The following is a 72089-nucleotide window of genomic DNA, read 5'->3' as shown; positions in this document are numbered from 1 at the left end:
CCCACTTATTCTTTTATAGGCAGTGTGTTTGTTATCCTTTTACTAATCCAAACACTTTACTTCACAGATGAGGAAGCCAACACTTTTTTGCAGATTTTGAAGGAGGAGAAGAGAGAGATGAGATGAATTGGCCAGAGTAACAGAGCAAATTAGTGGCAGATGGTGAACTATAATCTCAATCTATTTTTTTTCCTACCATGTGAGATTGTGGGCATCACTACTACAAAACTACTGCATGAGAGGGTCCAATTAGAGGCATTGATCCTCTCAGTTATCTTACTGCAGAGGTCAAGTAGTTTCCCCAAGGTTTACTACTTATAGATAATAGCCACTGATCTTTTAATTGCTTTGGTATCACACATAGTGCCTAAAATTGCCAAGAATAGAAACTGAATGGAGAGGTGTTGAGTATCTCGGTGGCAGAGTGCTTGCCTAGCATGCACAAGACTCTTAGATCTCTAGCACCACAAAATTTGAATGAAAGTAGATTGAATACCCTGTATAAAGTTGTCTGTCTTACAACAAAATTTTCTTCCTACTTCTTTCTATTTCATTACATCGAATTGAGCTAAACACATTAGACAGATGAACAAGGTTACACGTTGTTTTCAAAGGAAATCTTCCTTTCCTTCTTCAGTTTGCCTAAAAGAAGGGAATGAGAGGGAATATTTGCCAGTGGATATATTTGTACACCACCATAACCATGCTCTTTAGTTGGTTCCCTGGGGGTCCGTTCCCTGTTCCTTTGCCTTTGGTCTCATGAAGATCAGTCTGTGGGCATCTTGCAAGGTCATCTTGGTGCCATTATTGTCTTGTGCTCTGTGTTATCCTTATGTGTTGTTTTGTAGAAAGATTGGCAATTACACCTTTCACAGTTGATGGCTTGAATAAACAGTAAATCTCTTAGCTTTCTTTTGGAGAGAGAGGGAAAGGACCTTTTTTCTGGAGCAACTGCCCTAACATTCTGTACTTCCATTTATTTTAAGTTGGACACCCACTTTAAGAAGAGGGTTATTTGCTAAAATAAATATTTTCTAACTTTGCAAATTCAGGATTCATTTCATTAACAACTTTTTCACCAAGTAGAGTAAATGATCCTTCAGCCACATTTATATAACTATCCATTCACTCTAGAATAAAATATGAAGAAAATAAAAAAAAAAGAAGGACCTTTTGACTGTATAAATGCATGCAGTGAGATCATGAATACACTTTTGTCCACACACTGAGAGCTGGGTAGACTAAGACAATAAGACAAGAGACTAGGGCCGGGGATTTAGCTCAGCGGTTCAGTGACCTGCCTTGCAAGCACAAGGACACGAGTTCAACCCCTGGTACCAAAAAAAAAAAAATAAAAAAAAAAGACAAGAGACTATTTCCCAATCTTTGGTGAAGGAAATATCCAAATAGAATTTTACAGATTTTACAGTCCTCTGAACTTCTCCGTGAAGAGTTAGTACTGAAAAGACAAGTGATCAAAACGCTGTTCTAACTCTAAAAGAAGGGTATTAGAATACTACAAAATTCATGCAAATTCCATTCTAAAAGAGTTAGAGTAATAATTGTGCTTATTTTGTAAAGAAGCCAGTCAGTGAACACTTAAACTTCATAGCTCATGTATTTCAGCTTCAAATACTCAACTCTATTCTTGCAGCCAGGACAATTCCATAGATAATATGTAAATATGAGAGGTGGTAATTTCAATAACAATTTATTTATAAAAGAAAAGTATGGGTTCTGTTTATTCTATTCCATCAGATAATCTGAGAAAATGTAGTTTTTAACATGTCACTGCTTCTTTTAGCTAAGTCCAAGCAAAATTTTGACATAACCAATCAATTAATTTGACCTAATTGACATAATTATTTACTCAAACATATCATGTTGCTATCATAATCCTCTTAAACAAGGATGAATCTGACTTATAAAGGTGAATCATCTAGGCTGACTGGGGTTGGCCTTTTTGATCTTTACTTTTCTAGGATGATTATTTGTTAGATCATATTTCTGAGAAAGAGGAAAATAATGCTTACAGGTATGTTTGTTGATTGTATTTAGAGAGTTTCTCTTTTGCTTTAGTAAAATTGCCTAATAACCCAATTATTTTGAGTATAATTTTAAAAGAAAAGATTAAAAAGAAACAGTTTTCATAAATTAATTTTTCTGCAAGTTCTTCCAACAAACGCACTGCAACTCCACCCCCTAAATAAATTCCCCTATCTTCCTTTTAAATTGCCATAATACATTACAGAGTTTAAGGCATATATAAGGAAGGCATGTTATAGTTTTCCAGAACATTACATTATATGGAATCTAACACAATATATTTTCTGAACCAAATATTACATACTGAGTTTACTTAATAATAACAAAAGCAGATTGTCGCCACTGTCAACCTTCTGTCTCTCACATCACATTTTCTTTCTCTAACCAAAACTGTCCCTTGTAGAAGCCTTTTCTACATTGCATATGGCCATAGAGAGGTGATCAATGAGCTCTTTTAGGCCTTAGGAAAATGGTATCATATTCTTCAGGCTAAATCAGTCATTGTACAGAGTAACCCAAGCACACATATAACCCAAGAAACTCAACTCACGAGTCTCTGGAAAAGAAGTTTTCTTCCTGCTGATAGCACTGCACTGCCAGTTATAAGATCAGGAGCTGGTTACCATTTCCAACAATGTCTGCAAAAAGCCAAGTAGACATAATCAGATCAAATATGATGGATGAGAGTAAGACAGTTCTGATCAACTGAGTATCTGGAAATCATGCCTGATTCTCAGAAGTTCATTGATTCTCTGTTCTTCCCAGCCATATGAGTTGTATCAGTCATCCCTACAGTGGCTGTGACCAATTTTTTGACCCATACAATTTAAAGGAGCATAGGTGTATTTGGCTCACATTTTTAGAGGATTTGGCCTATAGTTAGTTGGCTCCAAGTCAGGAACACATGATGGAGGGGCCTGGCAGAAGAAAGTTGCTCAACCTATGGCAGCCAAGAAGCAGAGACTATAAACATGTTTGAAAAAATTTTTTAAAACTCCCCACACTAAGTACCATAAAACAGGAAACATTTTATTAGGCAATCAGGAAGTCATATAGCCATCTCTGGGCCCTCAGCTAAAATGACTCAGATGTCTCAGTGACTTTCATGGATAAAACCTGGAACCACTTGGCAGCATCTGCACCCATGTCTCTGCAGATATGGCAGAGGGACAAGGTGCCCCTGAAAGTGTAGACTGGACTATGCTACTTAGATTCTCCATCATGTCTGCTTACATAGAAATCCAGGGTTCCCAGGGAAGTGTTACAGAGAGAAGAGAAGAAGACACATGTCCTTCTCTGCCTTCACCTGGGACTCCGTCATATTACTTCATTTGGTTCAATCCCAAGCCCACGCAGAATACAGAAAGAAATCAGGAACTGTGCTTCTCAATGGAAAGAGGCAGAAGTTGTGTAGATGTGCTTTAAAACTTCTACAGCCATTGAAATGGAGAAGTCACTCTTATGAGGATGATTCTGAAGTAATTTATGATATATACATAAAATATATCTAAACATTTATGTATAGATATGCATAAATCATGAGACAGTATTACTAGCAAGAAAAACACCCACTTTGTAACATGCTGCAAACTTGAATTGCAGAACTCCTGAACCTATGGTTGGAATTTAGAATACTGTCTTTATACCTAGGACAAAAATGGTGGGAAAAGCTTAAGTAAGAATTGAAAAAAAAAGTTAGTTGAATGAGATATTGACAAAAGATAAAGCAAAAGCTAACAGTTTGCAGAAATTTTTCTAGTATGATTTTGTTTCCCACATGACTGATTCATTTAACATTTGCTGGAAACCAGAGACAATATCCTGGATAGAAACCACCATCATGTACCCCATCCAGCTAGAGATGTCCTGGACTATTCTGATCTAGGTGAAAGAACTGTGAGAATGTTTCACTCTAACCTATGTTCTATAATGCTGGCATAGGCTGTATCTTGTTTTACTTTTATAGGTTGAATAACTTACTAATTCACAAAGTTCCATTGACTCCCAGATTCTCCGCCTTTAGCAGTTTGCTAACTGTTATTAATGTAAATATCATGCCTTCATTTGCATTGTGGGAAACTTGAAAGCTACTCTTTTTTGAGTTACTACTTTATCAGTATGCTGGCTCCCTACACAAGGGAAATGTAGGGATGGCTATACCTTTGTCATAAAAATTATTTAAGATGAAAACTCAGGTTTGAATATCGGACCAAACTTTACTATGTCACTCTGGCCAAGTCAAATAATCTCTTTGACTCTCAGCTTCCAACAAAGGTCTTTCACTACTAGAATATAGAGAATAGGACTGGAACTTGTGGAGCAAGTAAGATGAGTTGGATCCTGAGTTCAACACTCACTGGCTAACACTGAGCCATTTATCAAGACTTTAAAAATTTGGCTCCTCTGTCTCCCAATCAGAGAGAATGCTCTTTCCTATTTCAGCCTTCAGGAACTGTGTAAAGTCCCACACCAAGCTCAGTGCCTAGGAAAAGAGCTTCTTCTCTTTCATTTTTCCCTTCTTCTTGAATCAATTTTCCAAATAGCAGGGAACCTTCTTATTTATTTTGATCCCATACAATGAGCTCTTTTATGTTGATCATATTTCTTTCTTGAAGGAGTTTGATCCAACTTACATGTGGTATGCCAGAAAGGAATAACAGGGTGAGAAAACTTTATACAAGGTTTAGATAAATCTGTGTGCTTTATTATGGTCAGTTTCTCTATTAAAATGTGAAAGGTGGTAATGTCATGTTGCTTTGATTTTAATGAGATCTGTTCTGAAGGTAGAACTCCTTGAGGACTCCTTTATTAAACACCAACCCCAGCTGTTTTACTTTTTGCAGGTGCTATGTAAATGTCAAATATTAATGTTTTACTATCTAGTAAAAGAGATGAAATAAGATTTTGTTGCTGCTTGTTTCATAGGCCGAAAATAAGAGTGGGTCATTGTTCTTTGATTATTCAACTGCAACGGTTTTTTTTTTTTTTGCCTTAAAAATTGTACAGTGAAAATAAGTACTACAAATGCTCCCACATTAATAGTAAAGGTAAAATAATTAACTTTAGAGAGCATTTATTAAATACCAAGAGTGGTACTAAAGTCTCTTTATGTACTGTATCCTCAGATGTTAACAAAACTCTATGAAATTCATGAGTCTTTGGTTCACATTATACACAAAGAAACTGATATTTTCAAATTTAAAGAGCTTTCTTAAACTACAACTAATAAGTGGTTGTGTGGAGAGTTGAGCCACTTGAATCCCATAACTTTGATACCATTGTGCTGATATGTGCAAGAATGAAGACTCAGGGTAGCCAGAGACTATGAAATATTTAAAAGAACATATTGCAAAGTTTGCACCTGAAAAACAAAGGCAAAGGATCTCAATAAATATTTCTCCAAACAAACAGAAAGCATAAGAATGACTAACAGATATATGAAATGCACACTGACCATCAGAGAAATTCAATTTAAAACCCAAACAAGATGCCAAAGATATTCTCCAAAAGATGAAAGTTATTTATTGCAGGCAAGAAAGGAAGTTTCCAACAGGTTGCACACTGTTAGCAAGAATGTAAATGATTGTAGATGTTATGGAAACAGTACAAAGGTTCTGCAAAAAGTTACAGATGGAACTACTTCAATGTCCAGCAGTCACAGTTTTGTAGCAACTGAGGGCCTTTCTACAGTGGGGTGCAGGGTGCCGTTCTGGGGAAAGATAAATTTGGCAAGAATCCACAGAGGTCTGGGGTGAGAGGCAGAAGAGGAAATATGGCCATGTGGGCAGCAACAACATCCACAGGGTAGCCAGGTATAACTGAAACATAAGTCACTAGAATCCATGTAAATAGCTCTTTTGGAAGGATATGAAATGAGTGTTGAAGAGATACCTGCCCTTCCATGTTCATTGTAGCATCCTTTAGAATAGCCAAGTTATAAGACATAAACCAAGTGACCATAATGAATAAGTAGATAAAGGAAATGTAAAGCACGAAGACACACAGACACGTAGATACACACAAAAATAAAATGAGGTACTATTCAGCCTGAAAAATGAAGAAAACCTATGTAATTTATGATACATGGATGGATCTGGAGGTCCAAATATTAAGTGAAATAAGTCATACACAAACGCAAATATTCTATGACCTCACTTATAGGTGGAATAAGAAAATGTTAAATTTAGAGCAATAGAGAGTAAAATGATCCTAGGAGTTGGGGATGGGAAAAGGGGTGGGTGGAAGGATAAAAAAGTTCAGGTAGAGAGGAAGAATTAGTTCAAAAGATACATTATACAACATGGTGACTGTAGTTTATTGCAATGTTTTTTATTCTTAAAATTTGTTAGAATAGCCCACCACCAACAGACAGAAACAGATAAAAAAAACAGATGAATTCAGTTCCATGATGAAAGCCATGAATGCTCAGCATAGGAAAGAAATGGAAATCATGAAGGCCCAACATAAGAAAAAAAATGGAATCCATGATACAGATTCAAACTGATATCCAGAAGATTAAAAACTCTACTGAAAGTACACATAGCAGACTGACCCAATTTGAAGAGAGAATATCAGATATAGTAGACAGGATGATGGGCAGTGACCATGAAAAGAAAGATCTCTTAAAAAATAGTAAAGGACCATAAGAAATCAATCTATCAGCTCCTACATGATGCAAAGAAGAATAATATAAGAGTAATAGGAGTCCAAGAAAAAGCAGGAAAAAGCACAAATTAAAGAAAGATGTTGACAGAGTTAATGATAGAAAACTTCCCAAACAGAGTAAAGTACTTGACATACAGATAAGTGAGGCATATAGGACTCCAAATAGTGATGATTAAAAAAATCTTCACCTATACATATAATAATCAAGGTCCCAGAAACCCAACAGATGTTGGGTAACTACAAGCAGGTAGACAAAAGAAACAAATTATATGCAAAGGAAAGCCCATCAAAATCACAACAGACTTTTCAACACAAACCCTCAAGTCAAAGAGAGCCTGAAGTGAGGTATTTCAAGCTTTAAAAGAAAACAACCTCCAATGCAGGCTGATGTATCCTGCAAAACTATCTGTCAAAGTTGATGGAGAAATAAGATATTTTCATGATGAAGATTTGAGAAACCTCATGAATACCAAATGAGCACTACAAACAATTAAAAAAAAAAATCCTAGAAAAAGACAATGAAGTTCACAACTCCATGAGGCTCAACAGAGCAAATACAATAGGCAAAAATTTAAAGGGAAAGGGAGAAAAATAAAAAAGTACCAACAATAGGAAAATAACATGACAATGATAAGTCAGTTACCACCATCAATGTCAATGGCCTCAATTCACCAAACACAAGCAAACAAACAAACAAGCAAACAAAGAAGAATTAGACTGGCAGGATGGATAAAGAAGCAAAATCCAAGCCAGGCATGGTGGTACATGCCTGTAATCCCAGCACTAAGGACTAAGGGAGGCTGAGACAGGAGGATTGCTGTGAGTTTGAGACCAGCCTGAGTTACAATAGTGAGTTCTTTCCAGGTCAGTCTCAACTACATAGTGACACCCTGTCTCAAAAAACCAAAAATAAATAAATAAATAAATAAAAAATAAAACGCCAAAGAAGCAAAATCCAACAATATGCTGTACACAAGAAACACACTTACTTGAAAAAGAAACTCATAGACTGAAAGTACAAGGATGGAGAAAAAGTTCTCCATGTGACAGGAACCTGGAGAAAAGCAGGGGTAGCTAGCTTATTTGCAGACAAAATAAATTTCAAACTAAAACTAATTAAGAAAGACAGAGAAGGTACCTACATCCTTGTAAAGGGAACAATCCGACAGGAAGAGATGACAATCATATTTTTACACCAAACACTAATGATCCCACTATACAAAACAAACATTAAGGCACATGAAATACCAAATAACCACTAATACAATTGCAGGGGTACCTTAATACCCCATTGGCACAAATAGACAGATTATCTAGACTACAATAAAAAACAAATTACTAGAACTGAAGCAAGCTTTTTAACAAATGGACTTAATAGATGTTACAGATTGTTCCACCCTGCAAAATCATAATATGCATTCTTTTTGGCTGCACAAGGGTCAGTCTCCTAAGTAGACCACTTGGTAGCTCACAGAATGTGTTTAAATAAATAGAAAGGAACTGAAGTTAGCCCATGTATATTATCAGACCAGAGTGAAATTAAACTGGAGATCAATAACATAAGAAACTGTAAGAACTTCACAAACACATAGAAATTGAAGAACATTCTCCTGAACAACCAATGGGTTATAGCAGAAATTAAAGAAGAAATTAGTTTTTGCAATTTAATGATAATGCCATTATAACACATGGGTGTCTATAGGAAACAATGAAAGTGGTTTTACATGGGAAATTCATAGCAGTGAATGACCACACCAGGAAAACAGTAAGTTCAAATAAACAATCTAATGGTGAACCTTAAGCTCCTAGAAAAAGAAAAGCAAGAGAAAACCAAAGTTCATACAAAAGAGGAAATTATAAATATCAGAGCAGAAATCAATGCAATGGAGACTAAAAGAATGATACAAAAAATAATCAAATAAAAGAGTAGCTTTTTCAAAAGAATAAATAAAATCAATAAACCCTCAGCCAAACATCAAAAAGGGAAAGAAAAGGCTCAAATTCATGCAATTAGGAATGAAAATGGTGAAGTCACAGCAGATCTGGCAGAAATCCAGAGGATCATCAATACTTATCTTGCAAATGTGTACTCAAATAAATGGAGAACACAGAAGAATGGGACAGATTTCTAGACACATATGAATTACCAAAGTTGAACAAAGAAGATATAAAAATTCTAAACAACCCAATTACAATCAGTGAAATTGAAATGTAATTAAAAATTTACCAATAAAGAAAAGCCAAGGTCCTGATGGCTTCAATGCTGAATTCTAGAAAATATTTAGAGAACTATTCCCACTAGTGGTTAAACTTTTCAATGAAATTGAAAGAGAAGCAATACTTCCAAATTCATTCCTGGAGACAAGCATTACTTTGATTCATAAACCAGGGAAATACCCAATGAAAAAAGAAAACTACAGGCCAATCTTCCTAAAGAACATAGAGGCAAAAATCCTCAATAAGATACTGGCAAACAGAATACAGAGGATCATCAAGAAGATCAGACACCCTGACCAAATCAGATTTATCCCAGGTTTGCAAGCATGGCTCAACATAAATAAATCAATAAAAGTAATACACTATTTTAATAGAATCAAGTACAAAAACCATATGATCATCTCAATAGAAGCAGAAAAAGAATTTGACAAAATTCAACACCCATTCATGATAAAAAAAAAACTGCAGAAAATTGGAACATATGGTCTCTATCTCAACTTGATAAAGGCTATTTATGAAAAGCAAACAGACAACATCATACTAAATGGTCAAAAAATGAAATCTTTCATGCTAAAATCAGAAAGCAGACAAGGATGTCCACTATCACCCCTCCTGTTCTATATAGTTTTGGAAATATTATTCACAACAATTAGACAAGAGAAAGAAATAAAAACAATTAAGGTAAGACAAGAAGAAGCAAAACTGTCACTATTTGCTAATGATATGATTCTCTACATAGAGGAGCAAAAAAACTCCACCAAAAGACTTCTAGACTTAATTGACAGATTTAGTAGAGTAGCTGGATACGAGGTAAACATTCAAAAATCAATAGCCTTCTTCTACACAAGTAACAGTCTCACTGAAAGTGAAATTAGGGGAAACTATCCTTTTTACAACAGCATCCAAAAAATGAAATACCTAGGAATCAATCTAACAAAGGAAGCAAAAGACCTCTTTATTAAGAACTACAACACTCTGAAAAAAGAGATTTAAGAGGATATAAGAAAGTGCAAAGACATCTCTTGTTCCTGGGTAAGAAGAATTAATGTAGTGAAAATAGCCATTTTTCTAAAACTGCTACACAGTTTCAACATAATCCCTGTTGAAATCCCAACAGTATATTTCACAAAACTAGAGAAAACAATCCAAAAATGCATTTGGAACTGGAAGAAACCTATAATAGCAAAAGCAATTATGTGAAACAGACACATGGCAGGGGGTATCACAATGTTCAATTTGAAACTATACTACAAAGCCACTGTAGTTAAAAACAGCATGGGACTGGCAAAGAAACAGACCCAAGGAACAGTAGAACAGATCAGAAGATGCAGAAACAACTCCTGACATATTCAGCTACCTCATCTTTGACAAAGGAGCCAACCATCCTCACTGGAGTAAAGATAACCTCTTTAATAACTGGTGTTGGAAAACTGGATTTCCACCTGCCAAATATTAAAACTATGGTAATGTCTTTCACCATGCACAAAACTAAAATCCACATGAATTAAAGATATAAATATTTAAAGAGAAACACTTACATTTCTGGAAAATAGGTAGAACTTTTGAAGGCATTGGAACAGGAAAAGACTTTATGAGCAAATCCTCAGTAGTGTAGGAACTAGTACAAAGAATCAACAATTGGGAACTCGTTTTTTAAAAAAGTTTCTGCACTGCCAGAGAAATCACAAGCAGAGCTAAGAGATAACCCACAATGTGAGAAAAAACAATTTACCAGGTGTTCCTCAGACAAAGGTCTATTAACTAGAATATACAAAGAACTTAAAAAAACAGACTCCCCAATATAAACACCCAATTCAAAAATGGGAATCTGAAATGAATAGACATTTCTCAGACAAAGAAGTAAAAGCAGCAAATAAACATGAAAAAATGTTCAACATCACTGATCATTTGAGAGATGCAGGTGAAAACAACCCTGATATACCATCTCACCCCAGAAAGAATGGCTGCTACCAAGAAATCAACCAATACCGAATGCTGTTGTGGTTATGGGGAGATAAGAAACCTTCTTCATTGTCTGTGGGAGTGCACACTGATGCAACCACTATGGAAATCAGTAGGGAGATAACTCAAACAACTAGGAGTAGAAGTCCCATTAGACCCAGCTATTCCTCTGCTGGGTATCTTCCCAAAAGAATTAAAAGTATCATACCACAGTGATATGCTCAACCATGTTGATAGCAGCAGTTTGTAATAATTAAAATTTGGAAACAACCCAATTGCTCATCATCTGGAGACTGGATAAAGATGTGTTTTTTGGTGGTTTTGTTTATAAAATGGAGTACTACTCAGCCATAAAGATTGAGAAACTAGAGATATTTATGCTAAGTGGATGCACATTGAGGCCATATTCTTCCTAATTGAAATTAATAAGACACACATGTGTAAATACTGAATAGTTTCTCTGATGTGAAAAACTAAAAGTGTAAATAAAGATCAAAATGTAGAATTGATATTGTGTACTAGGAAGAAAAAATCTAAAAGAGTAGAGGAATTGGGAGGAATAGGGGAAAGGGAAAAAAGGAAAAGAAAAATATATAAAAAGGAAAAACATGGAAACAATGTCTTTGTAAACAGGGAAGGGTGAGGAGGCAAAGGAAAGGCTGGGGGATGGGGAAAAATAAGAGCCACAATAAGTCTTATAATGGTATAAGATTCTAATGATGAATGTAACTGTATTGTATATGTAAACTGTACCAATAAACTTTTAAAAAGATTTAAAAATTCCAAGAAGAAATCAGACAGTTTTTATAAATAAATGAAAACACCAATACAACATACAGGAATCTATGAGACACAATGAAAGCAGTTCTATGTGGAAAATTCATAGCACTGAATGCCCACACTAGGAAAACAGAGTGAGCTCAAATAATCAACCTAACGATGAATCTCAGATTCCCAGAAAAACAAGAGCAAGAAAAATCCAAAGCTTGAACAGAAGAGGAAATTATAAATATCAGAGCAGAAATCAATGCAATAGAAACTAAGAAAATGATACAAAAAATAAATGAATCAAAGAGTTGGTTTTTTGAAAGAATAAATAAAATTGATAAACCCTTAGCTAACCTTATCCAAAAAAGGAAAGAAAAGGCTCAGATCCATGCAATTAGGAATGAAAAAGGTGAAGCCACAACAGATCCAACAGAAATCCAGAGGATAATCAATACCTACTTGGAGAACCTGTACTCTAATAAAATGGAAAATGCAGAAAAAATGGACAAATTTCTAGATACTTATGAATTACCAAAGTTGAACAAAGAAGATAAAAACATTTCAAACACCGCAATTACAATCAATGAAATTGAAAATGTAATTAAAAATTTAGAAACAAAGAAAAGCCCAGGTCTTGATGGATTCACTGCTGAATTTTAGAAGACATTTAGAGAAGAACTACTGCCATTACTCTTCAAACTTTTCAATGAAATTGAAAGGGAAGCATTACTTCCAAATTGATTCCTGGAAGCAATTATCACTTTGATTCCCAAACCAGGGAAAGACCCAACTAAAACAGAGAACTACAGGCCAGTCTCCTTAATGAATAAAAATGCAAAACTCCTTAATAAGATACTAACAAACAGAATACAGAGGATCATCAAAAAGATCATACATCCTGACCAAGTCAGATTTATTCCAGAGATTCAAGGATGGTTCAACATACATAAGTCAATAAATGTAATACACTACATTAACAGTCAAGGATAAAAACCATATGATCCTCTCTATAAATGCAGAAAAAGCATTTGACAAAATTCAAAACTCATTCATCATAAAAACCCTGCAAAAAATTGGAATAGATGGTCTATAGCTCAACTTAATAAAGGCTATCTATGAAAAACCAACAGCCAACATCCTATTAAATGGCCAAAAACTGAAAACCTTCATGTTAAATTCAGAAACAAGACAAGGATGCCCACTATCATCACTCCTCTTCGAAATAATTCTGGAAACATTAGCCATAGCAATTAGACAAGAGAAAGAAACTAAAGCAATAAAGATAGGGAAGGAAGAAATTAAACTGTCATTATTTGCTGGCCATATGAAACTCTACATTGAAGACCCAAAATACTCTACCAAAAGACTTCTAGACTTCACTGACACTTTTAGCAGAGTAGCTGGATACAAGGTCAACACCCAAAAATCAATAGCCTTCTTATACACAAATAACAGACTCACTGAGAGAGAAATTAGAGAAACAATTCGTTTCACAATAGCATCCAAAAAAATGAAGTACCTAGGAATCAATCTAACAAAACAAGCAAAAGACCTCTACATAGCACTCTGAAAAAAGAGATTGAAGGGATATAAGAAAATGGAAAGATATCCACTACTCCTGGCTAGGAAGAATCAACATAGTGAAAATGGTCATACTACCAAAACTGCTATATAGATTCAATGCAATGCCAATTGAAATTCCAACACTATAGTTCACAGAACTAGAAAAAAATAATCCAAAAATTCACTTGAAACCATAAGAGACCTAGAATAGCAAAAAGCCATCCTAGGCAACAGACACATGTCTGCAGGTACAACAATTCCCAATTTGAAACTATACTACAAAGCCACTGTGATAAAAACATCATGGTACTGGTAAAGAAACAGACCTGAGGATCTGTGGAACAGACTGCAAGATACAAAAGGAAATCCAGATGTACTCAGCTACCTCATCTTTGACAAAGGAGCTGACCGTCCCCAATGGAGGAAAGATAGCCTCTTTACTAAATGGTGTTGGAAAAATTGGATCTCAACCTGCAAGATTAAAATTTATCTGTCACCATGCACTAAATTAAAATCCAAGTGGATTAAAGATCTAAATATTAAAACAGAAACACTAAAATTGCTGGAAGATAAGTTAGGCAGAACTCTTGAAGACATTGGCATAGGAAAAGACTTTATGAACAAATCCTCAGTAGCATGGGAACTAGCAGAAAGAATCAACAACTGGGATCGCATCTTATTGAAAAGCTTCTGCACTGCAAAAGAAAACATCAACAGAACTAAGAGACAACCTACAATGTGGGAAAACATTTTTACCAGCTGTTCCTCAGACAAAGGACTATTATCTAGAATATATAAAGAACTCAAAACTACCAGCCCCACCCCAAATATAACGACCCGATTCAAAACTGGGCATCTGAAAGGAACAGACATTACTCAGACAAGAAAGTAAAAGCAGCAAGTAAATATATGAAAAAATGTTCCACACCGCTGGTCATTCCAGAGATGCAGATGAAAACAACGCTGAGATTCTACCTCACCCCACAAAGAATGGCTACTATCAAGAAATCACTCAATAGCAAATGTTGGTGGAGTGATGGGGAGAAAGAAACCTTTCTCCATTGTTGGTGGGAGTGCAGACTAGTGCAACCACTGTGGAAATCAATATGGAGATACCTCAAAGAGCTGACACTAGAGGTTCCATTTGACTCAGCCAACCCTCTGCTGGGTATCTTTCCAAAAGAATTAAAAGAATCATACCAGAGTGATATAAACTCATGTTTATAGCAGCAGTTTGTAATAGCTAAAACTTGGAAACAGCCCATCTGCCCATCAGTTGGAAACTGAGTAATCTCAGCCATAAAGAATGAGAAATTAGACTCATTCATAGGAAAATGGATACATAGTGAGGATATACTCCTAAGTGAAATAAATAAGTCACACATGTGTAAATACCAAATAGTTTATCTGGTGTAAATAAACTATAATATTACATAAGATCCTAATGAGATAATTGACAATGTGAAATGGGAAGAAAAGGGCTAACAGTATAGGGAAATTGGGAAGGGTAGGAGAAATGTAATAAGGGAAAAAGAGAAAGGTATTAGAAAATGAAAAAATGGAAATAAAGTGTTTTTAAATGAGGAGGGGAGGAGGGGGTGAAGGGAGGGCAGGCAAGGGGAAAAAATGAGAACCAAGACCTGTCATGTAAAGGTAGAAGATCCCAATAAGGAATATAATTGTACTGTATACCTTAAAGAACCAAAAAACTCAATAAAATTTTTTTAAAAATAGATTAAAAAATTGCTAAAATTACAGGTTTTCAATGTTATCATCACCAAATATATGTATTCACCAAATATGTACATATATACTTCAAAATAACAGTACACATAAATATATATTATTAATTATATAGACTGAAAAAGGACAAAAATCCAGATATTCATATTCTCTTTTCTGATTTTAAATGTCATCAATTCACACAAATTTTTAAATTACTAAGTCAAATGTTTTCTTGACAGGTAACTCTAAGAAGTTGCCAGTTTGTTCCTCTGGACCTGAATGTGAAAATCTGAAAGGTCAGTTGGATTGAGACTGTACAATGTACTGAATTCTAAGCTAAAAATGGCTCCCATCTTGTTCAGCAAAGAGAGAAGCAGCAATTGAGGTTGTTTCTACACTGATGTGGAGGGTGCAGTGGCCAGATAGCAATTCACTGGCTGAAGTCCACAGTGGTTTGGTGGTGAGATGTACAGGAAAGATGACTATGTTGGCAGAGTGGAATTCAAACATAAAGTACTCTGTTCTGTATAAATGACACTTGCCTATCACAATTATAAAGTATTTTTCTATACATAAAGTAGTATACATAAATGACATTAATGATGCTTACTAATTAAAGAAAGAACAACTGGTAGGAAACAAATGTCTTAAAATGGGTCATTTGAAGAGGGGTCCACAGGGTAGAGGGAATTTATAAGCTAATAGCATAGCTTCCATGGAAAGTACCATCCAAGTGCAGTCATCACCATGAGCCATTGGTAACAGGTCCTGTGGAGATAGGAGCAATGACTGTAGCTCTTAGAAATGTTGCCAGTCTCCAGGAAAGCGTTCAGGATGACAGCGCAGTCAATGGGAATGCCATGGTCTCATTCCCTTTTCTCCATTCTCTGCCAATGTGCATTTCCTGAAGCAAATGGCAAAGATGACCACAACATAAGTCAGGTACGAACACAGAAAGGGGGCAGACAAGGTACAGGTGTTAAGGGGCCAGTGAATTGAATTGCTTTTCTAGGTGTCGCTACTTCACCTTAACATGGAATTATTGGGAATTAGTAGTGTCCCTAAAATACAAGGCCCTATTAGCCCCTATCTCATATAGTTTCTCTGCCACTTCGACAAAGGTACACACTACTAGCTCAGAGATTAAAAAAAATAACGGCAAGTTGGTTTTCTTCTACTTTTCTAACTTCTTACAAACTGTAAACCCACCCCCTCTATTGCCAAATGTGAATTTCCAATAATTAATCCATGCTCCATAGGTCAAGATGCAGTCATTCTGTTTTAGTCAGCTTTCTATGACTGTGACACTATTGAGACCATATAAAATAATCTCAAAGCAGAAACAGTTTATTTTGGTTTACAGTTTTAGTGGTTTCAGTCCACAACCCCTTGGCCTCATCACTTTGAGCCTGTCAGGAGGCAGAATGTAAAGGCATAAAAGACAAGAGGTAGATCTCAGAAGTAATTCAAAGCTGCTCACTTCATGATGGTCAGAAAAAAAGGAAAAGAGAGAGAAAGATGTGGTCCAATCCAATGTCCCCTTCAACTAGATGCTCCCACTAGGTGCTGTTAAATAAATGACAAAAGAAACAAAAAAAATTCATAAACATATGGAAATTAAATTACACCATCCTGAACAACCAATGGGTCACAGATGAAATTAAACATTTTTTACAAGTCAACAGTAATGCCAATATGACATACCATACCTTATGGGAGACAATGAAAGCAGGTCTACAAGGGAAATTTATAGTGGTGAATTTCCATATCAGAAAATCAGAGCAAATTCAAATAACCAACTAATGTCGCACCTCAAGCTTTTAGGAAAAGAATAAGTGAAGCCCAAAGTTTGAATGTGGGAGGAAATTACAAAGATTAGAGCAGAAATTAACGCAAAGGAGAATAAGAAAACAATACACAGAATCAATAAATCAGAGTTGGTTCTTTGAAAGATTGAATAAAATTGAGAAATCCCTTAGCCAATCTTATCAAAACATTGAAAGAAACATTGCAAATCCATGCAATTAAGAATGAAAAGGGTGAAATCCCAATAGATCCTTTTTTACCACATCTGTCAGGATATATTTAAATATTATGAAATTTACAGTTGAAAAAGTAGACTCAGACCCATGCTGTTCCAAACATACTAAAAGATGCCGAGGATTTAGCTCAGTGGTTCTGCTCCTGCCTTGCAAGCACAGGACCTGAGTTCAATCCCCAGTACAAAAGAAAAAAAGAAAAACAAACATACTAAAAGCTTTTGCAATAGTAGAATTTCTTTTTACATTAAAATTCAATAAAATTAAAATTCATTTAATCCATTAATCATTTTCTTCAATCTCTCTATATTGAAAATGCTTAGTACTTACAATATTGGATAGCATAGTACTAAAACAAAATTGTCAGTCAATAAGTGATTAAATGATGGCTAAATTCCATCCAATCCTAATGAGTGCATGATTAAACTAATTCAACAAATATATACACTAATTGCAATATATGCCAGAAATTATTCTAAGCATGTGATGAGATACAAAGATGAACAAAATATCATTGGATAAATTAATGATGGCACAACTGTTTTCATCAGTTGTCAAAAGTTGATTTTTCAGAAAAGTAGCCATTAAATAAGATGTAAGACACTAAGGAGAAGTTAGATGAGCTAAACAAAAAATCATGCAAAACATCACATCCATTATAGGAAAGATTAGAGGCCATGGAAATATGCCAAAGAAAAGTTAAAGAGATTAAAAATTCTACTCGAATTATAGGCACCTGGAACAACCATTGTGAGGACAGAGTGTCAGAACTAGAAGACGGGTCTGTTGTCAGTAATTAATTATTGAGAAGTACCTTAAAAACAAAAAAGAAAACATGAAAAATTGATCCAGTGGTTGCTAAATAATACAAAGACTAATTGAATAATAAAAATAAAATAGTGAAAAATGAGGAGCACAAATGGCACAGAAGTTTTGTTTATAGAAATAATGGAAAATGTTTCAAATTTGCAGAAAAAAATTAACATACAGGTATCCCAAGCCTAATCCTAACCTCAAATAGATATCATCAGAAAAGAACCTCTCCAAGACGTGTAATAGTGAAAAATCCTAGAAGAGAACAGAATCTTAAATGCTGTTAGACAAAGGCAGTGACTTGCTTAAAAAGGAAAATCCATTATAAATACATCAAACTTCTCAACATAAAATTTAAAGGACAAAGGAACTTGGAGTAAAGTGTTTCAAGTCCTAAAAGAATTTCCAACCTGGAATGACAAATCCTGCAAAATTATCTTTCAAAATTGATGAGGAACCAAGATATTCCCATGTTGAAGAGCACCTAAAGGGCAGGGAAAAGGGGAAAAATGAGAACCAAGACCTGTCATGTGAAGGTACAAGATCCCAATAATGAATGTAACTGTACTGTATGCCTAAAATGTACCAATAAACTCAATGAGGGGAAAAAGAAGAAATTCATGATTACTAAACCAGCACTTCAAAAAATTCTCAGGGTTATTGTGAAAAGAGACAATGAAGTTAACCATGGCAAAAACTTCACTATAATAAATACATCAGGGAGGATGGGCAATTAAATAGAAGGAAAGGACAGAAAATCATCAACAGGAATGCAATGTAAAGTCAGAAATACATCACTATCATTCAGTAGTAACTTTCAATCTGAGTGGTCTCAATTCGCCAATCAAAATTCACAAATTGTCAGAATGGATTAAAAAAATGCATCACTATGTTGTATACAAGAAATATATTTAATCCCAAAAGAAATTCATAGACTATAATCAAAGGATTGAAAACAATATTCCATGCAACAGGAAATCAAAAAACAAACAGTAGTAGCTATCCTTAGACAAGGTGGAGTTTAAGCACAAACTGATCAGAAGAGGCAAAGGTCATAAATATTGGATAAGAGAGCAAATCAACAGCGGGAGATAACAATTATAAACACAAATGCACTGAAAAATATTGTGCCCAACTTCATAAAACAAACACTACTGCCCATAAAAGGTCAACTAAACATAATGCAATTATAGTGTGGGATCTCAATATCCCATTACCACAAATAGATCAACCAGACCCCCCTGTGGGGAAACCAGAAACTCTCACCTAAGAATAGTATGCGGGAAAACTAGAAGTGGTTAACAACAAGGAGTTAATCTATCAACTTGATGTCAACAGAAACCATTGTGACCAGATAAAGAGAGCATTCTTGCCCAAAGTGCATGTGAATGCCTTTTGATCTTTAGGAATTGTAAAATGTTATGGTGGCTAATCATTCTCTTGTGGTGTCTTTCTGCAGGTGTTTCTTGTGTAGATTTTGCTGATAATGTACGTATAAATAACCAGGTTTGCCTCAAATAAAGCAGACAGTCTTGTATCTCCACTCTGCCTAGAGTGTCTTTCTTTTTCAATCCTCACTCTCTCCTTCAGGTACTGTTTGACTAGTGGGAGCTGGTCCCGCACACCCCCCAAAAAAATTAACAAAGAAATATCAGAGCCAAACCAAACCTTTAAATGAAAAGATTTAACTGATATCTACAGTGTTTGACCCAACAACAGAATACATATTCTAAGAAGCCAATTTAACTTGCTCCAATACTGACCACAAATAGCTAGTAAAGCATACTTTGGGGTTGGGGGTGAGACAGGGTCTCACTATGTAGTTGAGAACTTGCAGTGATTCTCCTGCCTCAGCCTCCCAACTGCTGGGATTATAAAGGTGTGCCACCACACCTGGTTAGGCATACTTGAGTAAATGCAAAAAAAAATAAAATAAAATAAAAATAAATAAATAAATAAATAAATAATGTTAAGCATAGTGTGACAGTGCAATGACATATTCATAGTGCAATGAAACTAGAAAGAAAAGCAAAAGAAAACAGAAATTATGCAAACACATAGAAATTTTAAAATACACATAAATAAATAATAAATAACAGAAGAAATCACAGAAAAAATAAGATACTTCCTAGATTTAGATAGTGCCAGTAAAACATACTAAAACTTACCAGACATAAATAAAGCAATGCTGAGAGATAATTTTATAGTTGTAAATGCCTACATCAGAAAAACAGAGGAAACCCAAATAAATAACTAAATGATTCACCTTAGTGTTCTAGAAAACAAAAGTAATAAAAATCCAAAGCTAGTGCAAGGAAGAAAATTATAAAGATTAGGGTAGAAATCAATGGAATGAAAAGCAAAAATAATACAATCAAGTGAAAAGTGATTCATTGAAAGAATAAACAAAATAGACAAACATTTAACCATTCTTACCCACAAAAAGGAAAGCAAATATCCAGGAAAATGCACTTAGAAGTGAAAAAATTAAATCATAATTACTGCCAAAATTCAGAACACCAATAAATTGGAGAATTCAGAACAAAAGGATAGATTCCTAGATACAAATGAAATACAAAAACCAAGCCAAAACATTTTAAACATTTTAAACCCCCGAATAATCCAATAACTCACAATAAAATTGAAGCAATAATTTAAAGAAATCTGCCTACTAAGAAGAGCCAAGGTCTTGATGGATTCACTGCCACATTCTAGAAGAACTTCAGGGGAGATCTAATACCAATTCTTCTCAAATTTATTAATGAAATCAAAAGGGAAAGAGTACTCCCAAATTTGTTTCTGAAAACTAACATTGTTAGCCTGCTTCCAAAACCAGACAAGACTCCAACCAAAAAATGCAAACTACTAGCCAATCTCTTTAATGAACATAGATAGCTATAGAATCTTCAAGATACTAGCAAACACAATGCAGTATCATTAGAAGATTATACATTATCATCAAGTAGGGTTCCTCGTAGAGTGCAAGGACTGTTTAACATCACAAGTCAATAAATAATATAAATAGAAGCAAGGACAAAATCACATGATTAACTCAATACATACAAAAAAAAAGCCTTTGATAAAATCCAATATCCTTTACTTATGTATACCCTGAAGAAAATAGATATAGAAGGACTTTATCTCAATCTGATAAAACCAATCATGACAAACTTGCTACCTACATTATACTAAATGGGCAAAAATTGAAATATAATCTAAAATCAGGAACAAGACACACTATCACCACACCTGTATAACATAGTACTTGAAACATTAGCCAAAGCAATCATGCAAGAGAAAGAAATAAAAGGTGTATGTATAGGGAAGGATAAAATAAGAATATTGTTAATCACAGGTGATATAATATTCTACATAGAAGAAGATAAAATAACGGAACACATAATCAACACAAAAAAGTTAATATCTTTCCTGTACACCAATAATGAATTTCCTGAAAAAGAAATTAGGAAGACAATGCTATTCACAGAAAAAAATTGAATATTTAGGAATAAACCTAAGAAAGGAAGTGAAAGATCTCTACAATAACACTATAATATACCGAAAAAGGATCAAAATGAACATTAGAAAATGAAAAAAAGTCCCATTTCTGTATAGGCAGAATCCATATAGTCAAAATAGCCACACCTTCAAAACATACAGATTTAATTAAAATACCAAAACCATTTCTCACAGAATTAGATAAAATAATTATAAAGTGTTTATTGAACCAGAAGAATCCAGAATAATAAAAGCAATCCTGGGTAACAAGAGAAAATCAGGAGGCATCACAATCCTGGATTTGATGTTATGTATGAAGGTACAGTGAGAAAAGCAGCATTGTACTGGTACAGTAACAGTCATGTAGATCAATGGAACAAAAGAGTGCATGCAAAAACAATCCCATTTACATTCTTCCACATGATCTTTAACAAAGGGTCCAAAATATACACTCAAGGAAAGATAGCCTCTTCCATAAATGGCACTGGTAATGTTGATTATCCACACACAGAAGATTGAACCTAAACCTATATATCTCACCAGGCACTCAATGAAAATAAAAATCAATCAAGTATCTAAATTTCAAAACAGAAATATTTAATCCATTGGAAGATTAAATAGATAAAACTCTGAAGATATAGGTTTTGGCAAAGATTTTCAGAACAGAACCCTGGTGGCACAAAATATAGTACCTAGAATTAACAAATGGGACCATACCAAATTTAAAGGCTTCTACACAGCACATGAAGCAAGCAACAGAGTGAGGAGATAAGCTACAGAATAGAAAAAATTTTGTGAGCTATTTTTCAAAGGACTAATATGTAGCATATATAAAAAACTAAGAAATTAGACCACACAACATAAAAGACCCAATAAAAATGGGCAACTAAAATGAACAGATATTCTCAGAAAAACTACAAATGGACAATTAATACATGAAAAAATATTCAGCATTTTTGCTAGCCATTATAGAAATGCAAATTAAAGCAACACTAAATTCCATCTCATCCAGGAAGAGTATCATTAAGAAGTCAAATAATTTTTTAAAAATTGGGGTCAGGTATTTAGCTCAGTGGTTCCAGTCTCACATGCTCAAGGACCTGAGTTCAATCCCTGGTACCAAAAAAAAAAAAAAAAAAAAAAAAAAAAAAAAAAAAAAAAAAAAAAAAAAAAAAAAAGTCAAATAATAAAAGTTGATGAGGCTGCAGGTTAAAAACAATGCTTATATATTGTTTAGGGGAATGTAAACTACTACAGCTGTGGAGGTCACCATATTTTTCAAGAAGTTTCAGTTTACCCAGCCATTTCCCCTTCTATGTATCTTACTGTTATTTATGCATACCCATGTATATAGCAGCCCAATTCATGATAGTTAAACCTTGGAAACAGCCTGAATGGATAGAGAAAATGTACTTATACACAATAGAATACTAGCAATAAAAAATTAGGATAAACTTGAAACTTTTAGAAAAATGGATGCAACTTGAGACTATAATGTTAAGTGAAATAAATAAGACTCACAAACAAATAAAACATGGATTCTCTTATATGAGAAACCCCAAATATAAATAAAGGGAAAATAAAAGATAGATAATGAGATGTAGGATAATAGATCTTTTGCTAATGGGAGGAGTGAAAACTATTAAGACCTTATTTGCATGTACCAACTCCTAATGAGGAATGTAATAATTGTGTAATACAAACATACACTGATAAAAATAAATATTGAGAAAGAAAAAATGGGAAGGTGACCAAAGGATGCAGGAAGAGGGGAGGAAAGGGGAGAGAAAGGAGGAAAAAATAATTGAGATGTGTTGTGTATGTTTACAAACTCCACACAAGTAATATTGTCATTACATCATGCAAATATGTACTAATATAAATTAAAAACTGGGAAAAGAAAAGAAATCTCAAAATTTCTGAAAAAATGAAAATGAGATAGCTGGGTGATTTTATAAAAGCCCTCTGACTAAACTGAGGATGAATTTCTTAATAAATGAATCACATAGAGATGAAAGGAGTCAGCCTCCTCAATTGTTATAGATAGAATTGGAAATGTCCCCCAAAAGGCTCATGTGTTCAGAGGTGGGATTTTTGAAAAGCAATTAAATAATGAAGGTTTAAACTTATCAGAGGTTCCTTACACAGAGGAGCTCATAGCTAATTAGCTGTTAGGAGGCAGAGCCTGCTTCAAAATAATGCATCCTGTGGGGCATTCCCCTCTCTCCTCTCTCCCTGCTCCTCAGTTGCCATAAGATAACAGATTTCTTTACCATGCCATTACTGCCTTGGACCCACCTGAGCAGTGACTAAAACCTCTGACACACGATTCAAAATAAACCTTTTCTCCTTTAAATTGTATATCTCAGATGTTTTGTCTAAGCAATAAAATGTGATTTATACAACCACTTTAGGCATAGATGTGCATATACTGGGGCACTGTGTGTGTGTGTGTGTGTGTGTGTGTGTGTGTGTGTTTATGTGATGCTCATGGGAAATTTCACCTTATGTTTCATTGCTAGAATTTGTAATGTATATTAAAGAGGAATTATTTATTGCCAGAGGTTAAGGATGAAAAATTAGATCGTAGAGCCTCTGAAGAGATACGGATGATATAAATATAGATATAAACATAAATATAATTGTCCTAAAAAAGTAATACAATAAATCTACTGTCCCATGACAGCCCTGTCTCTGGAGTCCAGAGCTTAACTTTATTTTAGAACTCACATCATGTCACTTCTTAATAGAAGACACAAAATATCAGTATAAAGGAATTAGGGTAGTTTTGTAAATAAAGTAGTCTAAAGGTCTAGGGGAAAATCATTATTGACTAGAAATGCCACTTTAGTGTAATATATATGATGATCTGAACTTCTGCAAGGAATTGAATTGAGCATCATGATTTCAAATATGCCTCAAGAATCCTGGAGGGAGTTGTTAATCTGTCCTTATAGCTGAGAAAGCTGAGACTTAGGAAGGATGTCTTTCTGTAGGTGTTAAGAGGTCACCTGAATGCAGGCACTCATATTCTGTCTGTTGCTAAGAAATGCTTTCATCTTCCAGGTTAGAAAGCTCTAAAAATTCATTTATTTTAGAAATTCTCTACTAAATTTGGCCTGATACTACTAGGAAATTTTAAACAAGGGGGCACCACTTTCCAACCACAAAAATTGTTTTCTACATTAGACTCAGCAGTTTATTATTACCCAAACTGAAAGCACATTACTGAGAAAATCTTAGGAATAAATAAAATTATGGGCAGCCCTATAAGGGTCTCATTTCTTTACTATGGACTCAATCATCTCTTTTTTACAGTTTGGTGAAAGCCTTGCTACATAATACCTTCCGCCTGTTTATGAAAGGAACTACAGTGTTTATTGAGTTTTTTCCCAGAGATGTGGACAATGCTTGGCCTTTGTCTGTGCCCTTCTGGTGAGGACCCAGCTGTTTTAATATAGTCAGACTCAGCCTATGTAATGGTGGCCTTGCTTCAATACCTGCAACTAGGTATATTTCCAGAGTGGATGATTCCAGTATGATCATTCTTCTTCTATGCTTTCCAGGAATGTTTTTGAGATAAAGTCCATCTTGTCCAAGTACAAATTGACCTAACAAAGTTAGGTATTTTATTTCCTTGATGCTCAGTGTTAAATCTGAGACATAGTAAATGAAATAGGATCACTGTAACTCTGTGTGAATTATTAATAATATTGATAGTTATTCCTATTACTATTTACATACAAGGGAATCTTGTATTTGACTTGAGGTGTGTTAACTTCCTTTGGAGGAGCACCAGTCTAATTCAAAGGTTAATTCTTGGGTGTGCTTTGTCAAAATAACTAATGCTTTTTTTATTCCATTCAAATTGGCATGTTTCAAAGGGAAGATCATAAAGCAAATCCTTATTTTCATGAAATATTTTATATTCATTATAGCATTCACTTAGATTGCATCAATGATAATTGCTGCATAGAAAAACTCTGACAATATTTGCATTCTTTTCTTTTGCCTTTTGTCTAATTATAATGAAGATTATAGTAACATGTCCTACTGGTTACACAGCTGCTCTTGAGCCCAAATGCCAAATCTAAATTTTGGCTTTGCCACTAATGACATGTATAAATTAGTGCAATCCTGTAACCTTCCTGAGTTGTAAACCCTCACCTGTATACAAGTGAAATATTAATACCTATCTCAAGAAGTTTTGTGTAGATCAAATGAGTTAATATAAGCAAAGTAACTAATAATCAGTAATTTCTTGATAAATGTCACTTATTTTTATCATCTGTTTTAAATAAAAATGTTTTATGACTTGATAAAGTCCTTAGAAAGAACATCTCTGAAAACATGCTTTGACTTTGCTTGGGCTTTTTTTTTTTTTTTTTCAGTATTTGCTTACCTGAAAACTCAGTCACAAATGAAGCAATAACCTGGCTCTATGTTTACTCCTTGCCTAACCTCTCCTCACGTTTCTCTTAATGCTTTTCTTTTGGGAAATAGGGTCTCACATTTACTTGGCTAAATAATAGCACTTCTGAGGATCAAAATACATGACATGGAGAGAAAAGAAGATCAGTCTTGGGTAAAAAATACCTCATCATCGGGTGGAACCAGATAGCAAACAAATATATTTGCTAATTCAAGTTTTACTGCATGGATGAAAATTTCTTTGCAGAGTAATGTCTCATTAATAGGTCCCTAATAATGCTGTATGTAAAATTTGTTGAGCGTTTTTCTTTTTCTTATTTTTTCTGAACTAAACTTGTATCATTTGTCATTTCACCTCCTCAACAAATTTATAGATGAAATTATTAACCCCACTTTAGAGATTATATAAGCAGAAAACTAAATTAAGTGAAGAGTTACCCAAGCTCACATAGTAACTTGGTAGAAACGATTGCCAGAACCTTCCTTTCCTTTTCTCCCTTCCCTTCCCCCCTTCTCTCTCTCTCCCTCTGTTTTTTTCTCTCTTTGTTTCTCTCTCCCTTTCTCCCCTCCTTTCTGTTACCTAAACTCATGTTCCATATCCTATGTCATTAAAGAGATTTGTTTCTATATTTGGATTGGGTTAGAAAGCTCTTTAAACTCAGTGCCCAGATTTTTAAGAAATGTCCTGAATTTCTAAGCTTTGGCAGAACTGTCCTGGTGGGAGATGGAGTGCATAGGAAGTAGCTCTGGACATTTTCTTCAAGAGGCAAACAGGAAATAAATATAAAATGACCCTCAACTAAATACCTGACTAAGCTAAATGAAGTCATCATGAGACAATTTGCTCGTGAACTCAATTATATTGCAGAAATAGTCAGAGAGCAAAAAATGGGAAGAAAATTGGCATTGTAAAAATTGACTCAAAACCCAGCTATTAAAATCCCACTTGCAGTTAATGCTTTGAGCACATATAATATGGCTCTTTGTATTCCAATCTTTTATATTTTTAAGAAAAAAAGAAGTATTAGCTCAGAGAGTAATGCCATAGCCTGGTTATATAGTAGGACTATGGTTGTAGTTTTAATTTCACCTGAGTTTCTGAAGTCTTTGTGATCTTTTCCATTTGGGACTTGAAGACTCAATGTAAAAAGGAAAAGAAAATACTGAACTTAGATAATTAAGTACCAGACATTCACTCCTCTTAATCTGCTTTAATATGTCATTGTAAAGAGGGAAAAGGGAAGTTTTTGCAGCCAATGGGCCTATGCCATTTTAAATCTCAAATCATTGGTAGTTCACTTAATTTTTATGACTTTTTTTATCCTTCCATGACAATGAGAGATACTTGAGAAAATTCCCTATACTTGGTTGTTTTGGAAACCTGCCTTCAGAATCTGTGCCCTCAGAAATTTGCCCTCTTTGAATTACCCTTGTGTTTAGCAATATTTGAAGATTTCATGTCCCTGGAAAGTACACCCAAGACCATTTTCAACTGAAGAAGAGACAGGCATTTATTTTGTAATCTGAGCAAAGACTGACTGTGACACAGGTGGGAAGGTGAATTTTAAGCCTCAAATGTCTCTTTGGGTAAGGCAGAGCAAGCTTGGGGAACTAGTGCAGAGGGGCAAATATCTGGAGTGGGATGATGACAGCTTCACCAGAGTCCTTCCGAGGGAGTCTTATAAGTACCTGAAGTAGCCCTATGTGAAGACACTGGGTTGGATACCCTGGCAGGATCCTCCCAGCCAAGATAGCATTAGGTTAGAGGAATTGCTTGAAGGTAAAGTACAGAAGAAAAGGAGATGAGACTCATTCTTCCTAGGATCCTAAGCCTCCATAGTATTGTAGATGTGGATGAAATTCTTAGAGCCTGCATATCAATGCGTTGTCACAAAATACTTTTAGTTTTGCAAATGTGAGCCAGCTACTTGCTCAACAAGACCCCAAAGAAAATGCTGACATCTTAAAAAGTTCAATTGTGAGTAGAGAATAATTTCTCTGCTATTTCTTTCTTTGCTATTTGGGAACAGGAAACACTAATTCCCTTTGTGATTCTAAAGATCCAACTAAATATTCAATGGTTACAGCTGCTTGAAAAGCTTCCAGAATCCTTTGATTAGTCAACTCCAAAAGAGCAAGACTTCCCTTCATTTTTACTACTCTTTTTTGTTAGTTTTCCTTTTCCAGAGTAAGAAAAGCAGTAACTGAGAGTTAAACCAGCTAAATATATAGAATATAATATATGTACTTGGGTTCTGTATGGTGCTGACTGCTAGAATATAGATTTCAACATGCTCAAAGTCATCAGATTTGATTCTTCTTAGCTTTGTATTTAAGAGTATTTGGAATTGATCAGAGTCTTAACTTTGGACATTTCAGATACCTTTGGCACATGCTCAACATTGTTATGTGGCTTCTACAGTTCTCAGTTCTTCAATAAGGAAATAGGAATAATAGGAGTGGTACTAAAAGTTGTGGATATTGAAAAATATATTATAACTAAGGAGTTAAATATACCCTTTGACAGATAGCTACTGGTCCATACACTGTTGTTATTAGTAAAGGAGATAAATTTAACTCAAAATCTATGAGTTTGAGGAAAAATATGACCTCATAATTTTTAAATCCACCCAAAATTTTGGCAGAGTCCTTCCTCCACTCAAATATCTTCTCTCCCAAGCAGACCCAGGTGAAGCACTCACAAAAGTAACCTAACAGGGAAACCCCGAGGCCACAGGCATATGTCAAACATACCAGGCCTGCTACAGAATGTGATTGCTTCAACAGTGAAAGAAAAGTATTTACTTCTAGCCTTGCTCATAAATATTTTCTAATAAAGATTGTGATAAATAAGTTTATATATAAAGACATATTTTGTTGATAGCAATAAAATGTACATGACTGCAATGGAATAACTTAAATACCTGCTCCATATTCTTCTGGCTTCATAAACTTAAAAATTATTTATATTGTAAGAGAACTTAGACATTTTGATATACTGGAATCCTCTTATTGTGTGGTCATCTCTACATGTCCTCCTGTGAATCTTAACCTCATTCAGTGAATATACTATTAAATGAAGCCTGTGCTAAGACTGTCAAAGGACTACTTCATAAGTAATAATTATTTTCAATAAAATAATGACAAGTCTGATAAAAATAATAATTACTGGCTTACTGTACTTTAATTCCATGGCACAACATCTCTTTGAGTTGCATGGTTAATTAAAAATTCATCAGAATTTGAAAACTTCCACAATTGGATCCAGTCATTTCTTTGGAATGTGTGAAGTATTACAAATGCTTCCTAATTCTTTTTGAAGCTCGAGGCAAAGGCAAAAAAAAAAAAATCTTGTAACATACTGGAATGATTTCAGTGAGTGTACCATGAACTGGCTTGGATTTGCTCATCTGGCTTGAAGTTCAGAGGAATGACCAACAAACTGACTTATGCACTCAGCAGTGTAGACCCTGAAGGGCCTGAACAGATGTTGAAGGCTTATTCTAGGCCAATGCATGAGGTTTTACGTGGTTTTCTCTTAAGTGTTTGTTAATATCTACCACATTGCATACTCAATGTTCCTTTTCAACTAGCCTGCCTGCTCATAATATAACACAGATGATTTCATCTTTCTTGAAGCTTTTTGCTACAGTAAACTGAAGTCTGCAAGGCTCAGCCTTCTCTAATAACATCCATGTTTCTTTAAGAACAGAAAAATCCCTTTCCCTTAAAAGAGTTGCTCCTCAGTTTTGTGTTCTACTAAACAATATAATATGCAATTCTTGTTTAAATAATACCCCACTTTCCCTGTAAGCATTTATTTTGGCTTCTGCTACATTATATGTTTTAGATGTAATGTATCTTTGTTAAACAAAAATGATTTTTCAATTAGAAGACAATAACATCATTCATACAGGTTACGGATGCTGCAATTTAAACAGGATGGAAAGTTTCCCTTATTTGGTGTGAAATGCAAAGTAAAAGTTTCTTAATAGAGGCAATTAAAAATGTGTATACTTTTATACAAGGAGGAAAAAGAAAAGTCATGGACAACATACCCCCTAGACTGACTTGACTTTCATTGTCTTTTACCTTTTTCATGGAGAAGAGAATCATCAGATGGGTTTATGTGTTTCTGCTTCTTCCAAGTTTAAAGGGTTGGTTGAAATAGAAATTAATTACCTTTAATTTTAGGATCTAAATGAGCCTGACAGAGTTTGGACAATAATTCATAACATTTCAGTTTAGATTTTTAGAATGATTAGGAGAAAAGAATGATTGAAATCTATAAAGTTTTGCCTGATTGTTTTCAGTCTACACTACTATAAACCTGAATAAGTGCTAACTATACTAATAAAGGTGCCTATGATCTTTCCTTCTTCCTTAATGTAGTCAAGAAAATAAGGGTAACAACCTAGTAAATTTGGCTTTTTACTTTCTTTAGGGTTGGGAAATATATTTGTGAAGACAGATAACCCTTCACCTTAAAGTGCTAGTGTTGTGTAGTAAGACCATCATACCTAGATCAAAGAAATAGTTATTTTCTGAAAAGCACTTCTTGTCACACTTTTGGACCCTGATGAAGACAATATGCCAGACATCGTAGACATTAAGCGGCCATTCAGCCAGAACTGCGTATCATGATCAGAGTTCAGACCATCTTACCAAGCCACAGTGTTAGTCAAGGCCATGAAAGGTCAAGAAGTGCATCAGAAAGCATGCTTGAGACTCACTGGCAGGCAGCTGATCCCCAGGTCCTTGTGTCATCCACAGCTCTTGTAGAAGTCTTCTCCCTCTGCTCATATGTAGAATCACCCAGGGTACTTCCTTGTGGCTAGATAACAGAGGAGAAAAAAAGGCTTAGTTCATGAAAGGATCACCTTAGTTTGCACATTCAATCTGAAAATGGACTGGGATGCACTACAGACCTCTCAGGAATGGTCTCGAAAGACATGTTATAGAAAACTCATTCCAATGGTCAAAACTTTGAGCCCCACCCCTGACTGTTTGTGTCATATGGAAAGAGAAGTGACCTGCAATTGCAATAATACAGGCACATGGACAGGAAAAATGGCTTGGTTGGTCAACTGTACTGGAAATAAAGAGGAAGGGCACAAAGACTTTTAGGGATGAGACATTTGGATAACCCCTTGTGAGTAGACCTGAAGAATAGGGTTTTTATTTTTACTGAAAATTCATTCCAGTGAGACCAGATCCACCACAGAAGAAGCACTAAAGAATCAAGTATATTCAGGGAATCAGCCAGCTAATGTCTTCCACCCTAATGCTGGCATATTGAACACATGACAAGAGTAAGCTTGCTGATACAGATAAAGGTTGTACATTGACCAAACTGCATGGATTTCCATTCCCAAAGGCAGATCTAGCTATTGTCTTTAACAAATTCCAGCTTGGTAGCAGCAGAGACCAAATTTGAGCCTTCAATATGGCATAATCCCTTGATTATGAAATCAATCCTCTCATGACTAAATGACTAAATATAGAGTCACTTCTACCCTGGGAATCCACTCTTTGGGAATATGCACTTGAGTATTTAATTATTTAATGTTTTGCCAGTGGGATCAGCCAGAACCATGAGTACAGCGTAGAGAGTATTTGATCCATTAAATTAAAAATTCATACAAAATTATGTGGGGTCAGTTGAGCACCAGTTTATTCCCATGGTATTCACTGGTCCCATCGCATGCAACTTCTCCCAGGAGTTGTCAATCTTTTTAAGTGATAACATAGCCTGTTTAATGACCATTTTGGGTATCAGCTAACAGAGGACACTTGGGAGTGCTGTACATACCCTAAGTCAAAAATCACGCATGGTTCTATGTCCCTAAGTGATAGGACATTAGGGTTGTAGAACTGTGCAGTGTGAACAGGGGTGGATTGTTCCATCATCATTCCCAGTGACCCATGTAGGGGATTTGTGTTTCTCATTTTGACAACTTTTGCCCTGTGACTTCAGAGACTTTAGTCACCAGAGGAAGAAATCTTCTCTCAATCAACTTCATTCATTTAAGCTTCTAGTACCATGGGAATGGTATGCAAGGAAAGGAGTCACCAACCTGGTGGTGTTTCTAATGAGCAAAGGGAGAAAGGGCTGTACTTAAGTGGGCAGCAAATAGTATGTTTGGCCCCCAGGTGTCCATTAAACACCTCTCTGTATTCTTTTTTTTAAATTTTGATAGTTAATGCAAAAATCCAGCAGCCAAGTATTAAGGAAGGCATTGTAACCGTGCAGAGGATGAACCTTTGACTCTCCTTCCAGGTCAGTCACTTGGTAAAACAAAAGTGGCCACTGAGGAAGAGAGGAGTGATGATGACTGCAGAAGGAGAGCTACAATAATTATGGGTATAGCTGCAATACCCACTTCATGGGTGGCTTAGGGTTTGTTCCATTACCTGTCTTTCTGTCAGCTTCCTCCAGCACAAAAGGTCTAGTTATGTGACGTCTTTGGACCTGAATGTCATAAGGAATGAACTGTAACAGACTTTTCCTTCCACACTCCCCAAGACTGAGGAACTAAATCCCTCATATCCTGAGAAGGCTAGTGACTAACACTGCTAATCCAACTCCCTGTATGACAGTTTTACTCAGTATAGGCAGCCTCCTAGCTCAAGATTACTCTTACTTTCTAGGGCAGCCTACGAAAAGTTGATAACATGATAGAAAAGCTCCACACCCTCCCTTAACCAGAAGCAGCCCTGTAGGACCATTCCAGGTCATGACATCCCCCTGGGAGCTGTGGACACTTTTGTTACAAGTGCATTTCAGTTTTGCTTCTTCCTCTATTGGTCCTGGCTCCTTCACTTCCCTCCAGGTGTTAATGCTGTAAGCACCTTACAATATTTGAGCAAATCTCCCCCTCAGAGTCTGTGTCCTAAGGGGTCCAACTTTGCAAAATCTTTTAAAGATTTGAGTTCATAAATTAATTTAATGATCTTGTTGTTTATATTAAGTTGCATTCCTATTTTTTGTAAGAGTGTGTGTGTGTTTGTGTGTCTGCATATGTGCACACTCAATATCCAGTCACTGTGGGAACACAATAATTAGAAATTGAATTACCAGGTAAATATGTTGCAAGACCTGTGGGAAGGATACTGGGAGAGACAAGACTAGCATTTGATCAGTTGTTACTTTGATGCCGAGGGCCTGAGAAATGTAACCTCTCTGGCAATGATAGAAAACTAGGTTTTACTTCTCACTTTCAAATTACCAGAGCAATTTTAATTCCTACAAAAATTTACTGTCAACACATGATTAGTTGGTAGTAACTCTCAATAATAATCCAATCAGGGATTTTCTCTCTCCTTTGTGATTAACTGTAAGATTTCTCAATGATTCTGGAATGTAGGTAAGGCACGCATAATTATTCCCTCTTCCATAAGATGAAACTGGGCTACAAGAAGTTGTATGTTCCCTGCATTTACACAGCAAACAAGCAAAGGTTGTCTCAGAGGTCTGGAATGACCTAACTTCTTTTCAGAAGAATTTCATTTAAAAAAATGCAAGAAAAATAAAATAGAAGAATCAAATCAGCATTAGAAAATTGTGCTCTTAAGATGTTTAATTATGCATTTTTCATGTCAAAATAAAAACAATATGCTAAACAGTGGATATTAGTTTGGAAATATTGCCATTATACAACCTTGTTTACAGGCAGCATGAAAATTATGTTTGTACCACTTTTGCAAGTATAGTCCTGATAAAATCACTTTCCTACCCTCCTCCTTCACAAATCATCCTTGTTATATTTCAAGCTCTAATCAAAACCCAGCACTCTTTTTATAATATTCTTCACTGAATTATATTTACCTTTTCATTTTTGACCTCTAGATTCTTTAGTGCTTAAACTTGTTTTCTTAAAACAAAAGATTTATTTATTTTGGGGGTTGTATTTTCTTTCATTCAGTGAAATATCCAGTTTTTGTCCACTTTGCAACAAATGAATCCTTTGCCTTCTTTGGGCTACCTCCCCTACTATTTCTACATAAGCCACACTCACATTTCTATTTTAGGGAGATTTATTCTTTAGAGTGGCTCTTGCTATGATGAATGTTACTTAAGACATTAATAATTCTTGACAAGGACTTCTTTTGTGTTTTAGGTTTGAAAGGAAACTTTCTATGCATAATTGCCTCATTCTTAACTGTGTCATAGATTGAAAGCAGCATAAGCTGATACCAAACAGTTTTGGCCCAGATATATAAACTTCAGCTCTGCCTGTCCCCTGTGTAGAATTCAGCTTTCACCTAAATATAAAGGACTTGGGGATGCATAAGAGAAAAGAACAAAGACAGCTGAGAATTGTATGTAAATTCTTAGGAATAACATATAGTTTTTCCTTATATTTAAAGAATAAAGGAGATGTTATGAATAAACATTGTGTATTAATAAACACATCATAAAACTTTTCAAAAATCAAATTTGATTCTTATTGTTTCCCATTCCCCTGCCTCCCCTTCAATCCCTCCACCCCTTCCTATTTACAAAACTTTATTTCCAATTTTGCTTTTCCTTCTTTCCTTTCTCCTATCCCCCACTTCTCCTTTCTCTTTGGAACTTTTCTTCCTATTTCACATTATCTATTATACATTTTGATCCTCCCAATGGTGAATGTCATCATATTGTATATCTAAAATGTACCAACAAACTTAATGAATTAAAAAAATAAATCTGAACATTTTGTATTTGATTTAACCATGACATTTAAAAGTATAAGATTTTCATATTTGATTTTACCATGATTTAAGTGATGTGAAGATAAACATTAATATTTTAGTATTTAGCACAGAAGTCCCTTCAGGAAAGTAATTGTCTTTTGTTTAAATACAATTTAGTCCATGACAGCTACCAGAACTTTCAGATTGGGGGAAATAGAATAAAGAACAGAAGAAAGATAGAGAGAAGAAGGCTGAACAGTGATGTGGAGGGCATGAGCAGTCATTTCAGAGAAAGGAGTGGCAGGAAACATTTGGAACAGAGCCTTCATAGAAGATTAGGTTCCCAGCCAATGACAGCAATTCCTTGCTCTTCTACCTCTGAAGAGATGACTGCAGCTCCTCATCACCAGAAATGCTACTGTGCCACTTCTAGTCGAGCCCCCTACTGCCATCTGTGCCTCTTTCCTCCCCTTTGTAAGGACTGATCTGGGTTGGTAAAGAGGGACAGACATCAAGATGGTCAGCAAAATGCCAATCATAAATGTACAATGAGCCAACAATACTCTCACAAGACTCTTTGTTAGGTCTAGAGGATCTGTGAATAGAGACACTGTCTCAAAAAAATAAAATTCACCTAGAGCACAGTAACAGAGCCAAAGAGTAAGTTAGCATGCTAGTAGCCTGGCTTCTGCCAAAATCACATAGACTTTATTTTTCAATCCTGGGGATTGAACCAAGGTCCTCATGTATACTAAGCAAATGCTCTTCCACTGAGCTACATCCTCAGCCCTAAATACACAAATCTGAAAGGAAAACTTGGGCTTGGAAGAGGAATGCAGCTCTTCAAAAACCTCTCAGCCTTGGGAGACCCCGAAGAGCAAACCTGGCTATTGTTTCCATCCTGGTAGGAGCTCAGTATGCCTAACTCTTCACCTTCCAGCACTTCTTGCCCACCAGCAGTGGGCATATTCCTTTGCCCCCACACTGTTCCCATACCTGAAGGGACTTTCCTCTCACTGAGATTTTTTCTTACACTTTCAGGCATTTTCTAGACATTTAAAGGGCATCATCAGGAGCATTTGATTGAGTCTTCTTTCCTGATATGCTGAAAATTGAATCCCACAGTGCTTATTTTTTAAAGAACTGCAAATTAGATTGAAGCTTGGGGAAACTATCACTCCTGGTTTGTCATGCATGATTTTTTTTTTTTTCCCCAAACCCAGCTCCTTCTATTTTCTGGCAAGGCAAGTGAAACCAAGATTTCATCTACAGTTTGGGCAAAGCTCGGAATTACATTTTGGTTGACTTCTGTTGTGGTTATTCTTCCTTCACACCTTCTTTCTTATTTATATCTTGGCAGCCTATGGAAACCATTCTTCCTGTTGCTGGATTTTAGGTAAGACTCCTCATAGAATTTGGTATAGTGATTATTTGCACCAGGAGGAACAGTTTCTCATTCTTATTTTCTTGACTAAATGTAATATCTTCTTTATTTTTGTGCAGAAAAAAATGTTCTAAATTACTTTAGAAATGTTCTAAATTACTTTAGAAAGTATGCTGTATCATGAGATCCAGAAGTGCCCATCACAAAAATCATAAACCATCCTAAAAGTTTAAGAGTTTAAGATCCAGAGACAGGGAATAAATCTGACCAAGCAAGTATGTTACTAGTTTCAAAGGACATACAACTATAGACATTTCTAATTGGGGGGGGGATGATATAATTATAAACTTTAGAAATTTTTCTGATGAAACATGAATATTTTTATCTAAATTGATAACTTTATAAAAGGAGATTGCTTAAATTTAATTACGATTTGTCCATACCTTTTTCTTTATTTTTCCACAGTGCTTTTTTATGAAAAAAATAAAATAAAATTTCATAACAAAACGATGAGAGTAATAGTAGCTAATATGGTCACCTGACAGCAGTCGTTGCTGGTGCCCGGCACTGGAGGGAGAGCACACAGGGCCGCCTGTCCCCCACACCTCATGCCAGGCCAGGCTCAGTCCCTGCTCCCACCTCTCCCACCCCGTCAGGTTCTCGAAGGTCCCAGCTGCTGTGAGGTATCCAACGGCCATCATAGCCACCACCAAGGGTCCCCACTGGGGCCACCTCATTTGTACCCTGGGAAGCACTCCTTGTAGGACCTGTCTGAGCTCCTGGCTGGTGCCTCAGCCCATGGTGTGGGGGAACAACTGGACGGTATCCGGCACACCTCAGTAGCTGTGCACAAGGATGGGTTCTTCGGCAATGGCAGAATCTCTAGCTGTCCCCCGGGAGGCACACTTCTTGGGCCTCCAGACTGGTCGATATGCGGAGCACAGAAGTACAGAAGAAATCTTTCTTGAGTACCTGTCCTCTCTGGGGGCGTTTCTGCTTCAAGGTGAGGCCTACAACTTCTTTGGACACAGCTGTAAGACCTTTAGCAACCAAGTGGCACAGTTCCCCATCTGGCGGAAGATCCTGTCTTACATAGCCGAACTGCCCTCTGAAGTCCTCTCCACGCCTTGGAAAAGCCCTCGGCCCTCTTGGATCGCACCCAGATCCAGCCTCCTGGAGGAAGCAAGTGGGCAGACAGAATGGCCGGAGCTAACTTGACTGCTTGGGACTGCCTGCCCGCCTGTTCTGCAGGGCTTTTCCTTTTTAAACAAAACAAACCCTACCAGATTTCTATTTTATAATTTTACATCAGAGGTAACAACCAGGGGACTACTTTTTAAATTTCCCAGGGAAGGAGATGTTCAGGCTGCATGTGGGACAATGCTGCTAAGAAATTAAACAAAACGTCTCCCTTCTAATGGTATTATACGAATTTATTAAGGTTGTCTTGTCTGTGGATTCACTTTTGACTGTTTCCAAAGCGTCCTCCACACTGGAGAAAGGGAGGGGGTTTGTTTCAGCAGTAGGCAAGGGGACCCCAACCTGGAGTCTCTTCCTAGAGAATGCCCAAATCCCACCCAGGTTGCTACACCTCTGGGACCAAGGAGTTTTCCAATGCCATAACCCAGAAGCAGTTACTCTTAGCAAGCATTTAATGAACCAAAGGATGTGGTGCCGTGTGGCCAGTTACAGGATGAATAACTGACCTCAGTGAGTCTTTCACCAGACTTCTGTCACCTTTCCTCCTCCGCGCAAGCATGGGACCAGGACTGCAGCAGCCACAGATCAGAATCAGAAAAGTGACAAGCCAGTACCAGGCCAGAGAAAATAGGATAAAGCCATTCCTCCTCCCACCCAGAATGATCACCAATCCTCCTCCACCATGGATTTGGGAAAACCTGCCTTGTCAGTGAGCCTGCTGTTCCTGAGCTTGGCAGACCTGCCATGGTAGATGGGGGCTGGGCCAGAGCTGCAGAGAGGACCTCCGCCTGCACAGAAACCACACCTGGCCCCATAAGCAGCATTCAGCTAGGGCCGGAGGGGACACAAGTCCCCACTGAGGGAACATAGAAAGAATGTGATGCACAATCAAGACAGCAAGAACATTTAGAGTTGTTTCTAGTAGGACTTTTACAATATCCTGCGTGTGACTTGACAGCACACATCATTTCCATTGTCATTCTGGCTTTAAGGAGGTGTGACTGGGGTGTGAGTGGGCATTTTGCTAATGACTTGCTGCTGAGTTTATAAGCACAACAGTCTGGAAGTCTCAGATCTGGGATGGCTTTCAGACTCCTTTTCTTTATATGCACCCCCAAGCGTAGTTAGGGAAGACAGGAAGGGCTCAGAGCCGCCAGGTGCTTGGCTCTCGCTCTGCTTCCTGGGCCCCTCCTACCCTGGCTCCCTGCCCACTCTAAAACTCCAGTCCAACTGCTCATTCTGGGGCAGGGGGCTTTCCTCCCTTCACTCTGCTGCTCACCCTGTCCCTGCCCCAGCTCTCTTTGCCATTGGCCATATAAGTTGGCATTATGAGGGTCTCAGCTAGAGGGAAAGGTGTCACTCTGCCTTGGTGTCTGCCTGTGTTCTGACAAGGACATGTCCAGCTGGTGTCAAGTGAGATTTTAGAATTTAAGATCAGGCCAAATGAGTGAGTGCTTTAGTTCTCAGGCCCAGCGTGTGCGGCAATGATTAACCAGAGCAGAAAGAAGCAGGGATGGCTTGATGCTGATCTACTGGCAGGTTCAAGGAGAATGGGTGTCAGAGGCTGGGTTTCTTTCTGGAGGGCAACTGGTTGGCCTGGGCCATCACCCCGCATCCCACCAGTGTCCTTTCCTTTTCCTGTCTGCCTGAAGCTCACATCTCTATCCAGAGGGTGCTGAGCTTTTCTCCTGTCCCATGTCCAGGCTCAGATGGTTTTGCTCCTCCCAGTGGTCACCCTCAGACCCAGGGCTCTTCTGAGTTCTCCTGAGTGACTCTAGGACGGAATCTGAGTTGCTTGATTCCTTTAATGCCACCTTTGATGTCTAGCAGCCATTTGTGCCACTGCTGTACCCTGGGTTGGTGGGAGATGGAAGGGTGGGTGAGCAGTGACCCAGAGCCCAAGGCGGGTGGGGAGGGCAAGCTGCCTTACCCTATTCCAGCCCCGCCACCCCTCAGGGCAGAAGCCAGGCCTGAGCCAGCCCCTCCAGCCCCAGCCCACATCTCCGTCCATCTCAGAACCTCAGGAGCACCCTGGGACCAGGTGCAGAATGAGTCATGCACTATCGTCACACAGTGGACACCTCTTAGAAGTGCACTGATCTAAAGGGACCAGGAAAGAGGAGCAATGAGACCATCACCCTCTCCCAGGAAAGAGCTTGTACCTTCGAGATTCCATTACACCCTTGAAGTCAGGCTGATAATAGTGTCCCATATAGAGTTGTCTGTTGACTTTCACTGATGTTTTTCCAATGCTATAAACTCATTTCTGTGGGGCTGGGGATTTAGCATTTAGCTCAGTGGTTCTGCCTCCTGCTTCACAAGCACAAGGACCCAAGTTTGATCCCCAGTACCAAACAAACAAACAAACAAACAATAACAACAAAAACTCATTTCTGTCCTCTGCAAAAAAATAAAAATAAAAAGTAGTCAATACACTGTGCATCATCTTCAAATTAGTTGCTGAGTACCAGATATCAACAAAAATTATTCTCTCTTACAAAATAGAAACAAATAGATAATAGCACAAAACTTTCATTTCAGTGAACTAAGAAAAAGCTGGTAGTATAAATGAAAGAAATTAGTATATATATACATATATATATATATATATATGTATATTTGAAACAACATATAGGTAATTTGTGGAAACATCTGAATCTCTCCCCACTTCCAATTATCTTACATTTTGATTCTCATTTTGCTTCTAGAAGAAGCAAAAAAAAACCCCAGGAACATTCAGCTATTTCATCTTTGGTGAGGGCACCAAAAACATACACTAGAGAAAACAGCCTCTTTAATACATGGGGCTGGGAAAATTGGGTATTCACATACAGAAGATTGAGTCTAAATCCATATTTCATGATGTACTAAACTAAAATAAAAATGGATCAAAGATCTAAATGTTAATAGAGAAGCACTTAACCTGTTGGAAGATAAAGTAGGTACAACTCTTGAAGATATAGGAATAGGTAAGGACTTTTTGAATAGAATTCCATTCTGATTTTGATGCTTCACAATCATATTGCTAATATTTTATCTGATTTTGACACAATAGATAATGTGAAATAGGAAGAAAAAGAATAAAGGGGTAGGAAAGGTGGGAGGAGTAGGGGAAAGGAAAGAAGGGAAAAGAAAAATATGAGAAAAGGAAAAATGGAAATAAAATATTTGTAAATAGGGAGGGGTAGAAGGGTTGAAGGGGAGAGTGGGGGAATTGGGAAAAAATAAGAACCAAGATACATCATGTAAAGGTACAAATTCCCAATAATGAATATCATACTATTGTATATCTAAAATGCACCAATAAACTTAATAAAAGAATATTTTACCAGATTTTAAAGTTTACTCAACTGTTCCATATAATAACCAGCAATATTTTAAGGGAGAGTCTCTCTAACATATTATAGTTCTGAAGAACTAGAAGCATTAGATGAAAAGCTTCTGTAAAGAATTTTATCAGACATATCACAAAAAGTAGAAGCACTTCTTAAAAATATTTAAATCTCAGCAGAAATTTTCACTATTCTGTTGATGAAAACATAAAACCAATTTTTTCTTCAATTTTATTTTGATTTAAAGGGAAATCCTGTCTGCGGGTTTGACAGATTTTAGAAATATAATCTGCAAGGGCCTCCTGATGAGGCCCACCTGCTTGTGTCTGCCCACCCCAGGGCTCCTAGGAGAATCCCAACCCATTCTGCTGTTCATTATGTGGTGGCTGTGCTCATGAACACAGGGGCAGATCTTCCCCAGCTGGTGCTTCCTGTTTTAATTGTCTGAGTCTTTTCCTTTACTAGCTTGGCAGAGTTTTATAAGCTTCTCTCAGGGTGGTCACACATAACTGTTCTTCCTAGGGAAACACACAGCCCTTGCTGAATGAGTGAGGCTAGTCCTTGATCAACATGAATGCTAGGTGAGAACATTCCCCAGAGTTCTGTCTATTCTCTTCTGGCTTCATTCCCTTTAGCAAAGAATACTTCACAATTTCCATGTCTTGTTCATTCGTTTTTCTCTTATTTTTATAGGTAATTTTACATTTTACAGTCTTAGGAGTTTTACTTGGTGCAATATTAATGGCTAATTTAAAACATTTATAGTATTCCTGAAGGCTGAAATTCAAGCATGAGCTATAAAAAACAAATTTGATTTGTAATGATTGCTAGATGCATAATTATTAATATAAAGATCAGTATGTTTTCCTTTGCCTACAGAAAACTATGCAATAAATCTTTCATTTTCCTTTGCAGTAATTTCTAAGAAGTTTAGCATTATTTCTTTTCAAATGCTTCATTTGAGAATTTGGGAACAATGAACTTTTAGTTTACTGTTTAATATAATTCTTTTTTTTTCTTTTAAATTGAATTTATTGGTACATTCTAGGTAGACAGTACAGTTACATTCATTATTGGGATCTTCTACCTTTACATGACAGGTCTTGGTTCTCATTTTTTCCCCTTGTCCCTGCCCTCCCTTCACCCCCACCTCCCCTCCCACCTTCAAACACTTTAATTCCATTTTTGCATTTTCTCATATTTTTTTCCTTTTCCCTTGTTCACCTTTCCCTATCCTTCTCAATGTACCAAAACCTTTGGTTCTTTTCTTCCTATTTCATGTTGCTAATTGTCCTGTTAGGATCTTATGTACTATTATAGTTTTTCATACTAGAGAAACTATTCAGTATTTGCATATGTGTGACTTATTTATTTCACTTAGGAGTATATCCTCAATATGTATCCATTTTCCTATGAATGAGTCTAATTTCTCATTCTTTATGGCTGAGTAATATTCCATTTATAGAAAAACCACATCTTCTTTATCCAGTTTCCAACTGATGGGCAGATGGGCTGTTTCCAAGTTTTAGGTATTACAAACTGCCGCTATAAACATGAGTGTGCATATATCACTCTGGTATGATTCTTTTAATTCTTTTGGAAAGATACCCAGCAGAGGGATGGCCGGGTCAAATGAAACCTCTAGTCTCAGCTCTTTAAGGTATCTCCATATTGATTTCCACAGTGGTTGCACTAGTCTGCACTCCCACCAACAATGGAGAAGGGTTTCTTTCTCCCCATCATCCCACCAACATTTGTCATTGAGTGATTTCTTGTTAGCAGCCATTCTTTGTGGGGTGAAGTGGAATCTCAGTGTTGTTTTCATCTGCATCTCTCGAATGACCAGTGATATGGAACATGTTTTCATATATTTACTTGCTGCTTTTACTTCCTTGTCTGAGTAATGTCTGTTCCTTTCAGATGCCCAGTTTTGAATCGGGTCTTTATGTTTGGGGTGGGGCTGGTAGTTTTGAGTTCTTTATATATTCTAGATAATAGTCCTTTGTCTGAGGAGCATCTGGTAAAAATGTTTTCCAACATTGTAGGTTGTCTCTTAGTTCTGTTGATGTTTTCTTTTGCAGTGCAGAAGCTTTTCAATAAGATGCGATCCCAGTTGTTGATTCTTTCTGCTAGTTCCCATGCTACTGAGGATTTGTTCATAAAGTCTTTTCCTATGTCAATGTCTTCAAGAGTTCTGCCTAACTTATCTTCCAGCAATTTTAGTGTTTCTGTTTTAATATTTAGATCTTTAATCCACTTGGATTTTAATTTAGTGCATGGTGACAGATAAGGGTCTAATTTTAATCTTTGGCAGGTTGAGATCCAATTTTTCCAACACCATTTATTAAAGAGGCTATCTTTCCTCCATTGGGGACGGTCAGCTCCTTTGTCAAAGATGAGGTAGCTGAGTGCATCTGGATTTGCTTTTGTGTCTTCCAATCTGTTCCACTGATCCTCAGGTCTTTTTCTTTGCCAGTACCATGCTGTTTTTATCACAGTGGCTTTGTAGTATAGTTTCAAATTGGGAATTGTTATACCCGCAGCCATGTGACTGCTGCCTAGGATGGCTTTTTGCTATTCTAGGTCTCTTATGCTTTCAAATGAATTTTTGGGGTCTTCTTTCTAGTTCTGTGAACTATAGTGTTGGGATTTCAATTGGCATTGCATTGAATCTGTATAGCAGTTTTGCTAGTATGGCCATTTTCTCTATGTTGATTTTTCCTACCCAGGAGCAGGGGACATCTTTGCATTTTCTTATATCCTCCTTGATCTCTTTTTTCAAAGTGCTGTAGTTTTCAGTGTAGAGGTCTTTTGCTTGTTTTGTTAGATTGATTCCTTGATAATTCATTTTTTGGGGTGATATGCGAAAGGAATTGTTTCCTAATTTCTTTCTCAGTGAGTCTGTTATTTATGTATAAGAACGCTATTGATTTTTGGGTGTTGAGCTTGTATCCAGCTACTCTGCTAAAAGTGTCAATTAAGTCGAGAAGACTTTTGGTGGAGATATTTGGATCTTCAATGTAGAGTATCATATCATCAGCAAATAATGCCAGTTTAACTTCTTCCTTTCCTATCTTTATTGCTTTAATTTCTTTCTCTATCTAATTGCTATGGCTAATGTTTCCAGAACTATATCAAAGAGGAGTAGTGATAGTGGGCATCCTTATCTTGTTCCTGATTTTAACAGGAAGGTTTTCAGTTTTTGGCCATTTAATAGGATGTTGGCTATTGGTTTTTCATAGATAGCCTTTTTTAAGTTGAGCTATAGACCATCTATTCCAATTTTTTGCAGAGTTTTTATCATGAATGGATGTTGAATTTTGTCAAATGCTTTTTCTGCATCTATCGCGAGGATCATGTGGTTCTTATCCTTGACTTTGTTAATATAGTGTATTATATTTACTGATTTGCATATGTTGAACCATCCTTGCATCCCTGGAATAAATCCAACTTGGTCAGGATGTATGATCTTCTTGATGATACTCTGTATTATGTTTGCTAGTATCTTATTGAGGATTTTTGCATCTATATTCATTAAGGAGATTGGCCTGTAGTTCTCTTTTTTAGTTACATCTTTCCCAGGTTTGGGAATCAAAGTAATATTTGCTTCCAGGAATGAATTAGGAAGTATTGCTTCTCTTTCAATTTCATTGAAAAGTCTGAAGAGTAATGGCAGTAGATCTTCTCTAAATGTCTCATAAAATTCAGCAGTGAATCCATCAGGACCTGGGCTTTTCTTTGTTGGTACGTTTTTAATTACATTTTCAATTTCACTGATTGTTATTAGGGTGTTTAAAATGTTTTTATCTTCTTCATGCAACTTTGGTAATTCATAAGTATCTAGAAATCTGTCCATTTCTTCTGTGTTTTCCATTTTATTAGAGTACAGGTTCTCATAGTATGTATTAATGATCCTCTGGATTTCTGTTGGATCTGTTGTGACTTCGCCTTTTTCATTCCTGACTGCATGAATCTGAGCCTTTTCTTTCCTTTTTTTGATAAGGTTTGCTAAGGGTTTATCAATTTTATTTATTCTTTCAAAAAACCAATTCTTCGATTCATTTATTTTTTGTATCATTTTCTTAGTTTCCATTGCATTGATTTCTGCTCTAATCTTTCTAATTTCCTCTCTTGTTAGAGCTTTTAGTTTTTCTTGCTCTTGTTTTTCTAGGAGTCTAAGAGTCATTGTTAGGTTGTTTATTTGAGCTTGCTCGGTTTTCCTAATGTGGGCATTCAGTACTATGAATTTTCCACGTAGAGCTGCTTTCATCGTGTCCCTTAGATTCCTGTATGTTGTACTGGCATTTTCATTTATTTGTAAAAACTGTCTGATTTCTTCTTTAATTCCTCTGTAATCCATTGATTGTTCAGGAGAGTGTTGTTCAATTTCCATTGTTTGTGATGTTCCTACTGTTTCTTATGCTATTTATCTACAGCTTTATTGCACTGTGATCTGATAACACACAGGGAGTAACTTCAATTCTTTTGCATTTATTCAAACCTGTTCTGTGAGCTAGTATGTGATCTATCTTGGAGAATGATCCATGTGCAGCTGAAAAGAATGTATATTCTGATTTTGTGGGGTGGAACACTCTGTAGAAGTCTAATAAGTCCATGCATTCAAAAGCTTGGTTCAGTTCTAGTATTTCATTGTTGATTTTTTGCCTAGATGATCTGTCTATTTGTGATAGTGGGGTATTCAGATACCCCCACTACAATTGCATTAGTGGTTGTTTGACTTTTCATGTTACTTAATATTTGTATTATAAAGTTGGGGACCTTTATATTTGGTGCATATATGTTTATGATTGTCATTTCTTCCTCTTGGATTGTTCCCTTTACAAGGATGTAATGGCCTTCTTTGTCTCTCTTAATCAGTTTTGGTTTGAAGTTTGCTTTGTCTGCAAATAAGATTGCTACCCCTGCTATTTTCTGGGCTCCTGTCACTTGGAGAATAGTTTTCCATCCTTTCACTTTCAGTCTATATGCTTCTTTTTGCACTAGGTGTGTTTCTTGTATACAACATATTGTTGGATTTTGCTTCTTAATTCATTCTGCCAATCTATTTCTCTTGATTGGTGAATTGAGGCCATTGACATTGATAGTTATATATGATACATACTGACTTATTATTGTCATGTTATTGTCTTTTTGTTGACTCTTTTTACTTTTTCACCTTCTTTTAGTTTCTTGCCTCGCCTATTTAATTTGCTCTCTTGGGCCTCCTGGTGTTGTGAATTTCATTGTCTTTTTCTAGGATATTGTTTAAAATTCTTTGTAGTGCTGGTTTAGTATTCATGAAGTTTCTCAAGTGTTCTTTGTCATGGAAGTATCTTATTTCTCCCTCCATTTTGAAAGAGAGTTTTGTAGGATACATCAGTCTTGGTTGTAGGTTGTTTTCTTCTAGGACTTGAAATACCTCAGTCCAGGCTCTCCTTGACCTGAGGGTTTGTGTTGAAAAGTCTGCTGTGATTCTGATGGGCTTTCCTTCACATGTGATTTGTTTCTTTTCTCTTACTGCTTGTAGTATTCTGTTCTTCTGTTGAGTTTCTGGGATCTTGATTATTATAGGTCTATGTGTAGATTTTTTTTTTTTATCATGGCTAGTTGGTGTCCTATATGCCTCTCTTATCTGTATGTCTAATTCTTCCCCTCTGTTTGGGAAGTTTTCTATCATTAATTCTTTGAACAGCTTTTTTAGGTCATTTGCATTTTCTCCTGGTATTTCATGGATTCCTATCAGTCTTATGTTATTCTTCTTTGCATCACCTAGGAGTTGTTGGATTGATTTCTCATGATCCCTTACTGTTTTTAAGAGACCTCTCTTTTCATGGTCACTGTCTGCTATCCTATCTTCTATATCTGAGATTCCATCACTGCAATCTTTTATTCTGTTGCGTATGCTTGCAATAGAGTTTTTAATCTCCTGGATATCTGTTTGAATCTGTTTAATGGATTTCATTTCTTTCCTATGTTGGTTGTTCATTGTTTCCATTTATTTCTTATGCTGGGCCTTCATGGCTTCTATTATGTTCCTAAGCTCAATTATTTTTTTGTCAGTTTCTGTTCTGGAGTCTCGAATCATGTCTTTCATTTTGCTCACCATCTCTCTAGTTATCTGGGAAATAATTTCTGTTTTGAATTTTTCTAGAGCTTGATTGATCAGTTTTTTTACTTCCTGTGCTATGAGTTCAGAGTATCCTAGAGGTTCACTATCGGCCTTTTCATCCTCCTTTGCCCTGCTGTTTGCCATTGGTGGACGGGAAGTCTGTTTTTGTGGCTTGCTTAAGCGTTTTTTCATCTTTATTTTTGCTGTTGGGTTGCCCTTGATTCTACCTCTGGGTCATTAAATTTTCCTGATATCATTGCGTCCCAGTCTTTGATTCTCTAATGACTTATAGACATTCTCACTTTCATAATTGAGAGAACAACTCATCAAATCAATCCCTATCCTTTATCCCTATCGATACAATCAGGAACATAATAGGATCAATCACCACCCTTTCTAGTCTGCCATGCCTCTGCAGAGTGCATCCAAGGACTGGCTCAGTCAGGCTATCTAATAGCCAGGTGGGGGGCTGGCAATGGTGCGCAGTGGCACCCACATGGCTACCCTCCTGGAGCTGTGTTGGAGACAATCAGTGGTGCCTGCTGGAAATGGTGCGGCTCCAGAGGAGGCCCGTAGTACAGGCCAGACCACACAGCAGAGGTGGCTCTGAGTCCAAGCCAGGGCTATGACATAGAATTCACCCTCCTGGGGCTGTGTTAGAGCCAATCAGTGGTGCCCACTGGAAATGGCATGGCTCCAGAGGAGGCCCGTAGTTCAACCTGGTGTTTAGTATAATTCTTAACATTTTCTGAGTTACAGAAATTTTTGAAAATTAAAAAAAGCTTCAACTCACTGAATCGTGTAAGTATGCATGTAAACTCAACACTTAATTCATTCTTCCACAGAATCTGGAACTCAATATGTGTCTGATGTTTCTCTGCAATTACCCTAGTGTACATTAAAATGTTATTAATGTTATAAATTTGCTGAAGGCAGTATTATAAACTGCTTTTTTTACATTTCTTTGTAACAGAGCCTTACATTTTATATAAGTTGAAAGTTTTAAAGTAAAGAATAATCAACATTTTGAAGAATACACTTCAAAATTAAATCTAGATAAATGCCTATAAGTACATTAATTGATATAATTTGAAAATTAACGGTATTATTATATAAAGTCAAATTTTTTCATGACCCAATTCAGTGTTAGGTTATAAACCCAAGAGAAAGAAACTCTCCCACATTTCTACCAAAGCATGTTTAAAAATTTCCATCTACCATCTATCTCTCTACCTATCATCTACAGAGAGAGTTCATTCCTATTATTCAAAGTAGTCATCTACATCATTGTCGTGAATGCTGTCTTGGTAAATATTGCCTTACTGCTCCCTTATGCAACTGAGTTTCTGTCACTCTCTGATCAACATACCAATCAGTATGTAAAGGCTGAATTTCAGATTGCCCCCAGGGTGCACTTGCTCAAGGATTTTTTCCCAGTCTAGAGAGCTTTGGGGGTTGGAAGCATGGCGCATAGTGGGGATGTTATGGCACTGTGGTGTGCTGCCGAGGGATGCTGACATCTCAGCCCCTTTCCTCCCTCTTCACTTCCCACAGGCAGGCGGTGAAACCACTGAGCTAAATACCCAACCCAACCATGTCTTTGGAAATAGGCTGGAAATTAAATCTTGGACCTGCAATTTACCAGCTATGTGTCCTACAGTGTTTGTTACATATCTGCAAAGGCCTTTATTTATAAAGAAAATACATTCTTGTTAGGCTTTCATAAAAATGTCTTGAATCCAATTATTTTTCTCAGATGGTAACATCCTAGTTAAGCAATTGACACCTCTTTTATGAATTACCTAAACCTATTGTCTTTCCTTTATCTATATATCTCCACATGCAGTTTAATCTCGGCAGTATCCAAAGGTATTTGTCAAACACTCACTTGTTTTTTACTGATCAGTAATGGGTTTTTGTTTAGATGGGCTGCTAATTGCTGTTGGCATTGGGTTTTCATTTTAACAACCAGGAGCTGTCAATGTTCTAGATGCCTATTAAACCCAATTGTCCTTCTTCACTAACATCTTCCCTTCCACTTGAAAACAACAATCAGTCTCAGGAGAAGTAAGATCCTGAGATCTTACTTTTAAATCTTTAACTTTGACTAACATATCCTTTTTTAAAGGACACTACTGTCTGATATTGCAAGGAAAGATTCTACATGAGTGATACAAATCACTCCCATTATTTTCCTGTTTGCTGGGAATGCAAATATTTGCAAATACAGTATGAAATTTGCCTAATCAACTCCTCACCCACTCCCCTGGGTGTATGTTACATGCACTTCTGAGATCATTTCTTGTTTGTCTCCAATCAAGTTGCAAAGGTTACCAATGCAGTTTTTGTGCTTTTGTTCTGATTTCTTTTGTTGTATATAACTTATCATTTCATTCTCACTTGTTTTCTATAAATCCTGATTCCCATGTCCCCTGGATGAACTGATCCTAGAGTTAAGCTCTATGATTGTTATTCTACTACCAAGCTCTTATCAGCCATCTCCAAACATTCAGTTTAAATAATTTTATACACTAATGAGGATGTCACATTACACAATCCTTAATTATTTATGTGTTTATGCTATCTCTCCACATGAGCAATACATTTCTAAATGTTTAGAGATTGTCATTTTATTTTCATTTATTTTTAAACACACTTCTTTGTGATATAAGCAACATCTTGGAGACTGTTCTGTTCAGCAGAAGAAACTATTAAATAGAGACTGCATCATAGCTGATATTTTGGAGCACACATTATTTCACACATGTGAATACAAAGCCCTTTTCTTTCTCCTTTTGCCCCCCCTTTCTTTCCTGCCTCATTCATTTCTTCCCTCCCGTACTTACTCCATACTTCCCTTCCTCTTTCCTTGCTCGCCTTCCCTACCTCTCTCTGTTCCTCCGTTGTTTTACTCTCTCCCTATATCCTTCCCTCCTTCCATTTTTTGTCTCCTTGCACCTTGTGCCTAATACCTTATCTAACACAAGAACTTCCATTTATTTCAGTGTAAGTCTTCAGAAGAGAACTAGTAATTTCAGACAGATTAAGTAATTATGAAGAAGACATTTATCATAACAGAACATGTGTAGCAGCAGTCTTTCAAATAGTCTTTCAAAGATGTTCACATCCTAATCTCTGAATATGCTTCCTTATATGGCAGAAGAGACTTTGCTTTGTGACTAAATGAAATATAGAGATCACTCTGAATTATTACCTGAGTAGATTGTCATCACAAAGCCTTCACAGGAGGATGTTCGGAGACTCAGTGAGAGAAGATGTGATGAAGGGAGCCCAGGCAGAAATGATATCAGCCGGAAGCCCAGGCACTGAACAGCCTCGAGAAGGTTGACAAGCTGGGAATGGCTCCTTTCTAGAATCTCCAGAGGGACACAGCACATTTATTACCCCAGAACAATTTCTGACTGACTTCTGACCCTCAGAATTGAAAGATAGTACACTATGTTGTCCTTAAGTCACTAAATGTGTGGTCTTTTTTCAGAGGAATAATAACAAAAACTAAAACAATATATAATGTTAAAATTAGCGTTTTGATTTAGAAAAAATAAAACTTTGCAATATCATTTGAATTCACTAGCTAAGATCTTAATACATTCATATTTTATAATATACAAATGTACTCAACAAATCATATCAGATCATTCATAGTATTCTATAATTGATTTTCATTTCTTGTTAGTAAATTTATGGGCCTTATTTTTTATGTCAGTATCACACCAAGTTAGTTCATTGTTTTTAAGAGTAGCATCTTATTTTATCTGCATATTATTCTATCTGTTTAAATACAACATTAATAATTTTATTAAGCAGTTTTCCTGTTAATGATTACTTATGGTACTTTCACTTTTCAACTAATTAATATAATATTACAATGAATATTCTGTGTCTTTGAGAATTTGTGCAGTTGAAATTAGGAATAAATATCAGATGTTATAGTTATGTGTTGGGAACAATAACTAATGTTAATCACAAATTTCAGTGGTTTTGCAAAGTGCATGCTTTCATAATATAGGTGGATTTTCCGTTCTTTCTGGGAAGTAAAGAGTAGTCATAAATAAGTTTCCTTACTCAGTTGGTTTCAGTGGCAGGAGTGAGACCTGAAGATGTATGGGGTAAACTTTGTCATCCTAAGATGGTATGAATGAACTACTTTATTAAACCACTGATAATATGATGCATTAGGCCATGGACAGATAATTCATAACTTACAGTGGCTTGATGCACAGTTTTTCAAATTTATGATGATGGAAAGGATAATGCACTCAGTAGACCTGTACTTTGAAGATTAAATGTTGCTTTTTTCCCTGGTAGCAGTGCCATATTTTCCCATGATCCTGGGCAGTGAGAGTGGGCCACAATCCTTGTTAGATACGCAATGGGATGGTGGTAAGCAGACAACTGATACACTATACTGTGCTTAGCTATGATGTTCTACAGCAAAAATTTTGACTTATGATACTTTTGACATATAATAGTGAATAAAGGAGCAACTGTGAGTGTGTGTGTATGTGTGTATGAGTGTGTGTGATTACTTTGAAAAGAAAACATAGGATTTTGAAATATGAGGGTATTCCTCAGGAGAATATGAATAACTTCTCCAATACCTGACATGTGGTCAGTGGTACAGATGAGAGCTGACCCCAGCTTGGAAGGACAACTTAGCCCACCCTCTTTAGGTCTCTCTTCCAGGGTTTATCAATCAAAAGCTAATTTGATTATTTCATATAGTAGAATAAAATATACTGTACAAAACACTGAAGAACCTATATATTGGGGTGAGCAGACATTTGATTCAGGGAGTGCATGCAAAGCATATATCCTGCTTGTTTCTGAACATTTCTTAGGAATCTTGCAATGGCTTGTGTCCAAATTCCCATTGACCTTCAGTGTCCTTTTCTTTTGCTCACTTTGTCCTCTCTTTTTCCTTTCTTTATATTTGGCTCTTTACTATCTGCATATTTTCATTGTTCTTAATACCCACATTTTGCAGTTAGTAAGAATCAGACTGACAAGCATGTAAAGTCTCACTTTTTTCTTCTTTTGGCATTAGCCATGTAACTCTCACTATCTTACATAGTACACTAAACTACTGCTTAAGTGACAGCCTGGCACTATCTGTAAAAGTTCACAATCTGCAGAATAAATGTGTCAAGATCACACAGTAAAATGTAGATTAAACCAAATATATGTGAGGAAAGGTAGATGGATTTATTTTGATTAAAAGTCCTTTGAGAATCCCAAAATATAGATAAAGAACAAAAGAAAAGACAGGTAATGGGAAGTAGGGAGATCTTTTTCAAATGGGAAAGGATATGAGATGAAGGGAAAGTGTGAGAGGGGAGGGAAAATAATGAATAAAAAGGATTAGAACAGAGCGGAGACAGAGCTTTTGCAAATTGGAAGGGTATTGAGATGGAAGGAGAAAGAAGAGTGGGGAGGGAGGGAGGGAGAATGAAAAAAATATTAAGATGTGTTAAGTACCAAGCCTTATGTAATCATTAGGTATAGCAAATATGTAGTAAGAAAAATAAAAATTTTAAAAAGTTCTTATCTACTATCCCAATATTTGAAATAGCTCTCAGGGGCTGGGGATTTAGCTCAGTGGTTTGGTGGCCTGCCTTACAAGCGCAAGGACCTGAGTTCAGTCCCTGGTACAAATACAATACAATAAAATAAAACAGATCTCAGAAATAGAATGTTTTCTTGGATTTATGAATGAGATAGAATAGATCCTTCCAAAATATACATTTGCTAAAAATTTGCTGATTATCAACCTGGCAATCAGAGCCATCTTTGTGAAATACAAAAAGGGTGAGTGGATTAGCCATACCAATCTCCTTACAGGCCCATTCCTTCAAATAATTCTTCCTTTCTTCTTACCAGATAACTTGCCTTTTATGATTTTTCCTTTTTGTTTTAACTGTAGACACATGGACTATAGTTTCAGACGTATATAGACTCAATCCTACCTCTGGAACTCATTGACTGGTCTCTACTCATATCATGAAGCCTCACTTTCTACTCAAATAACCCAAAGACATTATCTTTGCCTGTACTGGACAGCCTACACTCCCAGTAATTATGAGAAGGATGGAAGAAATGTCTCTGAGTTTTCAGAAGTTGATCTTAGATAGTGTTTTAAGCAACACATGTGAGGCCGCTCAAAGACAGATTTTGAGAGAGAGGGAAAAAAAAGCTTTACTTCTGACCAAGTATGAACAGAGGCTAAAATTCAAGGTAGATTTAAGCAGCTAGCTGAGAAGAATCGAGTTAATTACATCTGTGTTTAGATAGGCTGACATCTAGAAAGAGAGAGGGAAGGAAAATTACATTGCTGTCATTAAATCAACTTCATTTGAATGCCTGACCTTCCAAAAAGAGCCAGCCTGGATTCTTTTATAGTCTACAATTTGGGATTTGCATTTGGCCTACCATACACATCTTTAAATCCCAGATGTTATATCTTCTCTACTCCTTAGTGGTAGCATCTCTCTCTTAATAAACAAACACTTGAAAGAAAATTTGAATTTATGACTTATGAACAAAAGCAAAAAGCATCCAATGTTTAAATAGTGCACATCTACATGAATTTATCAATTATTAAAAAAGCCTGAATTATTAGTAATCATTTCACAGATGTGGGCAGAGGGAAGTTTCAAAGATAACATAGAAGCATACGGAAAACAGATGCTGAGTAGTCAGCATTTCTAGGACCTGATGATGACAGCTCATGATTATTACCACAGTGACCTGTCCGTGAACTTATAATGAGAATAAGGAGTGTAGCAATCAATATTTATTGTGTGTGTAATATTTGCCAGATTTTGGCCCCACAAATTAAGTGCATTTGACCCACACAGTGTTCTTGTGCTGTAGACACTCTGGTCACTCTAATCCCACTTTGTGGATGGGAAAATTAAGATTCAGGTTACATCATTCATCAGAGTCACGAGGGTGGTGCAGCTGGGGTTCTGACGCAAACACACAAAACTGACTCTATTATTAGGTTCAAGAACAGACAAAAGAATTGTGGAAGCTAGGAAGTTGAGAGCATGAGAAAGGCCAGAAACATAACATCAACTTCTAATTTTTCTTCAAAGTGGGACCTGTTGGAGGTAAAACATTTGTATGACAACTGGGACATGACATGCAATTAAAGAACAAAGCTACATGGGATAAGAAGACAGATTTAATTGAAGAACTGCAATTTAGCAACATCAAGAAATTGGTCACCACTCACAAACATCAGGGAAAAGCAGTTAGCAGGTAAAGAGTACTCCAACAGGAAGGTGCTGAGCTACTGTGAGCCAGGACTGTGAAAGAAGGCATGAGCATGGAGTCAGAAGATGTGAGCAATCACAGCTAACTTTAGCTTGTAGCAAAATAAATCCGCTCATCAAAGCCTGATCTTGATTAGGCAGAGATGAATGAGGTCTTCCATGATCCATTCTGGTCTCTGTTATGCTTTTTCCCTTCTGTTTCTTATTTTATTTTGCTTTGTTCTAGCAAAGGGTCTGACAGAAACCACAAACAAAGCAACCAGGAAAATCCAACTTGCAAGATAATTACTTTCTAGAAAGCACACATAGGGACCACTGCCCACTTACATATTGTGAGATGCCAGTTTAAAGTGTACCCCCTCAAGACAATTCAGACTTGCAAACACAATAGGAACAAGGAGAAAGGCACAACAATCTTACACTACTTTATATTCAAAGTAAGCCTCTTCAAACAAACTTCACAATGGTATTCTAAAACTTTAAATAACTACATGCCAGCTCAAGAGGTAACAATTACCTCTGCTTGCAATAGGTTCATTGCGCATAACTATTTCACCAGCCTCAAATGCAAACTTCAAACTTCAGTACTTATCAGAGCTGACTTTCTTTTAAAAGGCTCTCTCAGTCTCTTAAACCCATATATTTTCTGGTTGTCATGGGTAAATTATGTAATTTGCTCCTCAGCATCCTCATTTGTAAAATAAAGAATGATCTGACCCAGAAAACATGAGTTAAATTATAATATAGCAATGAATAAGAAAATTAGTCATAAAAAGTAGCTACAAATGCCAGAATAGAATCTGAACCATGCTTAGATATCACAAGTCCTACTATTACAGGTACACAAGTATTCCATTGGCTTATTTTCCCTAAATGAATTTTTAAATATATATATATAAAGAAGATGTGGTTTTTCTATAAAATGGAATACTACTGAGCCATAAAGAATGATAAATTAGATTCATTCATAGGAAAATAGATACATATTGAGGATATACTCCTAAGTGAAATAAAAAGTCACACATGTGTAAATACCAAATAGTTTCTCTGGTGTGAATAAACTATAATAGTACTTAAGATCCTAATTAGATAACTGACAATGTGAAATGGGAAGAAAAGGGCTAAAGGCATAGGAAAAATGGGAAGGGTAGGGGAAAGGTAATAAGGGAAAGGAAAAAATATGAGAAAATGGAAATAAAATGTTTGTAAATGGGGAGGGTAGGAGGGGGTCAAGAGAGGGCAGGGACAAGGGGAAAAAATGAGAACCAAGACCTGTCATGTTATATATATTTAATTTGAATTTGCAAAAAATGTGTTATGACTAACAATACTTATGAGAGACTTTTTTCTTTTGAATATTTAAGAAGTGATAATACAAAAAATACATTCTTTATGTATGTATGCTGTTGCTAGATAAAACTTTACCTATTCACTCTACATAAAGTCCTGTATAGCTACATAATCTCATGAGTATTTGCCACAAAGAGCCTATGAAGCAGTGCGAATATTTTCTTCATTTGTAGATTAGAAGTAAGACACTTTGACCAAGATCAAACAGTAGGTGGCTGAGGTGGAGTGTTTAGGGCATGTAATGTAAATTCAGCTGTATTCTTGCACCTAAGAGCCTCAGCACATCATTCTCCAGGGCCTGATCATTCAGAATGATGGGCTGGCATCTTCTCCACCCAACCAGAGCCTGATATAAAGCATAAGCTCAGGACCTGGCCTAACACCCTGTTCTAAAATCTACATTTTTAACAAGATCCTATGGTGATCCATGCATATGTTAAACTGGAGACGCAATGTAAAAAAGAAGTTCAAAGCACTGAAGTTTTTACACAGGTTGTGAAATGTCTTGATTTAGAGATAACACTCCTGGTTGGAAAAGCTCTAACAATGTTTGCAGGTCTAATTGTCTGCTCCCAAGCTCATCTGGTCAGGCTGATGGATCATCCCATTGCATTTTTACACAGCTCCAGTGTTTATAACTCTTAACTCAGTTTCCAAGTATTGCCTGAAGGTGGTGTTGAATCTATTTCTCAGTTAATTTTGAAGCAAGAACTACCTGGCCTATTCTCAAAAGCTCAGAGTCAGAGAATGAATTGTCTCCACAGAGCTTGTGGCATCTAACAGTTTCTTTTTTCCTGCTTCAACAACTATACTTGATATCTGTGCCATGCTTTACAGTTTGCAATACAAATTTTAAGTATTCAAATGTTTACATTTAAATACAAATATGTATTTTCAAATACAAGTACATTTTAAATATAAATATATATTTTAAGTGTAAGTTTACATATTAAACATAAATATGCTTTTAAAAAAATATGTATTAAATTGAAATTGGATCTTTCAGTGGAATATTTACCCAGGATTGCAAAGTCTCTGAAGTATCTATATGGCCTCATGTTTGCTTTTGAATCACCTTGATGCCCATCGTATATAAACTAGCTGGCAGCGAGTTGAAAGGAACTTGTAGGGCTGTGGTTAGCAAGGCACTGTTCCCAAAGGAAAAGGACAATGGGACAAAAGTAAAAAAGAGGATGGCTGGGGCTGGGGATTTAGCTCAGCGGTTCGGTGGCCTGCCTTGCAAGTGCAAGGACCTGAGTTCAATCCCCTGTACCAAAAAAAAAGATGGCTGTGTCTGACAACTTCACATTCTTCAATAGTCATGGACATGGACAGTTGCCACTCAGAATTTGGAATCTAAGATTAAAATTTTTGACAAGGATGGAGCGTAGGTCAAATAAGTGTACACATCAAGTAAGATAGAAATATGGATATGCTCCAAGAGGTAAGTGAATATTTTAGAACATATACAGAGGGGCAATCAGGGAATTTCCCCTAGCAGAAGGATCAAGATGAATATTTGACAACTTTTGTGGTGAATTCTTGCAAATATTAGTTACTTCCTTCTACAGTCTAAATTTAAATGCTTCTGATTGAAAGTGAAGTTCTCATTGCCAAGTGTACCCTGAACCTTACAAGAACAGAGGAATTAGGAGAATGGGACTAACCTACCTGGGAGCCCTTGTTTCTACTCTTATTAACCTTATGAGCCAAGGAGGATGCTTCACGTCTCCAAGCTTCCATTTCACCTTCTGCAGAATGAAGATCCTAAACATTCGTATCTCCTTAGCTCATTGTGACATTAAAAGAAGTTTAATGAGCCATGGTTAGCATATAGTATGGTCTCATTAAAGATATTCAGCAAAGGTTTTGAGCATCTATATTGTGGCTGGTCCAAGCACAATAGTAATTAGACAAAAATTATCTTATTTATCTTCATGAGGCTTATCCTCTAGACACAGTCACATAAGCAAAGGTAAATTTATTCTGAGAATTTCCAATGGTGTTAAACAAAGCTTTAATTTGATTAGACAAAATAATCTCAGAAATTCTTGCCACTCTTCACAATGCCCTGCCTTTGAATATACTTTAGGTGGAGCCAGTCCAGAGAAGAAAAGTGCAATGAGGGACTTGGACTCTCTTTAAATATTTGCTGTGATTATTGCTTTGGCAGAGCCCTGCTTCATTTGTAAATTAGCATCTGAGCTCTTATCAGATGATAAAGGAAGTATAGTTTTTTTTTTTTACCAAAATATCTGTTCTACTTAAAGATGGGGTATGACCTCCTGACTGCATTCAGATGTGTGGGATCAAGGAACTGACTGATCTCAAACTTTCTTCAACCCCAGTCAAAGAAAAAAATTTTTATTGTTTGCCTTTTTGGTGGATGTAATGTGGTGGTGACCCTCAGTTCTTCTTTTTCTTTTCTTTTTTTTTTTTAACAGAAATTGGGACAGGAAGATTGCCCTTCTGAACCTCCTTTCTGTCAAAAACTTCTAGGGATTTTCAGCATGCGGAGGAGGATCAGAAAATCTTCATGGAACTTTTGCCAAGCTGCTGAAGCCAGAGAAACTTCCCATACTCTCCTGGGTCTCATCAGTTCTTATCAGAGATGCTGGGACTGGAGCAGCAGCCCTTCCTCCTCAAAGAAGAAGGAAGCAGAGCACAGGAAGAGAAGATTAATAGTGGGAAGAACAGGGCTCCTCTTGAGTGTCAGTGTACTCCGTCCCACCTGCCAGAGAGGCTAAGGTGTGCTCAGAAGTAAGTGTTTGGGCTAGCAGTTCTCAGCTCAATGAGTGTCATTTAGAGGAATCTTTATTTCTGCATACACTTCGCAAAAGTTCTGTGCTTGGGACTCAGAAATTAATAAAAATGTGTGGAGCCAAATTTTCTAAGCATTTGCCCTCCCTTAGTTCTATCCCTGTGACCTGGCCTCAGTGACTCAGCATAGTGGGTACATGCATGGCCTGCAGAGCCCTGCCTCCTGGCTCAGTACACTGAAGGCTTCTTGGAGGGTTTACAAAGCATTTTGAAGTGTTCGATGTAAATGAGTTAGGAACACGTGGATTCAATTACTCTAGAAATTCACATGTGCTTCGAAATGAAGGGCGACAGTGTCTGGCCAAATGTGCTTTGATTTATCTGACCCCAAAATGTACCCCTCCCCTCTGCTTTCCTCCCATTGAAATCATTTGAAACATCGGTTAAAGTCAAACCATGGTTGAGCTCTTCAGACCCTTGAAGACTGGAGTGGTTTGAGTTCCTGGAGTGCACCATAGAATTAAAAAGGGCACTCTTGGAGCAGCCCCATCCATCACTCAAAGTTCAGACATGGTTTTCTTTGCCTTAATGGAGTTAAATTAAGATAAGGATGTGAAGATGTTAGTTCAATCACAAAGCTAGTGCAATCTGAGGAAGCTCTCTTCCTGCAATGAACATTTTCATTCATGGGACATTGCCCTACAGAATCTTTCTGCCAATGAAAATGGATTTTTTTCCTAGGAAACCATCAGTTAGGTCTAGGAGTAGAATTATACAGTCATCATCACCTTCACTGCTTCCTAACGTTATTAACAACACCCTTGCCAATAATCACATTTCATTGCCTGTGGAGGGCTATCAGGCAGAAGGGCCTTCTTGTAGGTGCTAGCACTTAAGACAATAGATAAATCTTTCTGGATCTCTTAATTTGTGGAAGAAAATTTTAAATTCAAATATTCAAAACATGACATGTATATGTACTAACTTTCCACAGTGAATGTATTTATTTTGTATCAGAAACACATACTAATAAAAGATTCTTGCAAAAAAGTGAGAAATGCCCCAGTTCCCTTATTTAGTGGGAACTTAGGATAGAGAAGCAAAAGTGCTACTATTAATTTTTAAGTCTCATTATCAACGGGTGAGGCCATTGCTTGTCAGAGGCTGGCTGTGATACTTAGCTGAGTAATGAAATAAAGCTGAAAAAGAGTCCTGCCTTTGGGTCCCTGTCAGCATAAACTAGCTCTGCCTTTGTCCTCATGCTCCCCATCAGTCCAGTACAGGCCCCACCTGTTAGTTAGACTCATCCTCTTCCTGGAGTCCTTCCCCCTGCCCACCTGCCTGACATTTGCTGGTTGTCTTTTGTTTCTTCCACTTAGCAGTTGTCCTGTGAGGATGTTTGCTTGTGGTAGTCACCAGAGGGAGCCATGTGACCAAGGGTGAGAGCAGGAAGAGGCTATGCAATTCCGCCTACATCTTCCTGGACAATTCTCAGACTTTCTTGATGTAAAAAGCTGAATCTGCTTTTTCTTCTTCTTTGTTGTGTCTGTCCTTCTATGTAGACTCTGTTCTCTCAGTGTATGGAACAAACAACTCACAGAATATTAAATTAATAGTTTAAAGCCAACTTCTCAGGAAGGTTTATCTCTGATACATACAGCACTTCCATAGATTATTCTGTAAAACAGGAGCTGCATACACTCTAACTTTTGCCTAATACATGCAGCCCTTCTCATTTTCTTTTTAAAGCACTGTGACTTTCAATGACACTACATGTTTTCTTATTTGTTGTCTTTTTCTCCTCCAAGGACTGAAATCTTTTGCGGCTAGAGATATATTAGCCCTTTGCAATCACTATTACCAATGCTAAAAACCTCTGTCATATAGTAGGTAATCAACAACAGCAACAAAAGTTCACTGTAGATATATTACATGGGACCAGAAGCCAGTTACAACAGTAAGTGATGAATACCCCCATGTAGATTGTCTAAAGGCAGAAGTCTGGCCAGGAAGCACAGGAGTGAAGGGAGCTATCCAATTCTAGGAAGGCAACATTCATAAGGTGACCACTCCTAACCATGTGGTGAGAAAAAACATGAAAAAAGTCACAAATTTTATGAAGTGTTGCAGCCTTTAATGCTCATGTGTCAACTTCATTAGATAAAGAAATGCCTAGCAGATTAGTGAGCACATTCCAGGGCATGTCTGAGTGGGTCCTGGAGGCATGGCCTTGGTTTCTGACTGAGGTCCCTGGCGTGCCCCTCCATGGTACTGCTGAGGTGGTCAGCTTTGCCCTGCCAAACCTTTCTACCACAAAGCTCCTTCTTGCAAGTCAAATGACTGTGAACTGAATCCCCCAAACTCTGAACTAAATTACACTTCCCTCCTTTAAGTGGGAGTGTTAGGCTTTGCGTCCAGCACTGGAAAAACTCACTAATACAGGTATCATCGTTAAACATGCCAGATGGTGAACAAGTTAGATATCAAATTTCTGCTTTATGCTATAAGTTACACCATCTCCAGTGATGGTGAATTCCTACTTGATCACAGTCAGATCAAAGAAGCTTATACTGAGATCAATAGAAGAGTGTGCGTGCATAATTATTTCACTGTTATATAATTAGTAACTGAATATAGCCTAGATTACAAAGTAAAATGTTTGAAGTTTTTAAAGATAATGCAAAATAAGACCCCTGCCCATGGGTACATTAAAACACCAAGAAAAATAAAATCAAGAACCATAAGAAAAAAAGACAGGTTAAGGTTATTTTACTACTCAAAATATGTACCCTAATTTGGGCTGTGAGTTTTGGTCTGGCCTTCCTAGTAGCCAGCGTAGTGCACAGAATATGACTTAGTGTGTGATTTGTAGTCAGGGCCAGCTGCATAATGTGCAAATTATGGGCAAATTGGCGGGGGGCAGGGCTCACTCAGAAAGCTGGTTAAATGCCGCTGAATGTGATAAAACATGAAGCCTGTTCCTTCTTTTCACACTCTCACCCTCTTCTGATGGGCGTTATTTGTTATTTAATGGGACCTTCCTTGGGTGTGGACATGCTGGGGAGCGCACAGACTCTTTCAGGCACTGGGAGCCCATTCCTGACTGACTCACTGGTTCTTGTGTTGCTGTGTTTTCCAAATCTACACTGCATTCCCTCTCTGGGTGCAGGTAGCCAGTCTGGCCTTCCCACTGCCTCTGTCCCAACCCACAGTGAATGAGTAACCTCCAAAGGACTGAAAATCCTGGTTTAGGGATGACAAGAGGCTGGCCTCAGGGACTCACTTGTGCAGCCAGCCCAAAGGGGAGGTACCGAGGCTCCATGCTGCCCAATTCCAACTCCCCCTCTCCTATGGCTATGCCAAGTGCAAAATCCCTCCCTGTTGGCTTGGGAGGGAACGATAGGATGTGCAAAGGGGAGGAGGCCTGCAGCTTCTTTGTGGGCTAAGAAACAGGTCCCAGCAGAGCCCCAGAAAGAAAAAAAAAAAGGACAAATAAGAGTTCTCTCTAGGGAAGGAGGGAGACAGAGCTAGGCAGAGCTAGTGGGGGTGTGAGCTGAAGGTGGAAGCCCCCCTCAAGGTAATTCACTTACAAAACACAAAAAAAAGTTCACTTACAAAAGTACAAATTTAAAGACAAAAATTTAATAATATTGAAACTGTGATTCATGAATGTTAAATGTCAAACCAGATTTCCTACTGAAACTCCTGGGTCACATGTTGATGAAGCCAGACCTGTTGACAGGGTCTGCAACTTAAAAACAAAACAACTGGAAACTCAGAGGAGCCTACCTGGAGGATTCTGTGACTATGGCCTGACATTTGTGTCCCCTCTAAATTCATATATGGAAGCCTAACTCCAGATTTGATGGGCTGGGTAGCCAGTCTGTGGGAGGTGAGTAGGTTACCAGGGTTGTGCCCCAACTCTGGGGTTAGGGCCTTGTAGAAGAGACTTTGTTACCCCACCACCACCACTGGGAGTCAAGAAGCAGACCCTCACCTGATAGCAAACCTGCTGGTGCCAAGAGAAACAAGTTTCTAATATTCCTAAACTATCCAGTTTATAGCATTTTATTATAAGCAGTCCAAATTGGCTGAGACAATTATCAAGCTGACGATGTCCTGAGAGACTCTCATAGTCACTTTCTCTTTGCTGGAACAGACAATATAACTAGCACCCACAAATTCAGGAAGAGAGGTTTATTTTGGCTCAGTTTATTCCATGGCTGGCCAGCTCCAAGGCAGAAATGCATGTGTCAAGGGCCTGGGTAGAAGAAAATTGCTCCCATCCTGGTGGCAGGAATTAGAATGAGGAGGAAGGAGCCGGGGGACATACTCTCACCAGGGCCCCTCCTGGGAGCACACTTAACTCCTGAGCTGACAAGTGGATGAGCCCTCCAAGGAGGGTAGAACCTCACTATCCAGTAACCTTCCAAAAGCCCCATCTGTGACTGCATGAGGCTATAAGGGACTTCTTCATCATCTAACCCATAAACAGAGCCCTCCATTAAAGTCATAAAATTATCATTTTAAAGTCCACAATGTACATTGCCATGGCCTTCCCTTCCAGTAGAAGGAACAGAAATTAAATGTGTAAATAAACTAACTCTAAGCAGATAATGACTAGAAGAGTAGAAAGTGCTAGACTGCTTTTGCACACTCTGCTCATTTCTTCTGTCTCTCCTAAAGACCACGCATGCAATGACTGCCCATCTTTTATATTTCAGCTCCAAGTACTCTTACCAAAACTGTTCTATCTATTAACCACAGCAGATTAGGATCTCTCTACTTTCCCACCTCTATTTATTTTTCACATAATTCATGGAATCCGTGATTATGAATGCTCACATTGTCATTTCTGTACCCTCTGCTCACCTCTGGCTAGACCACAAGCTCCAAGGAGTGAGGACGCATCTTGCCCTCCAGAACTATGTGCTCTGTAGGGGCTGCACAGCTGCCTTGGCATTTGCAGAAGCATCATTATCCTTCTGTGCATGAGTTCAGCTTTAAAGACACGCTGAAAACATAGTTTACGAGGTCTAAATCTTTACATAAGGTGGTAAACAAGGCTTGGGACCCACACTTTCAGGGAGAATTCTTTTCTGAAAACTTACCTGTGAACAATTGTTCTCCCTGTCCTCTTTTCCAATCAGGTACTGTGTCTGCTGTTTTGCAGAGACATATTCTGTCTATTCCTGTTTCACTACTTTGGTCAGAATACATTACCTTCTGAGATAATTCCTCTTCTCTTATTTGCCTAAAGTTTTGTTTGACTCTCATGCTGTGAAGATTTCTTGTAACCCTGAAGACAAATGGTCTTGCAGTTATACATTTTAAAAGCTATAAGACTCTTGCTGAAGACCCCATTCCCAGCCTCTTTAGCAAAGGAATGTGTACACTATTTTGTTTGTGTTTCCTGAAAATCTAAAACACGAAATGTGTAATAAATCCACCAGTACCATACAAAACATTACAATATGCCTATGAAAAACATCTTTCATATTTCAAAAATATACAAAACATTGAAAATCATTACTTTTCTAGCAATTAAAGAGGGCTATTGTGGTGTTTTATGAAATCTGGAAGAAGTGAGATTGTGGTTGCTGGATTAATGACATCTCCTCAATACATCTGCATCTTTACACTCAGAACCTGTGTATACAAGGGAAGAGAAGTGCAGGCTGCAGCTGGAGCCAACCCTGTGGATCAGCAGGGAGCAAGGGAGCACACTGGACAGTGAGGTGAGCCCCATGCAGTGAGCCTGTGGGGAGGGATCCCCAACATTAGAGGAAGGAGTCAGGAAGCTGTGGAATGATCCAAGAGAGGCAATTCTTCTGGCTTGAAGTCAGACAAAAGGGCCCTTGAGCCTGACAATGTGGGCAACCTCCAGGAGCTAAAAAAGTCCAGGGAATGGCTTTGTCCCTAGAACTTCCAGAGAGAGACACACACAGGCCACTGACATCCTGATTTTAGCTGAAATGGAACCTGTTTTAGATATATAACTGACAAAAGTGAAAGATAAATACAATTATTTTATCTTCAGTCACCAAATATGTGGGGTTTTTTTTTCTTTACTTCAGTCATAGGAAACTAGTACAGAGGACTTAATCTAACTTCTGTATCATTCTGTTTAAACATGTAATTTGCAGTTTGTGTCAGATATCGTATCTTTATACAACTTAATTCTTGTTTCTCACCCTAATTCCTATCTTTAAGTATTTACTTCTTTATGTATTACATATTAGGCCAGTGTCAGAATATTAAATTACTTTCTATGAGAAAGGTAGTGATTAATTTATAGTTGAAATTAAAACAAACTTCGAATCATCATGGATATACAGCCTTCTTTTGTTTTCAGTGTAGGAAGTAAGGATAAAACCTGAGCCGTCTGAGAAATTCCTACAGCAGGAGAATTTGACCACTGCACACGAACCCCCTTAAACAGCGGCTTTGGCCAAGGGTCAGAGAGAAGGTTTACAATGCTGAGTACTTCAGGTGGGGGCCTCTCGTTTCCCCCAATCTCCAAAGAACGAAACTGACTGAGCCTCAGACAGTACCAGTAACGTGTATCTTTTCCAGATCTGTCTTCCTTGAATGGTGCTGGGTCACTGAGTACTGTTTAATAAATTTGATGGGTACACTTTTGATGTACAGAATGATCACATCCATTGTGGATTCTTCTTTTTCTCCCCGTTTTCCTCGAATCCTTCATATTTGATGTAAACTTTCCCTTTTCAAAGTAGGAAGATGAGGGAAGTAGAAAAAAGTGCACTTGATATTTTTATTTTTAATATATTAATATTAATAATGGTCATGACACATTTCACCATTTCACCAGAGTAGGACAACTGCCCCTAGATGCATAACTGTTTTGGTTGAAGAGACCTGGAGAGGACTGCATGAGCAATCACTAGTCATGGACCATGGCAGAAAATTCACAAAGCAGTCATGTGAAAGGAATAAAAACAGGGATATTTTCAATTGAAAATCAAACTCAATGATAAACGAGAGGCTCGATAAGAACTTCAACTTCTGCCTATTCCTGAATGGCAGCTTAAAAACTGGTCCTTCTTCCCTGCTTTATGTTTCTACTTCTGCATTACACTGCACTGATTGTTTTGTCTTAACTGCTCTGTGATTTCAGTCTATCCTTCAAAGGAGAGCTAATAAGGCCTTTTGTGATCTGTCCTTTGCTTGCCTTTGTAAATATTTACTAGTTGTCCCAATTCAGGATTTATGTCATGCTTTTCTTCCATGTTAATTTCTTGGAATGTGCTCTTTTCTGCCTGGAAAGACCCAAAAGTACCCTCCACGCTTTCCCCACCTACTCCTTTGGTTCCAACATCTCTCTAAGGAAAAACTTCTTTGTTCTCCACATCTCTCTTTTTTCCTAATAATGTCTTGACCTTTCCTTTTGACCCCCATCCTTTCTCTGTATTCTCTTCAACTGGAGGATTTCACATGTGTTCTCTACAGTCATTGAAATTCCAGTTTTTGTTTACTAGCTTGAGGCCTTTTGGACGCTGTGTAACTTGATACTGAGTTTCTATAAATTTATCTTTTTGTGTCTTCACATATAAAAGGTGTTCAGTAAATGTTGACTCTATAAGCTAATGAAGTGGTGAAACAAAACCCACCACACTATTTTTACATTTCTCTAATTATAGGCTCAATCAAGGCTATTAGAGAATAGCATTCTATGGAAGAAAAAAAAGCAAGCCTACTAAGGCCAAGCCTGTTACAGCCCAGTGCTCACCATCTCTGTAGTTTCAAAGCACTTTAAAAAGGGTAATTAGCAGCTCTTTAATGCGAAACTCCACAATCTCCCTTCCATAATATGCCAGAGGCCACCTCAAGATTGAATGGCTGAGCAAAGATTATAAGGTATGGATGAGGGAACTTTGGTTGCATTTACCAGGTCACTGCTTCCACAGGCTCATTCAATATGCTTTCTGGACCCTGACAAGCAAGTGCGATGGGGTGGAGGGTTGGATAGCCATGGCTGGAAGAGTTTAAGGGAGAGGAAAATGTGTGAGTTGATCGTAATTGGTTCACCTAATACACACTTCTCATGTTCTGATTGCCCTTTTGCACTTCTTTGACATGGTTCCCTTGATAGTAAGAGACAGTTGTTGCATGTCCTCCAATTTTTATGTTAGTTTTTTTTGCTACAATCACACCATTATTTAGCCTTGTTAAAAACACTGGGAATTCCCATTTTTAAAAATCCCCAGTGTTTGAAAGAGAGTTTTAAATTTTCCTGGAGAGCAAAAGATGACAAAAAAAAAATATATGAATCTTCTTTGGAATTAACCATTTGCCTCTGCCAAAAGGATTTATAGTCCACAAATTTCCTCCCTCTCTACAAACGGAATCCCCCACAAAGTCAAGAAAGTTCTTCCTCAGTTTATTGGCTGATAAGGTTGGGCTGGGGGTGGTGCTGGGGTTTTGCAGATAGCAGCCTTTGTCTATGTTTGAGTGAATCTCAGCAGACTTGAGCTAAAGAAGAAAACTGAACTACAGGCACTAGTAGTTAATAAGACACATTTTGCTTGCAATCCAGATGGATATTTGCAGCTGTGGTCACAGAGACAGAAGTCACTGAGGACTGACCTTTTATTTGCATTTAGTTCTTACTGTGATCCTTGTGGGGTTCCATTAAGTCCCCTGCACCATGAAGCAGAAATTTACATGTTCTTGAAATTTTTTGAGTTGAGTGGTCACAAGCACATGGCAAAAAAGAGTTGACTATGCCAAGCATTGTTTTTATGTTCTGAGGAGAGAATTAATGTTGACTGATTATTAGTTGCCTGTCACTTGCTTGGAAGTTTGCATTTTATATACAAATTAGATTCCCTTATAAGGGGAGATACTAAGCATATTTAACAGACAAAAATACCTTAAACTAATAGAGTAAGTCATTTACTCAAGAGTGTTTGCCGAATAAATATTGGAAATAGAATTAAAATAATTTTAAATTATTTTAATAAAAAGTTGTGTTAATGTTGTGATGACCATCAAAATGGGAAATTTCAAAAAAAATAAGAAGCCAATATAAGCATAAGGAATGCAAAGGAGCAGAGAAATGAAAAAGGAACATTGAGAGAATTAGACCCATTTTTCCAGACTAAAGTTATTGTAAGTGTGACTTAGAGCTGGAAACAGAGCAGAAGGTAGAAAGGAAGAGGAAGGAGAAGATGGAGAGACAAGAACAGTCCCTGTGGAGACGTCTCTAACCCACGTAGAGAGGGGATTACCAGAGCAGAATCTTTTGAAATGCACTATTTGATTTTGAGAACAATTAGTTTAAAAATACTTCATTTCATTTAAAATGAAATAACAAACATAGCGAATAAGATTGATGTTTGAAATCTACCTTTTCCTCACCAAGCTTTACAAAGCAAAACAGCTTCCCCTAACTTACTGAGTCCTCGTGTGAATGGTTTATATATGTTCAGCAACACAGTGGCTTTCCTATCTAATTTCTCTCATCTCATTTCCTTACTTTAGTGTCCACAACTTCTAAATTCAGGGTTTTAGGCATTTCACATTCCTGGATTTTCTTTTCTTCCATTGAGTTTATTGGTACATTTTAGGTACACAGTACAGTTACATTCATCATTGGGCTCTTGGACCTTTACACGACAGATCTCGGTTCACATTTTTTCCCCATATCCATGCCTTCCCTTCACCCCCTCTCCTGGTTTATTTTGAACTTTCAGGTTACTGTGCTGCTTCAGATATACTGCTTCAAGATCAATGCTAGTGAAATTTTTCCAGAGATATAGCTCAGTAGCTGTTACAATTTGGATTTTAATGTCCCCTGAAGGTCCACAAGTTAAAGGCTTGGTGCCTGGCTTGATACTCTGGGGAAGTGGTGTTACCTTTAAGATTTGTGGCCTCATGAGGGTGCTTTGACCCTTGGGAGTGAGTCTCAAAAGGGGTGGGGACCCTTGGCATCCTTCACCTCCCTTGCCCCTCTCTCCTGCTTCCTTGTCATGAGGCAAACGGGTTTACTCCCAAGGTGTCTGCCATGATGTGCTGCCTCACCCAGAGCAACAGTGGCAATCAGTCTTGAGCTGAAAGCTCTAATACTGTCACTGAAATGAACTCTTCTCTACTGTAAGTTGATTATGTCAGGTGTTTGTTTAGTGATGCAACACCAGCACAGTCGGTTTTTAACAAATAGGAGCTGTAATTATTTGTGCTTGAAAAATTCAAGGTAGCAAAATTACACAGTTAATATTTTTCTTAAATATTAAATTAGAGACCATCTCAGAACCTATCCTAAATCTTCAGATGCAGGATTTCTCAAGTATTTTTTTAATCCCCGTTACACTATTAGGGGAAAAAAACCTCATAATACTAGCAATTTAGAAAATCATTTATAATGAGGCCTCTTCTTGATTAAGATTCCTCAATATGTACACATGCAAGTCTCAGTTGGTTTCCGAAATTGAGGAGTTGGGAAGTAAAGACGATTTTAACCCCAATGCAACCCCTTTCATGAGTGTATTTTGGGTGGAGGTTTCTGCCCCTGAGATATGTTTAGGTTCTGGGTGGTCTGTATATAAGGACAATGTCAGAGATAAAGAGAAAGAGGATACTTGCATAATTGAGTGATGTCTCAGTAATTATTGTACAGCAGGAAAGAAGGAACAATGACCTCAGAGATCCTAACCACTCCTTCATATCCATTGTTTTTATTTTTTATCTGCCTTTGCAAAAGTGGGATACACCGAAACAGCCATTGAGAAAAGCTTCATTCAAGCCAGCTATTTGGATATTTTCTAGGCTAGGTTTAAAATATGAAAACAAAATGAACCTCAGAAAGCAAGAATTAAATGACCCAAAATAATGAAGTTTTAGAAGTCTCCTAAAAACAAGTCATGCTAATTTAATATAACAATATTATGCTTTTAGAGTTAAGAGCCATAACATATGGTAGTTGAGAGCTGGATGCCAAAGGAAACTAGGAAAACTGGCCACTCACCAAATTATCACTAGAGGGAGTAGTTGCATGCAGATAGGACTCAGCTCCTAGCTCAGTAGCAGTCCCTTCTACTCTGCAGCTTCCCAGTCTTCTATGAGCAGTAACAGCTTTTTGTTGCCATGGAAATCTCTAAACAAGGGGTAAATATGTCTACAATAGGCACAGACAATTTTATTTTTCATCATTTTTTAATGCATGGCAGTCTCAGCTCACTCCATCTGCATCCTGATGTTGCTCACTGGACTGTTAAGTCTGGGCAGCACAAGTCACCCATTATTGCTAAGTGGTATCATACTGTGGTGCACTGTAAAGATCACTGCTCTGAGCACATGCCTGTAATCCCAGCACTCAGGAGGCTGAGGCAGGAGGATTGCTGTGAGTTTGAGACCAGCCTGAGCTACATAGTGAGTTCCAGGTCAGTCTCAACTACATAGTGAGAACCTGTCTCAAAAACAAAAAAACAAAAAAACAAAAAAATCCATGCTCTGTGGTGTGAGGGGCTTTTTTGTCCTCCATCCTTTTCTAGCTTTCTCCCCATTTAAAGAACCATTAACTAAATCTTGTCTTCCTCCTTATCTTTTGTTTGTTTGTTTGTTTTGCTTTTTGTCTTTTGTTTTTTTCACCAGGAATCAAACTCAGGACCTTGTGCTTGCAAGGCAGGTGCAGCACCACTGAGATAAATCCTCGGTCCCAAGAGCCACTGAATCTTTAAATACAATACCTCTTGAGTCTATCTGTGTGAGGCTAGTAGACAGTTGTGGTGCTTCAGTGTGGAGAAACCCATTTTAGTCTGAGATACAAAAACTAAACAAGGGGGTAGTAGAATCACTCTGCAGAGCATAATGGTAACTATCAATATACCTGAAATACAGCTTAAAATAAACTTTCTATAATACACACCTCTAAGTCTGAAATTGAGTGAAGACTAACAATATCGGTGTCTGTGCCATCGTTTAGTAGGTGTCATAGCGATCCAGTTTATAGAAAATGCCATATAGCACTAAGCCATAATGATCATATTAGTCAGGGATACTATTTAAGTAAACAATGGGACTGCTACTGCTAGGAGCAACTCATCTTGTTGCCCCCTTTCTTGATTTCCCTCACAGTGGTTGTTGTTCACTACGTACCTACAAGGTACTAGGCCCTCAGCTCGATACAAGTATTAAATAGGGATGGGTCCTGCATTTGAGATGCTTACAGCCAATAGAACATTTACCACTTGAGATCTGCAACTGATTCAATGGGAATTAAGGTTTCTGTGCTAATAACAGATACCTACCTCATAGTTAGATCCCTCCTTTCCCAGGGTCCCTTTCATGGTGAACAAAGGAAGTGCTTGTTCACAGAATGATTGAGAGAAAGACAGGTGTTTTAGGCCTGGTCCATGAGATCAGGACTCCAGTAGTTACGTCATGCAGGTACACCTTGGTTTTAAGCCAGTCTGTACCACTTGAAAGACCTTCAGAAAATATGTGTTCACAAAATGCAGACATAAATGGATGGGTGGTAGTAATGAGGTGAGTGGAGTGCCCTAAGGATTCTTAATGGATATGCTTAAAGTGAAAAATACTAAATAGCCACTGTATCATAGAACAAAAAATCTGGATAAAAATAACCAGCATTCAGCTTTTAAATTTAGGTTATTCTCCCAAATTCTATCTTTCATTGAGCTGTAATTTCTTTTATTATTCTAAACATAAGAATATTTAAACAATGGTATAAATAAGTTTCCATCTGTAGGATGATAAAAATGTGCAATTTATTAAGAAGAAGGAAGGAAGTGTAATCACTGGCTTTTCGTTTCTGGGAGAAGTGCTCCAAATGCTATTCCTGTGGAGAATCGCTGGCTTTTCTTGAAACTTCCATTGACAAATGGAGTTTTTGGCACTGGGGCAGTGGAGCCTCGGCCGACATCTCCCAGAGGACGCCCCCTGGGATCCTCGGGAACACAGCACGTAGGGGTGGAGGATTTTCACTGCCTGCCCTTCACAGCGCTGCTGTGATGGTGCAGGCCAACGCTGGCATCTCCTCAAAGGGGCCTCGGGTGTCTCCTTAACTGGAAACACACCCTGCAAGTTCTAGCCAAAAGGGGCGACCTTTCCCCAAATGGTTCTTGTTTTGTGAATCAGCATGTGAGTCATTTGGTTAGTAACAATTTCCTGTCTGTCTCAGACACCCCCTGAGACATTAAGACCTCTTCAGATTTGGGGAAGAATCCTTAGGTCAGTTGCTAAGGCTGCTGGTTTGATACTGCTTGATAATGAAGTGAAGATGGGAGGCTTCCTGGAGCGAGGAACTGTGGAGAGCTGGTGCTGAGCACATATCAGCAGGCTGCAGCCTCAGGTGCCTGCCAATCACTCTGTGAAGGTAGGGCAAGCTACTCTGAAATGTTTCCAGGAATGCCATGCTAATACACTATCAGGATGGCTCACGCTGAAGTGTAATTGCCTTTGTAACGGTTTTCAGGTAGAAACTTTAAGAGGTGACTGGGTGCTGAGGGCTTTGCCCTCCTTCATAGATTAATGCTGTTTTCATGGAAGTGAGTTCCTTATAAAAGGATGAGTTCAGTTCTCCCCTTTCTATATATCTCTTGGCCCTTTCCCCTCCTGTGTGGAACAGTGCAGGAAGAAGATCCTTATCATATTCTGTTGTACAGATATTGGATTTTCCAGGCACAAGCATTTAGGAAATAAATTTCTGTTCATTTTAAATTAGTCTCAAGCATTCTGTTGTAGCGGTATAAATAGAGTAAGACAACTGCTAAAATGAATATGTGCTTGTTCAGAGCATGTAGCCCATTCATTCCTTCACACATTCATAACGTGGATTTGTCTCCCAGCAACCATCTCCTTCTTCTCATTAGATGGTAGCCACTAAGTGCATAAGCTGTTCCTATTCCCCTTGATACAATGCTCTGGTGAAGGCACTGCATGTTAGTGAATCTTAAGTTGACAAAAATTCTTCCTGGTTCAACTTAGGTCATTTCCATCAGGATTAAGCTAGAAATTATTATCTGGGTACAGAAAAGGTGGCACTTTTTCTTGTGTACAAAAACTCCCTAGTAAGTAGCTTTGGGAACTAAAATAGAGTTATAGTCAAGCTCCTTGGAGAGGTCAGCCTCACGTTGCAGTTGGTAACAACAAGGAGGAAAACAGCTGGAAAGAAACTAACATCAACTTGCTCCCAGATAAAACCAAAGTCCACTTTTCTGCCATATGCATTTTATAGGAGCTGAAATATTTACTTTATTATTTTTAAAG

At 37.3% G+C, this 72089-nt stretch overlaps 1 pseudogene; it reads left to right on the top strand.

Moving 5' to 3' along the window:
• The first annotated feature begins 36395 nt into the window (after positions 1-36395).
• On the top strand, positions 36396-49777 carry LOC104870029 (annotated as a pseudogene).
• The last annotated feature ends 22312 nt before the right edge of the window (positions 49778-72089 follow it).

This window comes from Fukomys damarensis, unplaced genomic scaffold (genome assembly GCF_012274545.1).
Source record: "Fukomys damarensis isolate Sample0158 unplaced genomic scaffold, DMR_v1.0_HiC HiC_scaffold_5, whole genome shotgun sequence".
NCBI classification, from domain to species: domain Eukaryota; kingdom Metazoa; phylum Chordata; class Mammalia; order Rodentia; family Bathyergidae; genus Fukomys; species Fukomys damarensis.
This window is presented reverse-complemented; position numbering and strand designations above follow the sequence as displayed.